Source organism: Juglans microcarpa x Juglans regia, chromosome 8S (genome assembly GCF_004785595.1).
Source record: "Juglans microcarpa x Juglans regia isolate MS1-56 chromosome 8S, Jm3101_v1.0, whole genome shotgun sequence".
NCBI classification, from domain to species: Eukaryota; Viridiplantae; Streptophyta; class Magnoliopsida; order Fagales; family Juglandaceae; genus Juglans; species Juglans microcarpa x Juglans regia.
This window is the reverse complement of record NC_054609.1, coordinates 15,279,161-15,350,649: the sequence shown is the minus strand read 5'-3', so window position 1 is coordinate 15,350,649 and position 71,489 is coordinate 15,279,161. Positions and strand designations below refer to the sequence as shown.

The window sequence follows — 71,489 nt, the reverse complement described above, 5'->3', positions numbered from 1 at the left end:
ACAAATCATTTTATTTTTTCATAAACTTATCATCTGAACCACTAAACGAGTCGGTAAACAAGGAGTCGCTAACGCAATCATTTTCCCGCTAGACAAAAGCTGGGTGGACCGGAGACCCAGCACAAACTCCACAATTTGTGGATTGAACAGACTGCTTCTTGTCATCGTTGACTTCACTCCAACAATTACAGTTGGAGCACAACTTATGATAAGGCCAAAAACTGAAGATCTGACGCATGGAGTGGCCGCGCAGACAGATCTTGCACACAATAACTCTATTCTAAGGCCTCTACACTATATATTATTTATATGATATAACTCGATTTAAGAGATAAATTTAAAAAATTTAAACCTTACAAATTAAATTATACAAACTAAATAATGTGTAGTGTAGAGGCTTAGTAGTTCTATTCATGCACATAAGATGATGAAAAAGGGAAAAGGAAAAAAAATGATAAGCTTAACGGTCGCACTAAAGTTAATTAAACAACAAACTTCATGAACATGGTCCATCTCTACCATCAATGACAAATTAGTTTCTCTACTTAACTATTCCCTTTACAGATCATTTCCCTCTAGTGCTATGTTAACACATTTAGAAGACAACTTATTGATCCTCACAATCAGACTCATTCTAGATCCCTGAAAACAGGGTCTTTTTTTTTTTGCACAAATTCTTACTAATTACGGAGCAAAAGGCAGGTGTGACTGTAGCAGCTCTTGCTGATGGGGCAGCCATTGTGGCTGTTGTGGCTGTGGCAGCTCTGGCGGATGCAGCAGCTGTTGAAACTGTTGTGGCGGTGGTGGCTGTTCCGGCTGTTGGGTTTCAACTTGTAATGGTGCCGAAATAATGTCCATTGCTGCAAGCCCTTCCAATTCTTGGATTGCCGCCACAGCGCTTTCGTTAGTTATCTGACGCTTCAGCACGGCAACAGCTTCACTCACTTTAGATTGCTACAAAGATAAGGAAAAAAAAAAAAAAACATATTCATTGGAGTAAATACAGCTCATTTGAAATGAAAAAATCAGTGAAGCAATAAGGATGATTTAACTAGCCAAAACTAAACAATGGAACTTACAATATATTCAAGTTTCCTCTTAAGATCTACGTAGGCAATTGGTTGTGTGTCGGGCACTGCAGATATAGCCAATCCTGCTGCGTTCTTTATTTCTCAAAGATGGTAAACGCAAAGTGAGGATACATAAAGAAATTGAACAGGGACCAAAAAACCAAATAAAGAAATTGCAAGTCTTATTCCGAACTACATACTTGACAATGCATAATAGTTGAACCAAAAATTACTTTTAAACACTTAGAAGCTTTCCTTCTCCACAAACTTTGCAACAAGTAATTGTTGAACTAAAAATTACTTTTAGACAACTTACACCTCGTTTAGATTGTAAGATAAGATGAGATGATCTGCGAACAAAAGTGAAATTATTTTAATAATGAAATAGTTTGAGATGAGCTGTTTTATGAGGTTTTGAAAAATGAAAGAGAAAAAAATTTATTAAAAATATTATAAATTTCAAATATCGTTAAAATATAATTTTTTTAATATTCTTTTTGTTTTGAAATTTGAAAAAGTTAAATTGTTTTTTGTATTTTATTTGAAAGTTTGAAAAAGTTGTAATCATTATGTAATGATTAAATGAAAAAAATAACAGTTAAATTTGAAATTGAAAATGTTTGTGGTGTTTAGATATTGAGATAAAATGGGATGAAACGAGATGAGATGAGATGGAAGGTTATTGCTATCCAAACCAAGATTTTTTGCAGTTTCTTCTAGGTGGAATATCATGGTCCTCAATGAGAAGTAACCATTTATATCATTCCCAATTTCTCTAACATACACTTTTTTTTAGTAAAAAAATTATATATATGAATAGGAATAACCAAGTACATTGGACGTATACAAGAAAACACATAGCCCATACTAACTAGCCCCAAATGACTCAAAAAGTCCATGAAAATTAGAAATCTATCCAAAATACATCAAGCTTGAATTGGAATAGAACACACCTTCCCGACCCGCACACCCGTAAAACTAATACTCCACCTGAAACTCCCTCTACGAGGATGTCTTTATACCTTTTGTCTACCCTCAACTTAAGCTACCTCCCTCGGCGTTGTAGTTAATTGTCCAAGAAAGATGCTTTAACTCCCTGCTTTTCTTAAAACTTGATTTGGTTTCAAGCAAATGGCCCGTCTCTATCGCAGTGAGTAATGCTTTAAATTGGTCTTCACTTCCTCCGTATGAAAGCCCCACAATATGCTAAATCTCGTTAACTTCATGCAAAATCCAATCTGATGGTGAACCCGCTATGTTGTTCGTCGAAGGAAGAGAAACCAGGAGAACAACATTATCCCCAGACACAGTTCTCAACTACTCTCCCGACCCTAGACGTTCCTCCTCACAAGGCACCAATGATAAAAGCGTAAATTCCTCCCCCCAGTATCCTGCATTCAAATCCCAAACCTCCTTAATAGCTATATTGTTGTTATCCATTGTTGTTGTCACCATTAGAGATTCCTCCACCTCCAACATAGGTGTCGTCCTTCCATCAACGAGAAGGTTGCTTGTAGTTGTTCCACCCCCCAACGACCCTTTATATGCCACTTTGTTAGACTTCAAGAGGCATGTAACAGGTAAGGGGAGCACTACCTTCTGTTACCTCATTTTCATCTTCTAAAAGAAGCTCGTCTGCTTCTTTCAAAATACTCAAAACCCTAGAAGGACCCCTATCTTCAACTGAAAGTCAACCCTGAAAAAAGGTACCAACCCCAATTGCAACTATTGACTGAGGGCAGTCAGACGACAAACCGGTGTGAACAGTGATGCCGACGTCCGACGACCCGTCACATTGTTGAAGTGTCCTTTGCCAGCGCACCTGAGGCATTCAAACCCGTAGGATGTACCCCCCCCCCAACCCCCACCCCTCGTCCAATGTCAACCCACCACCCAAACCCATGACCAGGTCCAACCCCTTATCCACATTAATCATAAGATCTCTCACATACTCCATAACTCCCGTCAATTGAGCTTTAACAACCCACAAGACCTCGTCCACTTCTCTCATACTCAAACACTTGACCGAGGTAGCCATTCCACCTTGCACCACATGGTGCTTACCCTCCACTTCTCCAAATTTCACCCGACAGCCTTTGTCTCCTACAAGTATCTTACCCTTTCCTTCCACCGTGAAGCTATTCTCAACCGGACTACCCACCAGTGACCACAACACCGAGGCGTACAAGGCACCTTTGATCGAGGAAGGCCTTCCCACTGTCTTTTCCATCAACGAACTCCCCTCTGTTTACATGCTTCAGAACATCACCTTTGGACACAGTGACGCTTCGAATGGAATTCAGAAAACTTTTCCATCCGATGCCATTTGCGCCTTTAGGGATCACCAACAAACCTTTCCTCCTCCCATTCCAGAATTCTGAAAGTTGCAAACAACTACCCCTTACTTTAATATGATGTTGAATGATGAGAACTCAATTACCCATCCTTAACTCCTTGAAGAATCCATCATGGCAGATGAGTTCTAAACAATCCCCAACCCCTTTAACAACCCATGAAGCTGTCGTCCCACATAGGCACATGAACTTAGTTATCATTTTACTACGTTTAGAGATGCTATTTACTCCCTCTTCTTAAAACAAAAGTTTTTTATTCCACCTTCAACCACCTCTCACTTTCCATCCTGAAACTAATCCGTGTCGCGCGTCATCATCCTATGGTCCCAAATCATAGCATCATCTCTCAAAACATCAAACTTCCTCTCACTTCGTCATCTCTGGCATCATCTCCTAAAAACATGCAGATCTGATGTAGGTTTGCGCCAGAGAAATCAAAGGAGTGGTTTCCTGAGAAAATTCGATCGTCGGAGGCAGGACTGAAGCCGGAGTGCCCTCAGAGGAGTCGCCTGATCCTGACGGTATTGTCTGTGGTGGTGGAGGCATAGATTCGACGAACGACGGTTCCAGAGATCTCCTTGACGATTTTGAAGCTTGTCACCGGAGGGAGGACCAACGTCGAAGTGCCCTCAGAGGAGTCGCCAGAGCCCGTCGGTCTTGTCTGTGTCGGGGAGGCACAAGGTGTGACGGTCGACGACGCCTCTGAGAAATCTCCTCAACATCTTCGAGAAATTTGAGAAATTCCAGGTCGCCAAAAGGAGGACCGATGCCGAAAGTGCCCTCAATAGAGACGTTGGAGTTTGTCGGCCTTGTCTATGGCGGCGGTGGGGTGTCTTCAGTGAAGGGTGACGCCGGTCAATGCCTTAGGTGAAGGGTGATGAGCGAGGTTAGAGCACTAGCAATGGCTTATTCATCTTTATCTTCATCCTCATATTTCCAAATTCCATATATCTAAATTTTCACATAGTTATGAATAGTGAAGAAGCACTTTTTACTCTCCAAACATTATTTTTAATGTTTTTCTCTCTCTTACCCATTAAAATCAACTTTGTAAAATTTGTATTAAGATGATTTTGATATATAAAATTTGTATTAAGTTGATGATACAAAGTATTTTTTAGTACATATTAATATTTATTGATAAAATTGGTCATTTTAATATATGAAATTAGTAATATTTAGATATATGGAATTTGTATTTTTTAGCCCATGGTGTTAATCGTAAAATATATAAAAAATAATAATTTTAAGAAAAAAAATTAAAAACAATAATATTTTTTTATTATTTGGTTCAAAGATGTATAATCTAATGTGGGGGTCTTTCTTAATATGCAAAATCAATCTTTAAAAAATGTGATTTTGAATATGCATATAGAGAAACCAATGCTAGTGCTCTAGCCTTAGGGTTTTCTCTCTCACACAGTTAGGCAGAGGAAAAGTATTCTGCTTCTCCAACATACACAACACAAGAAGTTAAAATAATTCAGAATTCAATATGGATAGCTTTTCCTTTCTTACCAAAAATTTCTTTTTTTCAATATAAATAAAGGATCGAAACACCGAACAAAGCCCAACCACGCACCATTCATGGAGGAAGGAATAGCACTCGCAATAAAATGCCAAATGTACCAAAAACTACAGTGAAGAGAACAGGAATTACCTTCTTCGGCCGGCCAACCGGCCTCCCAGTTGTCTTTTTCGGCTTCCGGACCTTGCCAACGTTTGCCGGTCCGCCTGCAAACTTTCCAACGACAACATCAGCTGCATACACCGGTAACACTGGTGCAGCAGCATCCTTCTTCGGTCGACCTCTAGGCCTCGGTATATTTACCACCGGTGCTACTGCTGGGACATTGTTCGGGGCGAAAGGAATAACCATGGTCTTGAGCTGGGACTTGGGTGGGCGTCCGCGGCCTCTTTTGAGCCCGTTAGGGCCCAACACTGCCGTCACAGACTTGGGCTTTGGAGTCTTCTTCATCAACCTGGGCTTCACTCCGACTCTAGGCCCAGGTGGCCGGCCTCTACCCCTCTTTGCAGGACCACCATCCTGGCCCACCAGCCCAGTTTTACGTGGACGACCAGGACCACGCTTGACAGCTACTGGCTGAGCATTGGGATCGTCCACGAGCCCAAGAGCGACAAGAACGGGCTGCGCGTTGGGCTCGAGAATGGGACCGGGAGCAATCTTGGGCTTTGGAGGACGGCCACGACCACGGCCCTGGCTCTTTGGGGCCCCAGAAAGAGGAGGAGCTGGAGGAGCCGAAGAAGACGCATCAGATCTAGGAAGCTTGTACGATTTCTTGACCATGACAAGGTGACCGGTGTTCTTCAAGCGCTTGAGGTTGTGAGTCAACAAGGCCGAGTGACTGGGCGGGAGGCCCGAGTAGGCTTGCTCTATGTACTTGGCTATGGCTCTCTTGCTCGACCCGTTCCTCTCATTCAGAGCAGCAATCGCCGCGTATATCATCTGAGAGCCACAGAGCAGATGAATAACTAAATAAACAACACAAAAAAGAAATTAATCTTGGTAAAAAAGAGTAAGAAAAGGTACCTCGGCGTAAGGCGGGTGGCTATGGTTGAGCGGTGGGGCAGGATTGGCGGCAGGGGGGAAGTTGGGGTTAAGGATAGGGTTGGCTGCATGAGCAAGGTGGTTCTGAGCTTCGGTGGTGGCGGGGACTACGGCGGGGATGGCTGTGGGGTCGTGAAAGGAGGATGTGGCGTTGGGCGGCGGAGGAAACGGCAGCGGTAGCGTCGGGTCCATGGATTATGCAGAGAGAGAGAGATGGGGTTGATTCTAAAAGAGAGAAAAGGGGGGATTTTCGAGATCGAGAGAGAGAGAGAGAGAGAGCGCTGAGGTGGGGATCGTGAATGGGGAATTGGGGGAGGAAATGGGGAACAGTGGTGTCCTTTTTTCTTACCAAAATGCTTATGATTGGATTGACGTTTAATCCGACCGCTGAGAAGCATCCTCTGATGACATGGCTTCCCTATATGTATAAATTCTTTTTAATTCTTACCGTTTACTATTTTACATCTTATTAAAAAAAATTAATTATATATTTATTATCTTTAACATTTTATATTTTATATAAAATACTTCTATACTTTATAAAAAAAATTATAAATATGAGTGCGAGAACGAATATTAATTGATACATAATAATAAGCTCCTATATATATATTATACATATATATATATATATACACACATATATATATAAACTTTTTAAATTGTGTTTCTTTAAATTTAGAAGTGAGTTTTTTTTTTCTTTATTTTTTAGTTTGAAAATATAATAGAATAAGTAGATATTAACTTTTTCTAATTATTGCGTTTAATAAGCAAGATAAAAGAAAATTGGAAAATAAAATATAAAATTTATGTTTCTAGTACTAAACATGTTCCTTGAATTCTTATAAATATAGTTATTGATATATGTATCTAAAAACTTTGAAAATATTAGAAATGTTGAACTTTGTCAAAAAAATTTGAGTCACCTAAGCAACTTTGATATTATTTTCAAAGCAACTTTATACTATTCTATTGAGTCACCTAAGCATTTTCTTAATTAATGTCATTTGCAACCATTTTATTATTTCTCTTTTTAATTTATTTAGAAAATGATTTTTACAGTTTTAGAGTGTACAAGCGATGTGCACTCGCTTTAAAAAAAAAAGGTAAATTTGAGATATACATAACAAATCATTTTTTAATAATAAACTGCACTTTTTTTAAAAAATAAATGCACAGACAAGCATAACATTTTATCTAGCATTACTCAATTTATTTATCCCCATTCAATGTCAAGCCTAATTAATTTTCAACTCCATTAATCTCCAACTTATTCACATCAAATACCTTCAATATGCCATGAGTCCTTTATATTCATCAATTATAAAAGAGTAATGCTAAAAAAATTATTTTTTAACGACAGATTTCCTTTTTTTTTTTTCTAAAAGGAATTATAGTAAGATTTTATCTAGCATTACTTAATTTATTTACCCCTATTCAATGTCAAGCCTAATTAACTTCCAACTCCATTAATATCCAACTTATTCACATCAGATAACTTCATTATCCCACGAATTCAGCCTTATTTATTGTTTCCACTCATTAATCGATTCAATTATAAAAGAGTAATAATATTTTTCCGTTTCAATTATATAGCTTACTTTATCTCATTAACGTAGCACCACCACATGGTTGAAAATACAAACATAAAATAAGTAGAGGGAATTTAAGGTTTCAATCTTTTATCTTTTTATGTTTTTCGTATGTCATTTTATTTTGAATCTTCATCCAGCCTCATTACTAGCTTCCTCTCTTAAATTATAAAATTTAATTTTCTATTATTAACGATTTTACCAAGTATTAATTACTTTTAATATTGACATCTTCGTAAATTCAGCAAGGTTTTTATGATATTAATATTTTCTGTTAGTAAAGGGATTGATAGGTCAAAAGTAAAAGAGAAATGCTTTAGGTTTGGTTACACATTTCAAACAATCGCATCTCATTTTATTTCATCTCATATAATCATTACAATTTTTTTAAATTTTCATATAAAATATAATAAATTATTCAACTTTTTCAAATTTTAAAACAAAATTAATATTACGAAATTATATTCTAACAATATTTTATTCAAATTTTAACTTTTATTTCATCTCATCTTATTCGTGTAACCAAACAAGGCATAATCACAAAAAAAAAATTATAAAAATAAACTCATAAACTGACATGACTTGATGTTGTATATTAGATTGTAAAGTATATCTACTATATTATAAGAGATATTGTCAATTTATGAATTTACTTTTATAAGATTTCTAAAGAACAATAGTAGGGTCGATTTTCATTTCAAGCCAATTATGCTACCAATGTAAAGGAAGGGGAGGTTAAAAGGTCTTGAAAAATTAAATATGATATTAAATAGTTTATTAATTTTGTTTATAGGAAATAAAATGTTGGGTTTCGTTAGGTTTGGATAGTGAGTTGAGATGAAATGAATTGAGATAAAAGTTAAGAGTTAAATAAAATATTTTTAAAATATTATTTTTTGCTATTATTATTAGTTTGAGATTTGAAAAAGTTGAATTACTTATTGTATTTTATATAAAAATTTGATAGAATTGTAATGAAGAGATGGATTATCCAAATTGAGCCTAATGTTTTTGCAACATTCCAAGCTTCTGATCACTTTAAACTTCCAACACAAAGACAAGAGCTCTTTGGTCATTAACCGATCAATTCTTATGTGTTGATTTTTCTTTTTCTTTTTTTTCAGTTTTATTATAATAAATATGTTTCTACATGCACAATATCCTTATGTACAATTTTCAAGAAAAATGCGCACGCGTAATATATTTACAAAAGGAAATTTATTAAAATAGTCCTTAACCTTAGGATTTGATCATTTTTTCAATTGGTCGCTTTAGGTAGAAAAAGTTTCAAAATGAAATGAATATCCTAAAGTTCCTTACCAAACTTTAGGGTTTAGGTAAAAAAATAAACACATCAAATAGATACCAGAACATTTAGGCTCCGTTTAATTGCAAAATTTAGATGAGATAAACTCAGTTCAATATAATTTTAAGTTGAGTCTAACATCCAAACATCCAACTCTCAAATTACTAAACTCATCTAAACTCAAAACTTCATTATACGTAAGACCCACAACCTTTTTCAACTCAACATATCTTTATACGTGAAATCAACAACCTTTTTTAATTTCTTATAAATAGTACTAAACTCATCTTAACATTCAAACACATCTAAACTCATTTTATATGAGCTTCACATAACTCACTCCACCTACTTAACTCACTACTGTTCATAATGAATTCAACTCAGTTCAATATCTAAACACAGTCTTATAGTTATCTGAATAAATTTTTCGTATAGCATTAAATATCCAATATATATTATAAAACTTATGTTATGCATCTATCTTTCCCACTCTAAGCCTTAAAGGTCCGTCAATATCTCTATCCGTATTCATATCAAAATGGTCTCTTTATCCAAATACTCTTCTCATCATTGCTACATATCATGATCAATAGTGTGTATATGCATGAAATAATTACACGATTGACTTTTTTAAAAATAAATAAGACATTTTAATAACGAGCATACATGTGAACTATATGTAACATGCAATCTTGTGTTCCATTGATTGATAAAAACTTTTTCATTGAATAAATGGTTCGATTACAATTGAAAATCCACCATTAATTACGTTTTGGGAAATAAATTTTGGACAGGAATTCCACCGGACCTTCATTTGTGACACGTGCCAAGCATATCTAGTAAGTTACGAGCCACTTGTTCATTTCCAATACATCCTGTTATGGACGTTCACAGTTATTACTTCACGATCACCTGCAATCAAAGAGTAGAGAGTTTGGAGGTTCGAGAAAACATCTCCGATGTCTAAGTCAGTGACTAAATATAATAACAATAATACCAATAAATCTAATCTATTTTACGTACCTGAATTTTCTTCTTATATAGAGCTTCTAAACTATTTTGTTGCTTAAGTGATAATAGACATATCTATTATTCAAATTCAAACTTGGAGATAAGAGTTCTTACTCTAATGAATTGTAATAATAACTACCCTTCCTTTATTGTCGCTGGGTGGTTACTTAGTCGGCAATGGGAAGTAGGTTGAGCCTTTCTCAGCTTTAATGGGCCTCTTCGGTATTGTGATTAAAATCATGAGTAGATGAAGGCCCATTCCCGTATTGTATGGGCGAGAGGAATGTCCTCTCCGCATCCAAATTCCAATGTAATCACCTCTTGTGAATTGAACCTCTTGAGCATTGATCTAACTCCTTACACTATGTAATATATTCCCAAGCTGCGAGGAACTAGGTCTGTTTGAGCCTCCGTCTGGATGTTGGTCTCAACTCATTTTATTTCATCTCATTTCAACATTCAAACATCACTCAAATAAAAATATTTTAAAATTTTAAAATTTTAAATTTTCAACTTTTTCATCAAATCATTACAACTTTTCTAAACTTTCAAACAAAATACAAAAATAACTCAACTTTTTTAAATTTCAAAATAAAAATTATATTCTGACAATATTTTAAATTTATAATATTTTTATTCAATTTTTTCTTCCTCATTTTCTAAAATCTCATAAAACATCTTAACTCAAAACATTTCACTACTATTCATAAACTATTTCACTAATTTTCATAAATTTCTCATCTCATCTCAACATCTTAACTTAAAACATTTCACTATTATTCATAAATCATGTTCCACCACCTATGATTCTACCTTCACTTGTTGCCCATAAAAAAGAATCATAAAGGACAATCCTTCACACCACTGAGATAACATGATCTAATTTGCAACAGAAGTTTAAAATTAAGTTCAAATCAAACCCTATCAAGTCAGCAACTGTCCACACTCACTTACACAAATATAATATTAAGTGTGGTTATAAATGAAAAAATCTTAGATGAACATTATTTTTCTTTCTGCATGTATAAGTTTGAACTTTTATTAATATAATTTTATGTTTTCTTTTTTTTACTTGTTTTAATAGTATGAAGAACTTCTTGATTTCTTAATTTGGACTTTAGTATAAATTTGAATGAAATAGATAAATTGTTTAGGTCTACCATATTTTAAATATTGTCTAAAACATTTAATACAAGTTCGGGCATGATTTTGATGTACGAATATTGCTTTAAAGCATACTACAATTAATCGGATTTTTTTTGCCTTGACTTAATTTGGCTTTGTTTTAGGGTTCGGCTATATGCTTGCTATTTGTCGTCCCATGATGGTTGGCATGCACTAGCTCCCATAATGACTAATAAAGACAACCTTAGTCACCCTACAATACAATGATTTACCCTTAACTTTGCTGATCATCCCATGATTGATGAACAACTCTCATGGATTCGGGCATTCTACACTCACTCCTCGCACGTACACTGATTGCAAGATTCATTGGCCGGGCACAAAGGCAAGACACTACAAAAATAAAAAAAATAAAAAAACATTTTTATCACGTGATCAGTTAGTTACTACGAAAATAAGTATGATTTTATTGTAAATAATTGTTTTCGTCATAAGTATTTCGTAACAAATAATCATTTTTGTTATAATGAGAAAAAAATAAGTGATCTAGATTATCGACCTTAATCTCACATAGGGTGTAATTCACATGGTCGACAATGCTCATGAAATTCTCAATCTATCCTACGTGGAAAATTTGCCACGTAGTTTCAAGCCAAAGAATCAAGGCACGAGGGTTTCTTAGCTAAATCATACCAAGTTGTACCAATTAACCTAGCTTGTGTCCTCTATGTCTGAGCTATTCGAAGTACCGATTGTCCTTTATCCCACCAAAACAGTATAGTCGGTTCATCTCCCACAATATATCATTCTAAAAAAAAAAAGAATGTTAGTATTTGCATTTATTATTTACTCTAGTCTTGGTAATAATTTTTTTTTTCAAATAAAGGGAGGCAGGGTGATCAGTGTAGCAATTCTTCTTTGGCATGACTATAGGAGCCTCTTCTCGCTGCAGAATATCCGGCTTGAGCTACAACTACTACTTCAAGAGCAAGCCCGTCACCACATCACCCCCAAAGTATTTAATTAGTTCAAAGCCAATTCCAATGTTCCATGACCTAAATGTTAGACTTTATTATTATAAGTGGTTTCAACTTATATCTTGACTTGAACTCCTGACCTCGTAACCAAGAAATACCAGTTCATACCAAATGGACTACTACCTTGATCGTTGTAATAAATTTGTGTTATTTGGCCTTCCTCTTTTAATTCCAAGAATATTATGCAATGACAATGAATGAATAAGCTTATGCCAAATTTACCAAATTCCAGCAACCATAAGTGCTTCATTGAGAAACCCCACCATTGAATAATTAAGACTGAGGAAGGGGAACAAACTTATTTTGAGAAAGGTGTACCATGTAATTCTTAGTTTAAGATAGCAATTTTGCCTTCAATCAAGCACGTTGTCAGTGTGATCTTATAATTTAGTAGGGCTGTAAATAAATAAGAATGCTTAAGAAGCCGCTCGTCATCGGTTCAATCAAATTCAAGTTCAACTCGATTTGTTTATTAAATGAAATTTTCATAAATATAAAATTATTATCAATTATTAAATGATACAACTCGTATAAAACTCAGCTCAACTCATATAAGTTCATATAAACTCGAAAACTTATAAATATAATTATTGATATTTATAGTACCGTGCATCTCTATATTTATAATGAGAACACTTTAAAGTTTATATATTTAAATAGATAAGTTGAACATGTTCTTAATACTAAACATGTTACTTGAATACTTGTAAACATAATTATTGATATGTATGTATGTTAAACTTATAGAGATATTAACAACAAAAGGTCAAAGCTTGTTTCTCTAAATTTTGTGGATATTAAAGAAGATGTTTCTAAACAAAAAAATATAACTTGGTTATAAGCTCGGACTTGACTCATACTTGAATAAAAATTAAATGAATAATGTTTGATCACCTACTACAGTATTACTTGCTCGAACTCGACTCGTTTATATCTAATTTAGTGACTTCAACCCCTACCTTCTGTACATAATTAAGCATCTTTTTTTTTTATTATTCTATTGAGCCATCTAAGTATTTTTGTAATTAATGTCATTTGAAACCACTTTATTATTTTTCATTTTAATTTATTTACCTCTCTTCAAATTCGACTACAATTAATTTCTAACTCCATTAATTTCCAGCCTATTCATGTAAAAATCATTGATCAATATGCCACCGCTTTAATTTCTTACTTCATTTATTGTTTCCACCCATCAGTTATAAAATTCATCTCTCTATTAATGACGGTTTTAACAAGTATTAATTTAATGTCATTTACAACTATTTTATTATTTTTCATTTTAATTTATTTGCCCGTTTTCATGAATCTCAAGCCCATTTAATTTCCCACCCCATTCATGTGATCAAACGCGTTCAATATGACATACCTGCACCCTCATTTTATTGTTTGCAGTCATTAATTATAAAATTCATCTCTCTATTTATTAATACAAAAATTCTATGTGTAGTTACTTTTACATGCTCTTTGCACACTCCACTTATATGATTGGCCGCGTCATTTTTTTTAAATATAAAATAATTGTTTTGATCAATCACATCAGTAGAGTACGCAAAAGTGATTGTATGAAGCAGAAGTGACTATTTACCCTTCTATTATGAGATCTCGAGCCCATTTAAACAAGTTTTCTTAAGAGAGGTTTGAATTTAAGTTGAGATAAGATGAGATGAGAGTTGAAAATTGAATAAAAAATTTTTTAATATTATTTTTGTTTTAAAATTTAAAAAAATTGAATTGTTTATTATATTTTGTTTGAAAATTTAGAAAAATTTTAACGATTAAATGAATGAAATAAAATGAGTTGAGATCAATTCATTATTCAAACAAGACCTTCAGCTACGGCCCCTCTATTACTTAACTATATACCCTTCCACAAGAATAATCCTAGTGCTCAATCCGAAAGCTAAGTAATAATTAGTTGTTAGAGTATAATTATACGATTAAATTTGTCCCTTTCTTTTGGTTTAGTACGTTTGAGGACGATTAGTAATTTAATAAGATATCAAAGCAGAATATTGAGTTTGAAGTCTTACTTTATATTTTACTTCAATTTATCTCACCATGAGAAATGTTATAATATAATTAAATGATTAAATTTGTTTATATTAAACTTAAACTTTTAGGACTTTTGTGCACATATATAATAAATAAAGAAAACCAAAACAAGGTAGCAACAAAATGGATAACTTTAATATACAGGAACCTCCGTGCATATGAAAAACAATTAAAATTAGGGGTGAAGAAAGAAACCGATGAATCGGTAAACCGGACCGGACCAAACCACCAGTTTGGTCTGGTACTAGTTCCATTTTTCATTTTTCTAACACCGGGCCGAATCGAATTGGACCGATTCATATATATATTAATTTTTTATATGATTTTTTATATTATATATAATTTTTACAATTATATGTAAAATAATTTTTTATTATATCATAAATTACTTATTAATATAATATTAAATTTTCAAATCTTATATAAATAACTATATATTATCACTATAGTATATTGTATTAGTAGTTATACTAATACTATATTACTGTATATTATAATATACTATAATATAACACTATATTATATATTATAATATATCATTATAGTCTATAATACAATTATAATATATATTATAATATACTACAATATATTATCACTATAGTATCGGTTCTTCAAATTTCAAAACTGGTATATACCTGTTCGGTTCTAAAATATATCCAAAATCGGACTGAACCGAACCGGTTGCACCCGTAGTTAAAATGTCCAACTCCTTGCCTTGTTCATGGGTTTGGTCTGTTGATGTATTGTGTCACTTATGAGCCACTTCATTTCTCACACGTTTACTATGATTCACCTCGTATGAATTGAAACTCTTGAGCATCAATCTAATTTCTTCCCCTATGTTCCCAAGCTCTGAGAAAATTGGTCTGTTTGAATATGATTTGTGCTAGGTCCAATATGTTAGGATAGCTTTACCTACTGCACACAGTTTAGCAAAGCCAAAATTCAAGTCCTAATCCAACTCCACCTCTGTCAGTATTAATGATAATCACCAAGAGAACGATAGAGATAAATGTCAATCAAGCCAGTGCTAAAATTTATCATTATATGCATTATCTGATATTATCTTATTATTGATCACTTGTAATTCAAATATTGTAGATAAAGATAAGTGATAGATAGAGATAAGTTTATGTAACAAACCCTTGTACAGAATTATGCTATGTTCTCTATATATACTCAATGAATATACAACAGGAAGTAGGCTGCTATTTCAAAACCAAATTGCAATCTTTCATGGTACCAGAGCTTCTTAGGTTAACACCTCTACGATCCTGTTATGGCCTCATCTTCTCTTCCCTTTGCTACACCTAATCTAGCTCCCCTTATTTATGTGAAACTTGATAATACCAATTATCTTCTATTGGTTTCTCAAATTACCCCAATCCTTCATAGCATTGATTTTTTTGGAATCAACTATTAGCCCAGACCTAGTCCTTTGGGAAAAAAAGGATCAATATTTACTAAGTTGAATGCAACCTTGACTGACACTGTCCTATTATCAATCTATGGACTCAATACGTCCAAGCAAGTTTGGAATCTTCTTGTTTCACGCTTTGCCTCCCACTCAAGCTCTCAAGTGGCACACTTTAAGGCTGCGTTTGGATATTGAGATGGGTTCAACTGAGCTCAGTTCTTTATGAATAGTAGTAAGTTGAGTAGTGAGATGAGTTATATGGGGCCTATCTAAAATGAGTTTAAAGTCTGTTTGAATGTTAAGATGAGTTTAATACTTTTTATGAGAAGTTGAAAAAAGTTATGGGTCCCACTTATAAAGATGTGTTAAGCTAAAAAAGTTGTAAGTCCTATGTGTAAGGAGGTTTTGAGTTGAGATGAATTTAATAATTTGAGAGTTTGATGTTTGTATGTTAGACTTAATTTAAAATTAGTCTGAGCTCAGCTAAGTTCTGCAACCAAGCGCAGCCTAAGAGGCAGCTGCAATCACTTCATCAAGGATCTAAGACATGCACAAAATTTTTGCAAACTGCTAAGTCATGGGCTATTCAACTGGCCATTGTTGACAAACCAGTTGATGAAGATGATTTAGATTCTTATATCATCAGTGACTTAAACCCATCTTTTCATGCTTTTATCACCTCCTACTCTTTTACAACTCGAAAATCCTTGCTTACTTTCAATGATTTTCAAATTGAATTACTAATTATGAAATGCTAATTAACACCCGAAATCAAACAACTGATTGAGATGCAGGTAGTCTTACTCTTTATTCTCAGCAAAAAAACCACTTCAGCAAAAAAACTCGCTCAGGAGGTTCCTATAAAAACCAACAATCCTCTGTATTAAATCAGAAGAAAAGAAACATGCTTAGATCCTCTTCCTTTCCTGCTCAAACCAGACCTCCTTGTCAAATATGTGGTAAGAGTGGTCACCAAGTACTTGATTGCTTCCACATGATGGATTTTGCTTATAAGGGACGACACCCTCCAGCTCACTTGGCAACCATGATTGCTACAAATTTTGATCCTAACAACACTTATATAGATCATATGTGGTTTACTAACAGTGGTGCCAATAGCCACATCATTGCAGATATGAGTAATCTTCAAATCAGTACAACTTACCAAGGTGGAAATGAGGTTGCAGTAGGTAATGGCTCCGGCATGCATATTACACACAGGTTCTATCCATTTTGAAACACCAACCTCTCACTTCCATTTAAATAATGTTCTTCATTGCCCAAATGCTGCTGTCAATCTTTTGTCTATTCAATTTTTTTTTCATGATAACAACTATTGGTTCAAATTGACCTCTGATTTTTTTGTTGTGAAGTACAACCTCATGGGGCAGACTCTTTTACAAAGGCCAAGTAGGTATGGTCTCTACCCTATTCAATTCCCAATTTCAACCAATAAAGCAAGTGCTTACACTGCCCAGATTGGAGTTTCTACAGATTCTTCACTTTAGCACCTACGTTTGGGTCACCCAACGTCTAATGTCCTTAAGATGTTGAAATCTCAATGTAATCTTCCAATTAAGGGCTCTGTAGACAATAACTTAATTTGTGAGACTTGTCAATTAGCAAAGTGCAAGTCTTTACCTTCTTTTTTTTTTTTTTTGAAATTTTTTTATATATATATTTATTTATTTCTACTCGATTGTCTAGGACTCCACTTGAAATAATACACTCTGACTTATGTTGTTCTCCCATCTCTTTCATAAGTGGTTATCGATATTATATTGTGTTTATTAATGACTTTTCTAGATTTAGTTGGCTATATCCTTTGCGTGCAAAATAATCTAATGCCTACTCATGTTTTGTTAAATTTAAATGTTATGTTGAAAACTTATTCAATAACAAAATAAAATACTTTCAGTCATATGGTGGTGGTGAATTCACCTCCAGCCAATTTAAACAGTTTCTCGCATCCAATGGAATCATACACCATATGTCCTGCCCTCACACCCTTCAGCAAAATGGCATTCCCAAGAGGAAATATAGGCATATAACCAAAACTGGTTTAGCCTTGCTAGCTCATTCTCATTTGCCTTTAAATATTGGGTCGAAGCATTTAGCACTACCATTTATCTAATTAATCGACTCCCTACTTTTGTCCTGCGAAATAAATCTCCATTTCAAACACTATTACACAAAGATCCTGATTATAAATTAATCAAGGTGTTTGGATGTGCTTGCTACCCACTTCTAAGACCTTATAATACCACAAACTATTGTTTCGTTCCAAAAACTGCATATTCTTAGGTTACATCTCAAATCATAAGGGATATCGCTTCTTAGACCCCTCAACTAATCGTGTCTATCTTAGTAGGAATGTGATCTTTGATGAATACATGTTCCTTGCTCATGCCTCCACTCAATCCCTACAGAGGCCACCTATCATGGAGTCTAATCCTGAAGGATGCACTCTTACTACAATTGTTGCTACTACTCAGGTATCTTCTCATGCTTCTTCTCCTTTATTTGAATATTCTTCATATTTCACTACCTTCCTCCCAACATAACTTTTCCAATCAACCCATTCGACCAACTACAATCACACACACTTCTGATCCACTTAGCTCCCCATCATCCTTAGATTTTGTTTTGCCTCCTTCCTCAGAACCTACAAGTGGTAACCAGTCCACTTCCTCCTCTAGTGTTAATCACCCTGTCTCCACACATCCTATGCTTACCCGTGCTAAGATAGTTAATCATTGTCTCAAACAATTTCCTGACTACCACTTATATTACTCCACCAAGCATCCCTTGTGCGCATTGCATTCTCAGGTTATTCCTACAACTCCCTCATCATTCACTCAAGTTGTAAAGTGTGCTGATTGGAGAACTGCCATGCAAAAGGAATTTCAAGCATTGCAAGCCAACCAGACCTGGTCTTTATGTCCTAGGTCTCTCAATCGCAACATCATTAAGAACAAATGGGTTTACAAAGTGAAGCAAAAATCTAATGGTTTAGTTGAAAGTTTCAAAGCTCGCCTTATGGCTAAAGGGTCTCAACAACAAGATGGTCTCAACTATTTCGAGACTTTCAACCCTGTTGTCAAACCTTCCACCATTTGAATAGTGTTAGCACTTGTTGTTCACTTTGATTGGTCTCTCCGACAGCTTGATGTGTCTAATTCCTTCTTGTACGGGACATTACAGGAGGAGTTTTTCTTGGAGCAACCTCTGAGTTCATTGATCGTAGATCCCCCACTCATGTGTGCAAGCTGCTTAAGTCCATAAAGCAAAAGTCCTTTTATGGGCTTAAGCAGGCTCTAATTAAGAGTTTGGTTTCAGTGGCTCTCTCAGTCCTTGTTGCAGCTTGGCTTCAACTCTTCCTTGGTGAATCGCTCTCTATTTACTTGTCATCATCACAACACTCATTTGTTCATTATGTTATATGTTGACAATTTAATCATTCCTGGCACTCATCTATCTATGATCATGAGTTTGATTTCCTCCTTGCAACAAGACTTTGCAATGAAGGACTTGGGACCACTATCTTATTTCTTGGGCATCCAAGTTCACCGAGATGCCATTGGTCTGCACGTTTCTTAGACTAAATACATTGCTGATGTACTTCACCAAGCCAAAATGGCTGGTGCAAAGCCCTACTCTAGTCCTCTCACTTCAGGAGTCAAGTTTTCCCAATCAACAACAGGTGACCCTCTCCCCAACGTTATTGAGTATCATTAGATTATTGGAGCACTTCAGTATTGCACATTGACATGCCCAGAAATTGCCTTTATGGTGAATCAATTATGTCAATTCATGCACTCACCTACCTCCACTCATTGGAATGCTGGAAAGAGGGTGTTAAGGTACCTTAAGGGTACCATTCAACATGTACTTTGGCAAGGGCTCCCTAGATTTGAATGTCTTTAGTGACTCTGACTGGGCTAGAAATGTAGATAAACGACGCTCTACCACAGGGTATGCTATTCAAAATATTCCACTCAAGAGAGTGGATCAAAGATTAGGGTTCATGGCCCTAAGGCCCATGGGCCGGCCATGTGGTTATTAGAAACATAACGAGCGTAGTATCTCGAGACAAAACGAGCATGACTACCAAAACTCATGAGCACAAAATCCAAATCCTGTTGAAGTTAATATGGGCTTAATAATATAATGGACAACGTGGGGAATTAATGACTCCTAGCAAGATATTCACCCTCACATGGGCGAAATTAGGATCTTGACGACCTGCATTATAGTGAAGAAGGAATGAAGCCAAACTCTGAAGGACAAGCCATACCATATGGAGGCAACCTAGCCATATAAATACTTGAATGTATGAAAACACGATTTACCATACTGACTTAGGTATTAGAGGCGTCGCTTACACCTTTGAACCACTCTCATTTTCTGGTTGCAAGTTGGTAGGACTAATTGCAGGAGTACAAAACACATCCTCAAACAATTTGATTGGACATGACTTCAATGAAGTGTGACATGCCTCAATTTTCTGCTATTTGTAGACACATATGTGTGTAAAATGTGGACAAAAGAAAAACCAAGGTAAAAATATGAAACATAAACGGTGAGTATATTTTAGTGGGTCTAGGTATTACAGTTGTAATTGTTAGTTTTTAGTTACAAATTAGTTAGATTGGGTTATTATTATTATTATTTTTTTAAATCAAAGCAAAGAATAATGATAAACACTAATCTTAAAGTCAGGCATATACAAAATATGCCTGACTTTAAGCTATTTTTTTTTACATAATTATACAAACGAAATAGTACTTTCATCAAATATATTATGAATTAGAAATTATTATTTTCTTTTATTGATGAAGAATCCGATATTTCTATTTAAAATTATAATTTTGGAAAAGAATAAAAAAGAGGTTAACACTACAATAAACTGATTTCTTTTCTTTTATTTGTTAAAAATATATAAAAAAAAAAATCCATAATTGCGTGCAAACTCCTCCATGTTTATTATTTCAACGGAGATAATTGTCTTTGATTGACATAAACGGAATCCACCCTTGCTTTGCGGATAATTGAGTCATACATCACATAGAAATGAGTAACGATATCCATCGCAACATATTTTATCATACATGTTATAAAATAAGATTATTTTTATAAAGTATTTTTTATTTTAAAATATTATCTTTTTATAAAATGTTTTGAAAAATGATGTTGAGTTTTTATTATTTTACGAATTATAATTAACTTTGAAGCTTTTACTCTTTCTTGTCTTTTTCTATTAATCAATGTCCATTTTGTCAACAACGTGTGCCTACATTTTGATAGGCTGAAATTTTCAACAAGAGTGAGCAGTTTTTTCTTTTGCGTTTTTAATTGTGTGGCTGCGGTTGCTCCATGCTCTCGTATAGTTGTCAAACCTCTTAACAGTTTACACCAGCCTCTCTAAAACTAGTGTATTTATTCTATTTAAAAAAAGAATTGATTTTTAAGATAATTTATTCACCCACAAAATATGTAAAGAAAAATGCTTTAATTATAAAAGAATTTTATAAATTAAACTCATAAATTAACGTAGTATAAAAGATTTTAAAATTATTTTTATTATAAAGTAGATCTAACGTATCATATAAAATCACATTAATTATAAATTTATTTTTATAAATTTTTTTTATGATTATAACACTTTTCATGTGGCAATAATGTGGATAGTTGTTAGCCAATATAAAAAAGTTGTTTTTTTTTTTTTTACTATTTTTATAATTGTAGTGAACCTACTATAAGAGATTATGTGTATACACCCTATTTAAAAGTAAAAGAATTTGTTTTATTTACTACAAAGGAAAACTAGACTGTATAGCATTCGAATGCCCTTGCTTCTATATTGCAAAATCATTCAAAAACACATTCTCACAACTTTTAGGTTTTAAGGAAAAAACATTTAAAGCTACCACCGTCGGGGAGTTGTTTTAATTGAATAGCTATAATATAGTACATTATAGTTATAATATAATATAGTACATTAATTAGGGAGTTGTTTTTGTTTTCGAGTTTTGTTATATGCAGTCACTTTTACATATTTTTTATAAATTTTACTAATATGATTGATCAAAATAATTATTTTATATTAAAAAAATGACGCAGCCAATCGTATTAATAGAGTGCGTAAAAGAATATATAAAAGTGACTGTACATAAAATTTTTGTTTTCAAAATAAACAATACTACAAGCACTTCCATGGTCCATTGAAACTCATAAATACACATTATTTGTATCCATATCTTTATCAATTATTGATAAGGGTCAGAGAAGGCAATTACTTATTTTTTAAAGAGAAATCTTTATCTATAATAAAATTGTATAAAAATAAATTTATAAATTAACGTAATTTGACGTGATATATTAAATTATAAAATAAATCTAATGTATCATATGAAATCATGCCAGTTTGTAGATTTATTTTTATAAAATTTCTTTGTGAGAGTAACAATTTTTGTTTTTAAACTAGCATTTTAAATTAGATCCCAGTATGCTGTAACTAGATCCTCCAAAACTATTGAGAGAATATTTGGATCTGGATTTCAAAACTCTTAACACCATTTAAGATTTCGGAATCACTGTGTCCTACAAAAAATCTAACTCAGATCCATCAAAGTGCCTCCTCAGAACTAAAAGTGACAGTATTTTTACCTGATCATGACTGCTTAATTTGTCTTGAAGGGAAAACCTAAAAACTCTTGCATAAATAATGGAGGAGATTGAGAGTGATGACATCAAAGAGTCAGGTCAAAACTGGGTTTTGTCTTGACAGAACATGCAAAACTCTCGATGATTGAACAGAAAAGAAAACCCAACACTGAATAAAAAACTACACGTTCTCACAGATTTCACGACACGTCGGGAGCAAAGCATTTGTTTGTATACCGTTTTTTTGCATCATTCATTCACTGCAGCCCATCTCTCAAAAGCAACCACACGACTCTGTTTCACTTTCTCTGTCCCATCCCAAAGTTCCCCCAAGAAAGGCAAGCTAAACAACCCAAGAAAGAAGAGCAGGTGGCAAAAGCTACGAAGAGAGATAGAGAGAGATTCTTGGAAGGGAAGAAAGAGAGTGAGAGAGAGAGGAGGGCAACGCTGAATAGATCGAGTGGCTGGGAAACGAGGAAGTGGGAAGGGAGTTTTGTGTGTATGGGGAGTGGAGGTACACTGGTGGAAGGGGTTCGTCGCTGGTTTCAACGTCGCACAGATAACTACAGAAATAGTAACGGTTCAGGCACTAACACTAACACCTATAATAATCAGCACGCTAATAATATCGTTATTGATGATAGTTGTGGCCACGTCTCTTCTGTGAGCGAACTTTGCGCTCAATCATCCGTAGTTCGTAAGCGTAAGAAAGGGCTAAAACAAGGAGAGGAACGAGAAGAAGAGGAAGCCCCAGTGGGAGACTTTGATACGTCTTGCTTGAAGCTCGTTAAGGTTCCCAAACGGACCACCAACTCCAAACCTGGCTCCATGGATTCCCAAAAGAAGGTCTCTTCCTTTTTTTTTTTTTTTAATTTATTTTTTCTCCTTTTCTCTCTTTTTGGAGATCTGGGTGTTTTTGATTTTAAATGGCTGAGATCTCTTTTTCATTTGGTTTAATTTGGGGGTTCTTTTGTTTTTTGCCTGGGTGTTGATTTGATTTGATTGTTCATATCTTGTTTGTTTGATTTGAGTTTTTTTTTTCTCGATCAATGTAGGAACAATATTTCCATTTTCATGCTTACTTATTGGTGTTATTATTATTATTTTTTTAACTCGTAAAAGGGTCCTTAAATCTTTTTCTTATTATTATCGTATTCACGAATGACATTCGACTTGGATCAGCAAAAGTTAGTTAAAAAAAGGGTTCGCTATCTTAGGTTTCGTCTATTCGATGGTAAAATGTAGAAGAGAATCGTGTTTTGAAATTTGGAAAAATGATGTTGTCGAACCTGAGGGACTTTACCCAGCTAAGATTTTCTAGTCTATTTAACTTGATTAGATTGTGTTTTCGATTTCTAGGAAACAAGTACCAGTCGGTTATTTTAATTTCCTTTGTTTTCTCAGCAACCGAGCAGAGGGATGTTAGAACCAATTCTCCCGCAAATTTATTGTGTTGATTACTTTAAAAAGCTGAAATTCGAGGATCTCTGAATTTTTTAAAATTTGTGATGTTTGGCTTTGATCTCTTGCCATCCATCATCAGTTAAAGGTTAATGTATTTTATGAGGATGGATAAGTAGTGCAATAAAGTAGTGCATCTGGGGGTTCCGCTGTATTGTTAACCCTTATGATTTGACTTCTTGACTAGGGCCATTGGGATTGTTGACTTTATTGATTCATTAACATTATGATCTGTATTATTGTTATATAGTTCCTGGTTTCACTCTGATAGTTTTGTTATATCCACATAATCAACTAATTAGCCTCTTTCTGATCATTGGCAGTTTGTGTATATTCACCCCTTGGTTGGATTTATAGTCCATTTGAATTGTCCTCCAAAATTGTATCCATGATAACTTACATGTACCATGTACATCTCCAAAGTGCTTGTAGGATGAAATTGTCAATGAAATCTAGTGGGGCTGTGTGTATCTACCTTTCTCCTATCTGTTTGTCAAAAAAAAAAATCTGTTTTTTTTTTTTTATTTTAACCTTATGGAATTGATAAAATATACTTCCTCGATCATAATTACAATGTCCTTTTTTAAATGGCAAGATTATTAATGAAAAGGATTCTACATAATAAATTTCCTAAAAAGTCTCATGCATATTATAGCTAGGTGTCATTTTTAATGTTTTTTTCAAAGGCTATTATGAGAAAATGCACAAGTATTTTAATATTTTCAAAGTGGACACATATTCTTGGATTTTCCGAAAAGAAAAAGTAAGGAATTTGATTTGGGATGAAGGCAGTATTTTTTTTTTTAATCTAAGTTTGTAGAGAGCCTTTCATTTGATATATTGGTGGTATCGAGGATGTGGAGATATATATTTTTTTGTATAAAGATAAAATTTTTATTGAAATAAAAATAGGCATAGCCCAACTACATAGGAAGTATACAAAGAATAAACCTAACAGCAACTAGGAACTAGTAATGAATACAAGAAAATCATGAAAACTAGCCCGTTGCAATCAATGACAGAAGCCCAAGAAAAAAGCATGTTGAAAAAGAATCTCTTAAGCTCATCCATGGAACGCTCCCGATCTTCAAAGCATCAACCATTTCCCTCCATCCAAAGACACCACATAATACAATGAAGAATAATTTTCTACTCAGCAGTGAGACTGATATTTTTCTTGCCAGGGAGACTGATATTTCACTTTAGCTGGCTACACTGTTTCAATAGTGACTAAAATCCTGAGAAAGATGGAGATCCATGATATTGAGATAGATGTTTATCCATCGAAGCATTTGCAATGTATGAGATTGAATAAGATTATTCATTTTTCTTTTGAAAGTGGCATCCCAAAGGAAAGAAAAGTAGCTGATTTTTTTCTTGTTGGAAGATGTTACTTGGGATGGTGGCACATCAGCTTCCTAGAAAGGTTATGAATATTGCAGAATAGATGTAAAAGATGCATGTATGACAGCAAAGTTTCTGTTAATATTTTCTATACATCTAAGAAACTGGTATTAGTTTCATGATGGTGCAAGTTTCAAGATCCATTTATTGTTACTTGTTATAGGTGAGTAGTTTTTTGTCGTAGAAATCTGTCTCCTGCTTGTGTCTTTTTGTTGAATTTATTATTTGTTACTGCACCAATGACATAAACAAGTTGTATTAGTTGATGTTTTCTTTTCCCTTCTTCATGTAGAGATTTTTCAACTATTTTCTCATAAATAACAACTACTATTCCTCCTACAGGGTGGGTTAGAGACGGAATTCTTCACAGAGTACGGAGAGGCAAGCCGGTACCAAATTCAAGAAGTCGTTGGGAAAGGAAGTTATGGTGTTGTTGGCTCTGCAATTGACACCCATACTGGAGAAAGGGTTGCAATTAAGAAAATTAATGACGTTTTTGAACATGTTTCTGATGCCACTAGGATTCTGAGAGAAATTAAGCTCCTCCGGTTGTTGCGTCATCCTGATATTGTAGAAATAAAGCATATTATGCTTCCTCCTTCACGACGGGAATTTAGAGATATATATGTTGTTTTTGAGCTAATGGAATCTGATCTTCATCAAGTAATTAAGGCAAATGATGATCTTACTCCTGAGCATTATCAGTTTTTCTTGTACCAGCTTCTTCGTGGTCTGAAGTATATACATACAGGTTGGTCTTTTTCACTAATCCCTTAGCCTTTAATGAAAGTTGATTAATTTTCCTAAGTTACTTGCAGCAAATGTCTTTCATAGAGATTTAAAGCCAAAAAATATTCTTGCTAATGCTGACTGCAAATTAAAGATATGTGATTTTGGGCTTGCTCGTGTGTCTTTCAATGATGCCCCGTCTGCAATTTTCTGGACTGTAAGTTGTTCTGTCGTTGCATTTCGCTGAATTTCTTACTAACTCTGATTTTTTAGTAAAATTCTAGAAAATATTGTTAGTTTGCTTTTCAATTTATTTCTGGTCTTAGCATCTGAAACATTGCTTTCCAACTTATTTGCTGCTATTGAAGGACTATGTTGCAACACGATGGTATCGTGCACCTGAACTGTGTGGCTCGTTTTTCTCGAAAGTAAGCTGCTTTTTATCTTTTCTTTTTTACCTGATGCTTTTTTTTATCTTGAATCAGAAGAGCTGCAAAAATACCTTGATTATCCTATTGCCATTTGCTCTGTTGGATGAAGTGATATGAAAATACGATTCTTCTAAACTAATTTCTTGTTAAGTTAAATAGGTGTTCCTTCAATTGGTTCCTCTCTTACTTTTGTATCTTTGTTAGTCTTTTTGTAATTCTGTCTAACTTGCATAATATCTGCTTCAGAAAGTTCAACACAAGTTACTGCATACTTCTTGAACTCCTATATTTTATTAAAAAAATTCTAGGTGGGCATTTTTGGGAAGGCCTCCTCTACTCGAGCTACTATTTATTTATTTGTTTGTGGTTGCAATTTTAATTCCAAGTTAAGCTTGTTCTCTTCTTTGCACTGTTAGCAGAACTTTTATTTTGTGATTTATTTTTAACTAATGGAAGATCACTATAAAACATCAAACTCTCTATATCTACTATTTGTTAGAAAGAAATAGAGCCATCCATTCTCGATAGCCAATTTTTCAAGATTTTGGTGTTTGAAGTGGATGTTGACAAGTACCTTGTGAATGTAAACTGAAAGTATCTTATAAAGTGAAGCTTGTCTTCTATAAAGCCTTATTTGTTTTGCATCCCTTGGTGAATGCTTCATATCTTTTCATCCCATTTTAATACCGGCATGGTTCATTAATTTCTATGGAGATGCATGATTCAATATTGGACAATTCATCCACTTAAGGTTGAAAATTTGCTTTTTGCTCCATTTAGATCGCATAATGGCACAGGGCTATAATTTTCCAAGTTTGGTTAGTTTCCTGAATTCTGATTAGGTCCATTCAATTGTTTCTCAAATTGGTCCATTCACAAGTTTGGACCAACCTTGTGATACGTACTAGGAATGATCAATGAGCCTATTTGGACACCCATATTGTCATTGAAGATAGACTTTCAAACAGTGAGGATGCTTAAGAAAGTAATGCAAATATTGCGCATGTCATGAATGTAGTTCTAGTGTCCTGTGTTGAAAGAGTTGTTGTTTACTTTGAGTCTTAAGACTATGCTTGCTATAGAAAATTTGTCACCTTCTACAGTTGTCATTGCATTTTTATTTAGTATATAGTGGAATGGTTTTAATTTCCTTTCTTTTTCTTCATGAGCAAGTTACAATCAAATATTTAACATGTGTGATTTGTAAAATTGGTATTGAACTGTTTCTACGGTCTTTATTGTTTTGCAGTACACCCCTGCTATTGATATTTGGAGTGCAGGATGCATATTTGCAGAAATGCTTACAGGAAAACCACTATTTCCTGGAAAAAATGTGGTGCACCAATTAGATCTCATGACTGATTTTCTTGGCACTCCTGCTCAAGAATCTATTGCAAGAGTTAGTTTTCACATTCTAGTTGCTTTTCCTTTTCATTATCTTAGACAAACCAATCACATACTGTAAGCAAATCGTGTTTCTGAGTTTCTTAATTTTAATTTTATTTTACCTGATACTTTACCATGACATTGGCAGATTCGGAATGAGAAGGCAAGAAGGTATCTGAGCAGCATGCGGAAAAAGCAACCAGTTCCGTTCTCCCAAAAGTTCCCTAATGCGGATCCATTGGCTCTTCGCCTACTAGAGCGCCTACTTGCATTTGATCCTAAAGATCGTCCCACGGCTGAAGAGGTAACTTATGTTCAGTCAAACAATTTCCAGACAAAGGTTCCAATTAAACTAAAGAGAAATGAATCGAATTTCATTTATCTAAATGTTTGAGTTCGTAATATCTCCTAATGCCTCCTACTCCTATGCTGACAGGCATTATCTGATCCTTACTTCAATAGTTTATCTAATGTGGAGCGTGAACCTTCATCCACTCAACCTATATCAAAACTTGAGTTTGAGTTTGAGAGGAGGAAACTGACTAAAGATGACGTTAGAGAGTTAATCTATAGAGAGGTATGGCGATACATTTTGATGCTTGTTTATGTAGCAAAAGGGCTTCTATTATTCATGATGGCTATATTAAATTTTGTGTTTGAATCAAACAGATTTTAGAATATCATCCCCAGATGCTGCAGGAGTATCTTCAAGGTGGAGATCAGACTAGCTTTATGTACCCAAGGTTGGGCAATTGTCTACGGTTTTTCACTTTATGTTATTGTTATTATATATTTTTTTTGATAAGTTGTTATTGTTATTATATGAGAGCTATTTTATTTATTTTCTTTTATAAACCTAATGCTGCATTTGTCATTCGGTCTACTTCGTACTGACATCTTTCAGATTCTAAATTATGTCATTGTATGGAATTGTTAGATTCTAAATGTTCAATGGTTCAAAATCTATGGCATATTGAAGGAAATTGTAAATCTATGATATAGAGAACACCGTTGTTCTTGTCCAGCATTGTTGTAGGATTCCATGACTTAGATTTTAACTCACAATTTGCTAAGACTCTGCCATGTCTGCAGTTTTGTATTACCTGGCCCCAGTGTATTATAAGTTTCTTCAGCTGTTGAGAGAACTTCCCAATCAAATGATGTACAACCCGCTGATCATCATTATGTTTTTTAGAGAAAAAAAGTCCCCAATAATCAACATTGATAATTTGATATATAACTTAAAAAGATGAGCCTCTGCATGAGATAGATGCTAAAGTAATAAGTTTTGAAAAAATCATAAGCCAGAATGGAGCCATCCTTCATCGGTGAAGAAACTTACAGGTCATAGAATTTACTTAATAGTTTAGTCCTCTCTTTGGCGTAAAGGTAAACATTCCCTAGTATAAAAAAGAAAGAGTTTAGTCCTCAATTGCTTTTTTTTTTTTAATAAGTAGAACCAAGTTTATTATTATGAAAATAGGTGTAGCCCAAGTACACAGGAAGTATATGGAGAGAATGCACCTAATTAGGAAAGTCTCACTTTGTTTTTTTAGCTTCATCAAGATCTCAGCCTTGCCTATTTTGCAATCACGATTGCCCTTTATATCTAGGAATTTTTCTCCATAAAGAATGGGTGGTCATGAATAATTTTGGCTATAAATCTGAAATACTTACTCATTTATACTGATTATTACTGAAATTCTTAGTCATTTCTCCCAAAAGCTTTACATAGCAGTTACTGTATCAGTGACCACTGTTCCGGCCAGCTTTGAATGTGGACGGGAGTAATTGTGATTTTTTTAAACCAATGAATACATGTTTAGCACGGACTACATAGATATTCCCAAATTGATTGAATTAATGTTTATACAAAGTCATGGACCCAATAGGAGGAAACAGTGCCAATGAGAATGCTTTCGATCTACAATTATTTGATGTAGCCTATTCAAACTTGATAGATCACTTTTGGTTTGCTTCTGACCAGTTCCATTGATTTTTAACAATAAAAAGCACCAACATAAAAAGTTCCGATCAAATGGTTTTTTTGGCACCCTACTTCCGTTGTTTTTGTTTGGGGTTTCGGCACCCTTTGTATTATTGTGCTTATCTTGCTGCTGATTGGAATAAATATTGAACCAATGCAGTTTGAATTTTGATGCAAGTTTGCAAGTCAGAAATTCAAGTTATATGCTAAAAAGCAATTCTTTTTATAAATAAGATTCATGCTATGATTATCAGTGAGTAAAATGTATTTTGCAATTTAGTGGTGTAGATCGATTCAAACGGCAGTTTGCGCATCTTGAAGAGCATTATGGTAAAGGTGAAAGAAGCACTCCACTCCAAAGGCAGCATGCTTCCTTACCTAGGTACACCTTTAAATTGAAAGTTGCCATGTTATTAGTTTGTACTTATTGATATTTGTCTGTCAGTGTGGAAAAGAGTACACCCAATTTCAATTGGTTTTGGCCAGAGAATGATCCTTGTTGCATCATTTGTTTGGTTTTCAAATTGAAGGTTTTTTCCTTGTTAATAAATTAATATATATTTTTGGGCTGCTAAGCCATCCCCAGTTGCCAAAACAAAAGGATAGGAAATTTAATAAACCAAGTCAGATGATGTTTTTTGCTTTCATATAAATTTCCTGCATTTTACTTTTTCCAGGGAGCGGGTTTGTGCACCCAAGGATGAGACTACTGACCCCAAAAGTGAAATTGAAAAGCAAACTGCAGCTTCTGTTGCTACAGGTCTTGAGAGTCCTCCAAGGTCGCAGCAATATGATAATTCAGAAAATGTTAATACAGATTCACAAAATGGACCTAGTAAGCCTAACCACAGTGCTCGAAGTCTGTTGAAGAGCGCTAGTATTAGTGCTTCCAAGTGTGTAGTTGTGAAATCAAGAAAAGATTCAGAGGTAATTACCATTCTTGTAAACATACCCTCCTGTTTCAATGTCTGGATGTTGATGATAGATCTCTATTAATCTCTTGTGCATTTATCCAAATAAAATGATCAACTGATTGTTTGTGGACAGTAAAAGTCTCTCAGAAACTAAAGTAATAATCCCCCCAGCCCCAAAAAATGGCGTTTGGAGTCTTCATTCTTGTCTTCATAGAACTCAGAAATTTTCTTCCGTACTGACTTATCAAAAAGTTTTCTTCATTCTTGGGTGATAAGCATCACTGCTGTTACCCACCAATCGGCATTTTTAACTGTTTAAAATGATGGCTGCTTTCTTCTGGCTGCCATTCTGATTGTGGTTTCTACTTGCTCTCAAATGATGGGTCTTTGGCTTAAGCTACTCGAGACTAAATGGATTCAACTCTTTTTCATGGGCAGCTTTTAGGGTCTCCCCCTGCCCACCAATACTACTGTAAAGTGTAACAAAAATAACAAAATAACCTATGTAATCTAAGAGGTCCATGACCTAGTGTCAGCATTAATCTGGTGCTTGTCTCTCTTCTCTTGGAACTATCTGCATTTATCTGATCATGTATGTGTCTATTTGCTTGTTAACAGCAGGAGGAACCAATTGTTGAGGACAATGATGAGGCAATCAACGGCTTGTTGCAAAAGGTTGCCACCCTACATGCCTGATTTCCTAGCTCTGATCTATATTTTCAAGAGTTCCAGATAGTGTAGTTTTGTGTTCAGTGCATATTTCCTCCGTGGTATGGATGGAGGGTGCTCCATAAATCTACACTGAAGACCCTCATTATTTCAGGTAGAAGCTAACGCTCGATTGCATGATAATTGTGTTAGTGGTAGAGAAAATCTTGTAATGAAACATTATTTGGAAGACACCCCAACAATGTCCCCTTTGTGTACTGTGATACAATAGGGAGAGAGGTTTTGGTTTGAAGAACAGGGAATCTGTATTTTGTTTTCATTTCATTTACCTATATAAACACTTAGTTCTGATTGCTGGTAACTTCTTGTAACTTCATCATCCTATCTCCATCATACCCCAATGGAGTTGAATGTGTTTCTTTGATTGAATTCATAACTTAAATTGTCAATGACTCGTTGAAATTGCCTAAATTGCCTGATATCCTCTTAATTCCTGCCTTGTCTTTTCACCACTTCATTTTTAGCCATTTATTACTTGGAAAATCATATGTAAAGGTCTAAAATTTGCAAGCATAGCTGACCCTTTGAAAAAAAAGTAGGACCCATATGAAAAAAACCCACTTTTTCATAGTGAGTCTTTATTTTTCAAAGGTCTGCACAATGCTTGCGCATTGTAGACCTTTACATAGATCGCTTAGCTGATCATATCAACTGCCCTAGCAGACGTAACGTTTATCAACATTAGGTTTATAATCCGTACTAGGTTCTCCTAGATTACCAAGTACATAATTCTGGTGGATTGGATTTATTCCTTGTGGATGACTCCAAACTAAAGGACCTTGCCTTGATCTGGTTTCACAACATACAAAAAATAGTTAGACCATATCATCCAGAGTTTTCTGTTCAACTTTCATGGCCTTTTGGGAACTGTCGATTGCATACTACGTTTGAGTAATGCTTTAGGGATCTTCTGCATATCACATTGTGATATTTGATAGGCTTTTCTTAAGTTTCAAAAATAATTTTGTCGAGTACTACACAATAGAGTTTTGCTATATATAAGCCTGTATGTTAACACGCTGCTTATAGTGAGATCTATTATAATTAAAAAAATAAATAAATTAAAACATCAATAATTTTTTAGCATAACTGATGTGAAAAGCTTCCACATCAACGGTGTACTGAGTGTGTAAAAAATAAGCCTTATAAATAGATTTTCTCTTAAACAATAACACGTAAAGAAAATATTAACGTTACGTGCTCGAGTAATCGAATGTGTAATGGGTGCTCGAGTAATCGAATGTGTAATGGGTACTGTGAAATAATTGATAGTGACAAGGGAATTTTTCTAGACCTCCCAAAAACAAAACATAATGTTTGTCAAAATAATTTTTCTCTGCTAGTTTTATCAATAGACCCTCCTACCCATTTATAAACATAACATCACCCAAATGAATTAAGATATTAAGATATATATATAAACACTCAAAAGCGCCTTCATTGATGTAGTCGTTATCATACTTCATCTACCTAATATTGAACTCGGCATGGATGAGTCAGACTCGTATATAAAGTTATAATTACTACAAGAAAATTGTTTATTTGTGACTAATTATTTTTAACAAAAATGATTATTTCCAGCGAAAATAATTATTTCCTATCAAAATGAGTTTATTTTTGTCACAAATAATTCGTCGTAAATACTTATTTTTCTTGTACTGTATTAATTGGAGTTCATTATAATTATTATAAATAGTAAAAACTTCTCTCTCAGATAACGTTGATCCTAATCACCATCTTTTTTTACTCAGTTTGACTTGTTTTATATGAATTTTAATTCAATATTTGAAGGAGCGATGTGAAGTTATGGAGCCCAAGAAGTGAACTATAGTCCACAATCTTAGTGGCTTACATGCAATTACATTGTTATTGGAATTTAACGACATGTATAAGCAGCTTGCAACTAAAGTTAAAAGAAGCAATTGAAAGAGTCTCATAGGGAGGTTGCCTTTCAACAAATTGTGACACACCTTTTAACTGAGGGAGTGTGGCCCCTCCCAAGCTAAAATTTTCCGAAGCTTGTATGATTGGAGGATGATTTTCCATTTTGGGCTTCAATTTCTCCATCATCATCTCAATTTGTTGCTACAAAATCCTCAACTCTCACTACCAATGATTCTATCACATAACTTTTTCATAAAAAGTACACATTCTATTAGGAGTAGTGCTATTTGAATGCTTTTGCATCATACACCATCTATGTGGTATAATTTGATTTGTTAGATTTAAATTTTAAAATTTATCTTCTAAATTAAATTATACTCTGTAGATAGTATGTGATGTAAAAATTTTCAAATAAAATTATTATTATATGACAGATGTTGCTGCAAAGCCAGTTTTATTTTTTTTTTGATACATGAGGATCAAGGGGCCAGATTCGATCCTTAGTTCTCTTAGTGAGAAGCTAATGTGTTGCCAAGCTAGATGGGCTAAAATCAAGCTTTTACAAAAACCAAACATTCCCTTTGATTCAAATCTATGCAGTTTAATTGGCAAAACCAATCCGTTGATGATACACAGCCAAACAGATTTTTTTTTTTTTTTTTTTCAAATGAAAGAAATTTCATTGCTTCAATATCAATCAATACATGGTTTGTCTAATAAAATAGCAGACATCACTTCTGGTGGGCCTTCTTCAAGCCAAACAGACTCATTTTCTAAAGACATGCCTAGCTAATTTTGCAGCAACATGTGCTGCCTTGTTGCCACTCCTTTTAACAAAACTCAGTTTGCACCTTGCATGCCTTGATAGAATGAACTGAATATCCTCAATCAACTGCCCCTTCCAAGAACAATCAGCTATGGGAGTATTAACAGACTCAATTACTACTTTAGCATCTCCCTCAAAAATCACTTGGTTGAGTCACCATTCATGGCACAGTTACAATCCTCTAATTAAAGCATAGCATTCTGCAGGAAAAGCATCGCAGACATGAGCTTTTGGAGCAGACATTAGCTTTCGGTTTAGAGGACACGATCTTTATTTTATATTTTTAATTTTTTTTTAGCTTTAATTATTGTATATAATAGTTAAAAAATTTTAAAAAATAATTTTTATTCGTTAAAAATTATTGTCAAATGAATGCGGTCTAGGACTAATTTTAAAATAGAGATACAGTTAGCAAAAAAAAAAAAAAAAAAAAATCTCATAAAAAAAATTTATAAATTAATATATCTTCATACGATACTAATTCGTATTTGTTGTATCGTATGAAGTTATGAAACAACAAATACATAGACCAAACAAGCATCAATATTAATAATAATTCCAATAGCAAAGAACCACATAAACATAGTTCTAACATATATTAACGGCCGGAAAAAACGACCGATAATTAATGGGCACTTCATGACTTCCTCCTCCCTCCTACACCAGAAAACACAAACCAAAGGAAGGAAGAGAGTCGACCCAGAGTACTACTACGTTCATCAAACAAAAACTTAAAAAAGATACTTCTAATATTATTTCATCGATCATGGCTGATCTCTTTATGCATATATGCCACCATGCATGCGATATTGCCACTGCTCAGCGCCTCCTGCTCGCCGGCTCTTTCTGGGAGTTGAAGTAAACAGTTGCCACCGGCAAACCCAAATCCAGCTGCCCTGCGAAGATGCGGGTATTGAAGTTTGCACGCGAGGCTGGCTGGTCAACATGCCCAAGAGGAGCCCTCTGTCGGAACAGAACCAGTATGTAGCGATGGATTCCGATTGGCGGTCGTGGCCCTACGTATGGCAGTATCTCCTTCCCTGCAAAGACAGTAATATTCTCAGTTTTTGAAGATAAGTTACAGCATCCTTAAAATCAGTTTACGTTTCTTTTGTTTTTCTGCGTTATATTTAGCAAACTCATTTTGGAAATTTCTACCAATTAGTGGGGCCTCTACATGTTTACCACGTGGAACACCTAGATATATGCCATCTGGCCTCAAAGGACCCCACGTTGCTACATGTCGATCGTTTGACTATGAAAAGTGGAACCAAGCTTAGGCAGATTATGTGCCCAACACGTGTCGTCCACAATCTTGCATGCAATTCATTTGAAAGCAAAAACAAAAAAAAGTCAAAAAATATTTGCAAGAAACAGATCAGTGAAAGCATATGTATATCATGTGTGTCTATATATATATCTACACACACACACATACAATGTTCATGATAGAACATATTTAATTTGCACCACGTGGTGATCAGAGCCAGAATCAGGCATGGTGCGTGCAAAAATCATACATACTTTTGCCCATTTTGCAAATTCTGCGGCTTGAGAGTTGTGACAGTTGTTAATAAGCAATTGGCACAAGCATTTTTTTCAAGACTAGCTAGGGGCACATCATGGATGTGATGTAACCCTGATGATTTCGATTTTCTGAAATCAGAAACATCCTAGATTGACGAAAGGCATTCATATGCATGTTGATTTTGCGTGGAAAAAGAGGTGCCGAAGATTCTTTGTGACCCTATCAAGGAAGGATGACCACTGATCTAGTTGTCAGTGATGAAATTGCTTATTTAACACTGCGGTTACAGCGGCAGCCATCCATTCCCCATGTCATTCTACCATTAGTATCTGAGACAAGCAGCACCGAGTACAGCAGCTGGTTATTCAGAAGAGACAGAGAATTCTATGAACTTGACCAACTCGAGTGCATGCATGCATGTTTTTGGGGAGTAAGGAGAGAGAAGATTGAAACGTTCGATATATGCCTTTATTTGGATCTCAGAAATAAAACTGAAAAAGGAAACACAAGAAAGAAAGTCAGTCTACAGAGTTTTGGTGTCTACCTCGAGTTGGGTTTGTTCCACCAGGAATGTCAACAACAATCCTGAAAACACAAACGAATTGCATGAAAATATTTGAACCAAAGAACGAAGGAAATGAAAATACAAAGCTAGCCAGAGAAATAAAAAATTGAGGGGGCTCATGATCTTGTCTAACCAATGGACCCATTCTCGCATGCTGGGCTCGCTAGGACTAGGAGCATCAGGATCAGTCATAACCTGCATGAAAAACCATCCTTTACAAGAATATATATCCAAGCACAAACAAATGAAAAGATAAAACAGTCACTTAGATCATCAACATGATTAAAGACTCATGCATGCAGGCAGACCAGACCAGGGTATACAGCTCGTCCGAGTTCCCAGAGAGAGTCATTTTTGGAGGATTGGTGGCTGCAGATGGTTTGACATCGCATCCGTTTGTGACATGCTTGGGGCCAAAGTAGGCAGACATATTTGCCGTAGGCACAAACATGTCAACAACATCGCCAATCACTCGGCCAACAACAAGAGGATCAACGGAGGCAGACATGAGAAAAGGAAGAACAGAGAAGTACAAGCAGCAGCAACAAAGGAAAAAAAAAACTAGGCTTTTTTGTGTCCGGCAGATGAGACATGGATTGCTGGGTAGAGCTTTTATATACAAACTAATCCAGTGTGAACGGTAAAATGGCATGGGCCCCTGGATTTGTGTAACCAAGTTAAGAATAGCAGCAACAAACACGTGTGAGGACAGCCAAGAGGAAAAACCACCATCCTTTACTCCCCCTGTTACAAATGGCTGAATCATAGCCGTCAGTTTCCATGCACTTCCACCTGATAAATGCATAATGAGTGACCTGCATAATTAACTTCCAGGGGCTCATGCAACCACAAGATAAGCATGAATGGAAGTCAGGCCAAATGGGTTCGTGGATGGAGCCCACAGAAAAAAATCTCATGAGCCTTTGGGAGATCAACGCACAGATTGTGAAGGGTGGACCTTGAAGCACTACAGAGCAGCTTTCTCTGTAACTCCAATCGCTGTGTTGTTGTTCTTAATTAGGTGCATTGGCGGTTTAGGTCTTGTTTTAAAAGGTACTAAAAAGTGCACAGCCTCATAATTATTAATTACCTGTGACTTTGAGATTCTCTTTGGAAAAATCAGCCTGAATGTGATGGTAATTATCATATGCATGCATGGTTTGAAATCTTCTACAGGCCGTTGATTACTGTACAAGAGGATTCCATCACTTCAACCGGTAATAATCTTGAAGTTTCTGACCATGAAAGTAAGATGCCCGCGTGACAGTTGAGAAGACTAATGTCCATTTTTTATGGGGCCTAGTTCTGCAGCAGATACAGCCCAATTAGCCAACAGCAGCATGCCACGTAAAGAAATGAATAAGGGCCGTAACTTGTGCATGCGACAATGCCATTTCATTAGAGAACTCGTATTAATTCAAATAGGAAGTCTTTTATATATGGCATCTTTGTTGTGATGAACTATTACATTTTGATATCACTAACTATTTACGACATGTAATTAATGCCCCAGCATGATTTTTCTTAGTTTTTCATATATTTTTTAATTTCTTTCATGAACTGGGAGTGAAGTCCGGTGTTTGATAGAGAAAAATAAAAGAAAGTCTACTGCATGCACATGACCTATTAACATTATTGAATATTTTTCACAATCAAATTCAGCCCCATTTTGATCCTTCGATATTGTAGATGCAAGAGTTTGGCTAGGACTATGTGACTAAGTTGATAAGTTTAGATAGAACTAGGTAACTAAGATGATAGAGTTTATCCTGTCATTGATTTTGTATTTTGAATGAATATAAATTAATTATCTTGACTTTATCTATAATAATATTGAGTTTATCTAGGTAGTATTAGAAGTTGTTTAAATAAGTCATAAGTGTGAAAATTGAGTCTCAAGGAATCTGCTCTTAACCAGAAAAGAAGTTGAACCGGGTTCAATTTATGTAGAGAGAATTTATCGCGAGTGTCAGCATTCCATCAGAAGAATTCTTCACGATAGATTCGCTCCGTCAGTGGAGTCCTACTGAAACTAAAATTTCTTTCAGATTGTTTATTTAACGGATCCTATTGGTTAGGATTGGTAGAGATTTAGTTTTGAATATTTTCTAGAGTACTTTCCAGTGCATATTTTGGTGAGAATTTATTGGAGAATTTTCATATTGTTTCTTTCTTTGAGTGCGTGCTTACTCAATGTCGGAGTTGAAGTGATCAAGTTCAGCCACTAGAGTTCCAGGAGGGAAGTCAATAGTTTGAATATCGCCAAAAGTTCTAGCTGCTATTACGGTAGAAGACAAACTAGTTTGGTCAAGTAAGAGAGTCAAGTTACAAAGGTTTTGTAATTGAGATTTACTTGTAATAGATTTTCAAATAATAAAATTGATATTTCTGAGTTTGGCTGCCTCGTAGGATTTTACCTTTGAAGAGTTAGGTTCTTTAAAGGGTTTTACTTCGCAACCAAAATTGGCGTAATGCATTTTATTTATTCTATTATTCGATTATTTATCAAATTATCACATAACGTATAACTAATCAATTTGATAATTGTGTGGTGAAGTGTGAGATCTAAATATAGGGCTGCTTGGATAATTTCAGATATTTTGCATTGAAGAAAATTGACGTTCTAGCTTCAAAGCAACATGCATCTGGGCTGAAGTGAGAGTCAATGTTCATAAGGAGTACCTAACTTAATTAGCCTCTTCACTGTTTGAATGTTTCCAGCTGATCTTATGTAGTTAATTTGTTTCGCAAGGTCGCAATCCTTACAATGGAGCCTTTGTAACAGAAGTTATAATACTTATAATACTAGAGCTGGCGGAAATTTCAATAAAAACTCTATCCTTAGAATAATATTATTTGACCATTTGAAACTTATAATTCAAATGGCTTTCTTGACGTTGCACCACCATGTGATACCATGTGATTTATTATAAAAAATTAAAAACACAAATATAAAAGGGATAGAGCGAGGAAGCTTAGAGTTTCAGTCTTCCAATATTTATATTTTTGGATGCTCTTTCGATTTGATTTTATTTTTTTTTAATAAATCACGTAGCACAACATGGTAGGCTGGTGGTGCCTCGTCAATAGGGTCATCCAAGAGATAAGTTTCAGATCCTCCAATAGCAGCACTCAAACTCTTATATTGCTAGGGTTTGAATTCATAACCAATGCTTTAATACTATTTTATAGAACTATTTATCCCAGTTAAGCTGATTAAAAAGGTTAATTTATATTCTAACAAAGATTCCTCTTGAGCTTTAAGTATATGAGATTTGAGAATAGTTACATTGACAATTGCATCCTAAGGTAAAAATTCTGATTTAAACAGCAATAGTGTTGTCATGGCCGGTAGAATTTTCCATGGTCGTTTCTTGTTTAAGCAATCTTACCGTCCTTGTTGAGCTATCCAAGGAGACTTCCCAATTTTGGGCCGAAGGGATTGTTGCTTAAGCCTATTATCACGGTCGCGGCACGCATCCATCACCATCAAACAAGATTAAGACTGCATTTGGATGTTAAACTGAGTTAGGTTGAATTGAATTAAGTTGAGTTGAAATGATAAAATATTGTTAGAATATTATTTTTTAATATTATTATTATTTTAATATTTGAAAAAGTTGAATTGTTTATTATATTTTGTGTTGAGATTTGAAAAAATTGTAATAATGAGTTGAGATGGATTTATGTAACAAAAGAAGCCTAAAATTAACACTAATGAAAAAAATATTTTTATTCTTCATATATATATATATGTATGTATCTACATATGCTATATAATATAGTATATTCTCATAGAGGAATGAGCATAACTCCCCCCTCTCTCTCTCTCTCTCTCTCTATATATATATATATATATATATATTATATAGCTATTCTGTTCCAAATAAAATATCTTATTATTAAACTCATCCATGATAAGATTAATAAAATCAAATTAATCTATCACAGTGCCTACATCTTGAATATTGTTAATGAAGAAAAATAGGGAACCAATCTCTATACTTCAAAAAAACTCTTCCATTCTGATATTGTTTACTGTTAATTTGATTATATTGAAACTTGGTTCAAATTTATGCTGTTCCAAACTCCAGAGATGGCACACTCTTGATTTCTTAATTTTGACAAGGAACCATTATAGATAAAAGGCCAATGTCCCGGCCAGCTTGTCAACCAATTGGCCTATGTCCAAATGCCTCATCTTCTGCACATATAAACCATAATAGATAAAAGACTCCATGTTGTGAGATGTTGACATTCCATGAATTTTCCCGTGAAACACACAACTGTTCTGCATTAATGCTACCAAAATAGTGTCCATAATGCTAAGAATCGTCTCCTCCAAAACAAAACAGCAGTTTCTATAGCACATGCTATTGGAGGCCCACATCAAAAGTTATCTTTTAAATTTGGGACAACAGCTAGCTTTCTATATCTATGCTCAGAAAACCACAAGAAACAACAAATTTTCTTCAGATGGCAAAAGTAGCTCATTCGAATTTACCTACACATAACACATACAGAGGAGAAACTGGCATTGCATACTAAGAAAAAAGAGTCCAAGAACTATAAATCACAGCTCAAATTTTCTAGTCTATAGTTCTAACGATTTAGCAAAGAAAGCATATACAGCAAAGAAACTAATAACATGCTGAGGTAGATGGGTGCTCCAAGGGTGTTTGAAGAAGAATGACCAGAGATTTCAGAGGAATCAACAGCCAGAGGCATTCCATCGCTATTGAGAGCGCACAACCGAGGATCAGAGCCATCCTTGCTCATCATGGTTGCTCGAAACACCTCTGAAACCGTGTGAATGTAGGCCTTTCGATTCTTCGCGAGAAGCCATGTCAGACCCATTAGTTGACAATCTTTGTTGTTCATTTTGGTGGTCCTGTCCCCTGATTTGCTTGAATTGGAAGTTTTCTTCCTGTTAACCTACATAAATTATTGTCTCAATTAGAAAACAAATGATGCATGGACATTGAATATTGGATAAGCACACGTTTGGTGAATAAAGTTGTACATAACCAATTAGTAGGTGCAATTCTAACCTTTTAAGCCTTTAAGCAAACTTCAATCCTCACACTGAAAAATGAAGCTAACCAGCACAGAGAACACACACACACACACACACAAACACAAATACAAGAATCTAGATCCTATAATTCGGAGGTGAGAGTTAAGTCAGGGTAGCAAAATTCCATAGAATTCAAAAATTCACAAGATTTAATCAATTCATTACAATTGGCCGAAAATTGACTTGAAACAGTCAGAAATTGGCAATTTCTAAATTGTACACCAGTCTATCTTGAGACCCATCCTAATAGTTGGAACTAAATAAATCAATTAAAAATAGGCCAGTCTAAACAACTATTTGACATAAATATAAAACAATAATCTCTAGGAACTCAACTCAATCACATTATCTTACAAATGAAAAACAAAGCATATGGAGTACATCTCCAACAAAATGGTGAAAATAGTTGTGAAAAAAACTGTGGATGTGTTTGTCATTTGACTGTGGATGTGCTTGTCATTCACTGCAAAAAATGGTGAAAGAAACGATAGATGACAGTCCAACTTTGGGCACGTGTGAGCTCTAGTATGCTTCTTAAAAAAGAAAAAAATGAACTATAATATTTCATTCTCTGGTTCTTTCATTGTCTGTCTTTTATGCTTTAGCTTTATTAGGTGGCAAGGCAACAATGGACTCGCTCTAATGGCGCGTCACAAATTGCCCTAAGGACTTTGACAAAGTAGTACAAACTTTCCCAATTACAAAGCTTGGATGAAGAAGACTACCATTTAGTTCTTTTTAATTCTTCTCCCTTAGCCATTATAGTGAGAATCAGAACAGAAAAAACAAACATGTAATTTTCAAGAATAAAAATATTTGCACGGAAGAAAGTGATCGTTGAAACAACTGATGGAACAGAGAGAAGAACTCACCTTATAGAGACTGTTCAAGCACTTGGAGCACCCACCAAGACCTGGAAATCCATTCACATTGCTGCTGCTACTCAAGCAATCCCTCTCTAACCTCTTCACGCTCTCATCCCCGACCAGTTTCCCTTTCCGGGTCACCGAAAACGCCTCGGGACAGCTCAACGTGTGCAACCTAATGCCGCAGTAACAGTACACCACATCGCAGGTGGTGTTAGGTCTCTCCAATTCTATACCTTTTGCCTTGAGGGCTTTCCCCAAGTCATCTACACAGGTTTCTGAATCATCCGGCAGCAGCGGCAGGTCGTAGGAATTGTTGCTACCATGACTGGCAGCCACTGCTGCGGCTACTCTGCTTGCCCTGCTAAGGGCTGTGGCAGAGTAGGCGGCGTAAAGCCACGCTGCTAGTACAGGGCAGCACCGGCTTCGGCGGAGCTCCCCATTAGAGCCACCTTTTGAGCTACTGCATGCGGTTTTTATCCCATTAAAGAGTTCATCGGAGAGGTCTAGTGGGCAGCCAGCCACATTGGATTGTTCCGGGAATGCAGGAATTGTTGCAGGTAGAGATTGGGTTGGGAGGAATGGTTGGATCGTGGCCGGGTCCAGATTGGCCAGACACAGAAAGGTGGGAAAGAGAATGGGAAAGAAAACGAAGAAAGAAAACAATGGTGGGTTTGGGGACATTGGTACAAAGCAAGGCTCTTTCTCTGGGTGAAGAAATGCTTCTGTGTGTGGGTTTTCTTTCTGCTTTATGATTTTGGAGGTGTGGGAATGCAGATCAATAAAGGTAATGGTCGTGGAGATGTGGTGGGGTGTTGATGTTTGGAGCTAAAAGCAAATGAACAAAAGGGTGGTGGGGTTTGAGGAAGCTGATGCAGTGGGGCTGGGAGAGTTTTTGGCTGCTTGCTACCCTCAGCCTCGGTTGGATCTAAAGTTGAGTTATGGCTACCTCTAAAGTTTGCAGGGGATTAGTGATGATATTATGAACAAATCATTATTGGGGATATCAAAGTTTGGCTCATAAGGATGGAGTTTATTCTTCTTATTTTTCCTTCAAACTTCTCTTATAAATTATCTTCTATTATATCAATGGCGAGTAGGGCTAAGCACCGAGAATGTCGGAGTCGGAGTACTCTACTTCTGACTCCGATTTGCATAACCTCCGATCCGACTCTAATGCTGACTTGTAGGGGCAGAATCGGAGTCGAATTTTTAAATTTTTACGCAATCCTAATGTCGAGTTCTTCATGAAAATTCTCTTTATACGATTGATGTTTAGTAGTTTGCTTACCCAATTAAAGTTTGGAACTATGATCGATGAAAAATCTGACTTGTAGGTGTAAATATCATAGCTTTTTATAAGAAATTTTTTGACAAAAATCCCATATGTTTTATCCTGTTTGAGATTCGGTCCTGATGCGATCTTATTAGGATTAAATCTCCATGCTATAACAAGTTTTGAAGTAGCCTCTATGTTCACAAATTCTATCCATCCTAATTAATGAAACATTGTAACGCTACCACATATTGAATGCTTTTTTTTTTCCTTATTTTAAAAAATTAGGATAAAATTAAACAAATTATTTTTAGAAAGAAAAAAAGAGCCATTGGTGGGGAGTGGAGTGATCCCTCCCTCTCCAGCCACCATGGGTGGCTGCCAAGGCTTGGGGACACCATCGGGTGGCTGGATTTGGCTGTGACCATTTTACTTTTTGTTTTGAAGTTTTCTGTTTTTTAATTTTTGTAAAAATATATATTTTAAAACTTGAAAATAAGAAAAAGAAAATGTTCAACTCATAATAGCCTTATAGTGTGACACGTTTCTTCCGTTAATTTGGGGTGAGCAGATTTTTCCGATAGGATGAACTAATTCAACGGTAATCATTCATTCAATCATAGAGTGTGTGTCTATAAAGAATATAGATAGAAGTTATTATTAGGAGTATTCATTTTATACATATGATATGTCATTATCTAGACCACACATCTCTCCAAGTGAGTGTTGAGAACAATCAACTAGAAGCAGTCATGCAGTGAGTGTAAAATGTGCACTGTTACAATGACTTTTCTCTAACATTACTCAATAGAATTTCACTACAAGCAAAATCGTTGTGTTAGCATTTTGGGAAGTCTAATCATCGTGTTCGGTAATTGAATTTTGGATTTGGATTTGGTTTTCTCAAGATCTGTAATTGGTTTGATATTTTGTTTTTATTTCTTTTGACTTTGCTAGGATTTGGTTTCGGATGTAATTTGTATTAGCTTGTTGCTTTTATCAACAAATGGTTTTGAATATAATTGATTTTCTTCTAACTATATTATATATACCCAATCAAACCTGACATCTTTTTTTTTTTATAAAAAATACTTTAATTATAAAAAGATTTTATAAAAGTAAATCCGTAAACTGACGTTATTTGATACGGTGCATTAGATTATAAAACTATTTTTATTGTAAAGTAGATCTAACATATCAAATCAAACCATGTTAAGTTGTGAGGTTACTTTTGTGAAATTTCTTATGATTGAAAGACTTCCCTTTTTGGATTCCCTTCATTTATATAAGAGTAATGCTACAAACTACAAATAACACACATCCCACTATATAAAATGTGGTACTTTTATCACTCTTAAATTATTTTTAATTTTTTTAAAAAAAATTCAAAGTTTAATGAACAATGTGATCTACTCACGATCATAATGGCCGATAAATGTGGAATATGAGTGATACGTAGAATTTTTCTTTATATAAAATTTTTCTAAATAAAAAAGAAAAAATATGAGAGACGAGGGAAATCTCCCTGATCTCCTCACCTTGCCATATGGTGCAGGCCAGCTCGCATGTTATGCAATCGAGGCATGAAGAGGAGATTCCCTCTCCATGCAGGCTAGGAGGGACGAATTTGGCTTACATCTCGTTAAAAATCAATTAGATATATCTAATCAAAAAATAAATAGTCAAGACTAAAAAATTGGGACAAAAGTTTACTTATTTTTTCACTAAAAATAATCTTGTCTATTTGTTTTTAAATGAATGAAAGCAGAAGTGTACTGTCCCAAGCTGTATTTCCTTTTTGTGTATGAAAGTAAGATGCTGATAGAAAGGATGAGCTCCAATGCAGTGAAACAAATTCAAGAAAGTAAGAGATCATCAAAATGGAAGAGAAGGGCTTGAGCAAGGCCTGAGTCAGGTAAGCTTTTTAGTTCACTTTTTGTGTTAAAAAGAAATTTTGAACCTGGGGAAGATGATTGTGAACTGATGGTGGATGAGAGGCAATAATGTTTTGGGATGTGATGGTGACAGATTAGGGGTGGTGGCTATTGAGCAACACCACCTAGCATTATGAATATCATATGTTGGAACTGCTGAGGGTTTGGCAACCCTCGGACAGTTCAAGACCTTAGCGTTATGATTAAGGATAAAAGGTTTACACTGGTGTTTGTTTGTGAAACAAAAACTAGATATTACAAAATAGAAAGATTGTAGAGGAGACTAGGCATGGAAGGATGCCTAGTTGTGGATTCTGTTGGAAGGAAAGGTGGTCTTGTGTTGTTCTGGAAGGAGGAGAAAGGAGTAGAGGTGGTCAATTATCCAAATTAGCATGTCAATGTTCTTGTTAAAGGGGAAAGAAGTGAAAGAGATTGCACCTTTACAGGGTTCTATGGCCATCCTGAGACAGGAAGAAGGTGTCTCTCTGACTTAGTGAGAAAGTTGAAGCCCTCAAATGATGCAGCTTGGTGTGAAGGAAGAGACTTCAATGAAATTCTGTGGCGGGAGGAGAATGTTGGAGGAAAGAGGAGGGTAAGAGTCAAATTAATCTGTTCATAGAGGTGTTGGAGGATTGTGGTTTAGGTGATATTGGTTGTCATGGGAGTTGTTTTACCTGGTCCAATAAGCACACTTATTAGTCTTTTACAAAAGAGAGGCTGTACATGTTTGTAGTGAGCGATAAATGAAGGTCTCTTTTCAAGGAAATGAGAGTAGAGGCTTTGATTGGAAGGTGTTCAGATCACTTGCCTGTCTAGTCCTACAGTTGGTGCTGAGTTGAGGGCAAATATTGTGAAGGATTGTAGGGCTAGAGTGCAGAACAATTGTAAAAAGTATCTAGGTTTGCCAATCATGGTTGGCAGGTCCAGATACCAATCATTCAGCAGCATCAAAGATCGAGTTTGGAAGAAGTTGAGTAAATGGAAAAACTAGTTCTTATCACCCTCAGGAAAAGAAATGTTATTAAAGGCAGTCATTCAAACCATTCCCACTTACTATATGAGTGTCTTTAAATTGCCTAAGAAGCTATGTCAGGATATAGCATCACAAATGGCAAAGTTTTGATGGGGTTTCAAGCAGAGGGATAATAGAATTCAGTGGAGGAGTTGGGCAAATATGGGATTGTCAAAAGCTGATGGGGGTCTAGGATTTAGAGAGTTAAAGCTTTTAATAAATCTCTCCTTGCAAACCAATGTTGGAGGGTGGTGATGAATCCTTAGTCTATGGCTGCAGTGATACTAAAGGAGAAATACTTTAAAAATTCTGAGATCTTGCAAGCTTCTTTAGCGTTTTTCAAAGTCCAATCTCCTGTGAATATTTTACATGCCGAGACAAGAGTGGAGGAATTGATTGTAAAGAATAGAGGATGGAATGTGGAGCTAGTCAAGCAAGTGCTCAATGAAGATGAAGCTGCTGTAGTGTGTAGGTTGCCTGTCAGTACTACTGGGCTCCCTGATAAAGAGATCTGGGCTTATTCAAAGAATGGTTTGTATAGTGTAAAAAGTGTTTATCATGCTGAAATAAAGAGGAGAAGAAGGGTGAGTGGAGAGGCATCAGATAAAGCTGAGGAGGCTTGGTGGAAATTATGGAAGTTGAACATTCCAAGGGTTGTAAAGGTCTTTGTTTGGAAGGCTATCACCAACTGTCTTCCAACGAAAAGGAATTTGATGAAAAGGAAAGTTCTAATAGAAGTTTCATGTCCAGTTTGTAAGAGGATTAAGGAGTCAGTTTGTTATGCTTTGTGGAGCTGCAGTGAGACAAGTGATGTGTGGGCTTGTGAGAGAAGTCTAGTGTAGAAATGATCTAGCAGTTAAGGGACATGTTTGATCTCTGCTCAGAATGGACTTCAAAGTTGGCTCAAGATCAGTTAGAGATAATGGCTGTGGTGCTGAAAAGAGTGTGGTTGAGGAGAAATGGGGTGGTTTTTGATAATAAGTTTGAGGGAACTACTGATGTATTTAATCAAGTTGTTGATTGTTTGACAAAATTTCAGCAAGCACAGACCAAGTAGGGTAGTGGCCAGAGGAATGGTGCTCAAAGTAGTAGGGTTACTCGATGGAAACCACTTGTTGGGGAGATAGTTAAAGTCAACTGAGATGCAACTTTAAAGATTAATGAAAAAAGAGGTGGGATTGGGGTGGTGATTAGAGACAGTTGTGGTGACGTCCTAGCTCATTATGTAGTCCTTGACAAAGTGTTTTTGATCCTATTTTGTATGAAATCTCTGCTCTATGGAGGGCCATGAAGCTGTGTGATGAATTGAACTTTAGTATACTGCAACTAGAGGGTGATGCCTTAACTGTGATTAAAGCTGTTAACAGTGATGAAGTTTCATGGGAATGGCATGGCCAACTGATAGAGGAATTAAAGAGGGTACTGAAGAACAGAAGGCTTTGGGAAGTTCTGTATGTGAATAAAGTCTGTAATTGGCCTTGCAAAAAGTGTTTTACTTGTAAATGAAGATAAAGTATGGGTGGAGAACTATCCTCAAGAGATTCAAAAGCTTGTAAACTTTGATGAATACAACATAAAGGTTTATTTTCAAAAAAAAAAAAGAAAAAAACTGTATTTCTTTTGTAAAATGATTACTAAGTTACTGCATTTTTTTAAACATATTTTAAACATTTTAGGTGTTATGCCCCATGGTATATTACTTGCCTTGATTTTTCATTATAAAATTGAACTTTACCAAAACTAGAATATTTGGAAGCGGAGATGTTGAACTGTGCACACATTGCTGACAAAAGGTTTCAGGCGCCGAAAGCATCATCCCAATTCCCAAAGCCATGTAAATCTATGGCAATTTACCAATTAAGTTGTTTAATCTTAATAATATGTGTGCAAAGGAGAGATCAGGAAGTCCTGCAAAAAATCAATTAGCAATTGAGAAAAAGATATACAACAAAATAAAATATTTTCAAAACAATTAAATATGTTAAATAAATATTAATAATCCCAGCTTACATGTAATTAATGAGTATGATAGGCTTCTAGGTTAAAGTTTTTTTTTTTTTTTTTTTTTTTTTTGTGTCCAAAAAAGGGTATGGAGAGGAGGTCTAGACAGTGTCGACTTGCATGCAGCAGTTGTTTTTTTATGTGTATATATATATATATATATATATATATATATATATTTATATAGATTATATACATATTATAGACAGAGAATGGACAAACTGTTGATGAAACAATATTTATCGTATTCTTTGTCGTTTGCTAAAATAAATAATTTAATATCTCAAAGTTTGGAGACTTGCATATAAAACGATATATGATCATTATATGCTTCCAAATCTAGATTTCTAATGATTTCTAATTGAAGATTATGCTTTTGAGGTTGATCTCTATATATCTTCCTCTAATGGGGTCCCACTAACACTTTGTACTAAAAGTTTGAAGAGCTGCATGAAAGTGTTCGATCTGATCACTTTTTTGACTGCCGATGATCTCCAGGCGCATGCATCAATTCCACTTGTTTTTGGACTATTTTTAACGCAACAGGAATCAGCATGCAGCTCTAACCTAATTCATGACATTGTTAATATATTTATCACTCGAAAATGCATAACATAATTTATAACAAAAAGGTGATGGAGAAAGAGTAGACAGCTATTTTTTTTTTTTTTATATAAAACCATAATACACAAGTACAAAAACAGTATTGTTTAATTATATAGATAGAGGAGGTGAGTCTTTCTCATTATGAAAATTCAACAAAGAAGGTGTTATTTAAATTAAATGGATGTTATCAAAAATTTGCGTTGGCTGCCCTGCGTCAAATTGTGTACATTGATGTTGCCAAATTGCCGCTGCCCATAATACACAATCAAAACTGTCACCTTTTTTTTTTTTTTTAATATCCTGGCCAGAAATGACTTTAGTTCAGTTTGTATTCGTAAATCATCTCAATTCATTTCAATTCATCTCACTACTATTTATTATTATTCATCAACTTTAACTCACAAATCTCACTACTATTTACAACTCATCTCACTACTATTTACAATCCATCTCAACTCATCTCAACTCATCTTTGAATCCAAACAATACCTTTATCTTACTTTGATGGCCCTATAAATATATATATATATATATATATATATATCTTAGTTTCTGCCTCTAATTTCTAAAATATAAAGAGGCTGATATATCATGATCTCCTGCATGCATGTATGCCCGTATTCTCTGCCAATGTTTTCTTTCTTCTTTATGGATGTGTTTCTTTTTTCTTAAAGTGTGTCGTCATGTGAGCTGATCAAATTATTCATATTGTTGTACAAAATAATTAGACAATTGGGCTGCCCACCTTAACATCGAGCAGTTGCATCGAACATGATTTAAAGCATTGATATAAAAGCTCGCTCTAGCCAGCCTAGTGAGCCTGACACTGACTGAATTCATTTAGCATAAAAAGCTGAAAATTGCTTATTCTAATGTGGGCCAGGCCTCACAAAAATATAATCAAGGCAACCAATGAAAATACAAAGTACTGATCACTTTGTGCAGGTTATTATATGTGGAAGATTGATTATGTACAGCCTCTTTGTTACCAACTAAGTACCGTTTGTAATGAAATTAGGTAAAATGAGTTAGTTTTAGATAAAAGTTAAAAATTATATAAAATATTTTTAAAATATTTTTAAAATATTATTATTTTTTATTATTATTATTTTAAAATTTTAAAAAAGTTAAATTATTTATTATATTTTATATAAAAATTTAAAAAAATTATAATAATGAGATGAGATGAGATGAAATCGATTTGTAAATCTCCCTTGATCTATTTAATTGGTTTTGGTTGGAAAAAAATTATGTCATCCTTCTCACAAAAGGAGTTACCTCGACATCGCTAATTGATGTGATATATTTTAAATAATTTTTCGTTCAAGCAATTGATATATATAGGAAGTCGCTAATTATCATGCATGTTAATCCATGTAATTTATTAAGTGTAAAGATAAAAAACTCTTAAATATAATTTAAAGTACAAATTTGACAACTAATTCTATTGTACGTTCATACTCTAATCGTGAGTCGATTTGTGCGGTTGGGTTAAGGGTTTATATGTGGCCTGAGAATGTTGATAGCTGGCCTGAGCCCATGCATCTCCCGCGAGAGAGCAATGGAGAGGCCAATTGAAGTTTCTTTCTCTTGTCATAGTCGTATTAATTAATACCAATGCGATATGCATGCGAATAATCAAGATTCAAAACTCTCTCTAGGAAAAACTCTTATCTCTTCTCTCTAAACTTTCTCCGCAAGGGACGGCCTAAGAGCACTACTAGCATTGGATTATCCAAATGATAGTGAAATATATAATTTGACTTATTTACATAAAAATGTCTGTATTGGATTATTCAAATACAAAATTATATAACTTCTAGCTACAGTAACAACCATTTCCGGTCATATTTGACTCTTCATTGTTCAAAGGCTAAAACAATAATTTAATCAATAAAACATCCTGTCCAATTCGGTTTTATTTTCCTCAAAAATTTCTCTTTCCCAACCTATTGCTGGAAAATCCATCTTCACCACTTTCGCTCTTTCCCTCTTCCCTCTTCTCTCTGTCTAGATTTTCACTTCCAAATCACCATTTTCGCTTCAATTTATATCTAGAAATGAAGTGTGAAAATTTCTCTCATATCTGATTATTTCAAGAAATCATCCCAGGTGTGTGATTATTTCTCTGATTTTGCTTTTGGTTTCTAACTCTCACAATTTTGTGGGCTGATTCTCTCCCGTTTCCGTCATCCGTCGCACACGTAAACGTCGTCAAAGGTCGTTTAAGTTGAGAGGCCATGTGTAACACTCGGGCCAAGCAAGGAATTTGCGTCCAAATTTTTTTATGAAAAGCCCACTTGAAATTTACAATTATTGTTGGAATAGACTACGAGCTCAAATTGTTTATATTATTTTTTATGGATATCGAATAATTTCTGGGTTTTGCCGAGTAGGTTTAAATCTTTAAATAAGTTGGATTAGATGAAGTTTTTATTGGACTGAAAATTAGTGGGACAAGTTATATATATATATATATATATATATATATTTTTTTTTAAGAGGTTAATCGAGATCCAAATTCTTTTCTTTTAGGACAAAAAAGCCCCATCCAAAATGCAAGACGTGAGAATCCCTTTAGTCTCCATGCCATGCATGCCACGCATTTGTTTTCTCCCACACACGTCCCCCTCATTCCTCTAGGGTTTTCCTTTTATGTTCAATCACCTATATATATATATATATATATATATATATATATATATATATATATATATATATATATATGAAGAAAGCTCATGCCGCTGCCTTCCCACGAGAAACTGTAGCCCAGCAATTCCTCCTCTTTGCAAACAGTGCATCACCCTCTAGCTCGGTCTCGACCCACCCAGTCGCGGTTCACCCAGCTGCCGCAAAAAACCAACCTCCACAAGCCACAACCCACGCCGTCCCAGCATCACTGCAACCCGGTCCTCACCCACTCAGAAAAACACCACCCCAACCTCACAGGAAGTCCTTTCTCGGCAGCATCATTCTCATTGGAGTAGTCCCACCATGAGCAGACCTTGCTCCGCCGTACGCTACTGCCAGTGCACCACCCACGTGAAACCATAGCTTCCCCTTGCTCAGCCACTACGCAGGTCCTTAAACCATCATGCATGACCTGCGCCCCTGCAAATATCCACCAGAAGCAACGCTGCAATAGGAACTGTCCACAGCCATGACAAACATGAAAACCACCTTGATAGTTGCTGCTCTGCCCTGCACCTCCGTAGCAAGCTGTTGATACGCTTCGGACGTGAAGGACTCTGTTTTTACACACTGAAATAGGGGAGCATCCCCGCCGTGAGCCACGGCATCGGCCCCCTCCACTTCGACGCCACTGCCATCAAAGGACGCTGGAGGACAAGCCTCCACCTTCGGACACTGCCCTGGTCGATGCCCAGCCCCCAGTCCATCGCAAGCCTCGCTACCCCACGGAGAGTTTCCGTTCTCTCGCACGCCATACTCTCTTTGTCTCTCACTCATACTTTCACCGTGTTTCTCTCTCTCACTCTCTCTTGCTTCCAGTGCTCTGCCGAGATCACCACCGCTACGTCTCTATGCTTCTAGACCTCGCTACGTCGCACGCTGCTGCGTGATTCCTCCTTAGTAAGCCTCTGCCATGCAAGTTATTTGTTTTACGTAGTTTTTGTTGGTGTTGAAGGAAATTCCATTAATACCCTTTACTACATATTATTTACAAATGGAATTACAATTTTGCCCTTATTATTAGATGGTTTCAATTTGAAATTTTTGTTTATATTAAATCTGTTTTTACATAGTTTATGTGGGAAGTATAAGAAATTTTACAGAAAATAGATAGGATTTCCAAATTGTACTAATGGTAGCATATTATTTTAGTAAACGTGTAATTTTATTTTAAACATTTAAATTATGATTAAAGCTATTGGCTTAGTATTATTTAACGAAATTTTTACTAGTACTTACCTAAAATGTTGAGTATTATCAAAGAAATTTAGAGAATGAGAATATTTTAAGGTTATGAGGATTTTTTAGGTATTGAAGGATTAAATAGGATATTTTAGAAGTTTAGAATTACATATCGAAATACATGATTAATTGAAAATTTACGAGAATTACATGATTATTGTATAGGTGACGCTTAATTATTGTTCGACATTTATGAGAAAATTTTCAAAAAAGCTAAGAAATCCAGGTAAGCGGGGTTCCTATACTAGACTTTGCATTAAAATAAAATGAACTGAGGTCCTTTTTGGAAAATGTGCATGTTTTGTTATGAAAAGAAATCTGAAACGACTTCAGTTATTTGTTCTGCACTACTCATGATATTCTGTTTAAGAATAAAGTATTTTCTGTCATGACTAGTGTAGACATGAACTTATTTTTGATATTCTGTTTCTGAACTTTGAAAAAGAGAGAGAATATGAAATTTTGTGCATAAAATATGTTTTGTGATATGATTTTGTTCTGTTCTGAAGATTTTCTGTAATTTGATATGATATGATGTGATTTTTGAAAACCTCTGGCATAACATTCTGTTTCTGTTTCTGTTCCGTTCTGACCTCACCACGGGTGTAAAATTGTGGCCTCTGTTCGGGTTGGTACTAACTTTTCTGTTTCTGGTGCACCCACTTTGGAAACAAAGTGGTTTTCTCCGTGGTCTTTCCTATGTATACACTCGGGGCTCCAAGAATGAATAAGGGGAAGATTCACATTCTATTTCTGCTCGATTAGCTATCGGGGTTTGCACAACCTTATCACGAGGGTTAAACATGGTATTTGTTCTGATATGATAAGATAATATGTGATGTTTCAGTTTATGCTATGCCAAAGGAATTTTGATTATGAATATTTTTGAAACTTTTGCGCTGATATTTTTGATAACACATTCTGACGCTGCATTTTGAAAACATTATTCTGATTTTACATTCTGAAAGAAATATTTTGTTCTGCATTCTGAACTCTGTAAATGATCATGTTTACATACTAATATTTGTCTTCTGCTTACTGAGTTGTTGATAACTCACTCCTTATCTCCATATATTTTTCAGATGATTTTGATGGTTCAGCTGGAGAATAAGATTATGAAGTTTTAGTAAGGTGTGATGATTGAAGTGGAATAAGTGTCTGAGGGTACAAGTGCTTATTTGAGAGTCGAAGTTAGTAAACTGATTTTATTTTTTCAGATATTTTGATTTGATGAGTTAAGGATAATTTCGAGTTTTTGGAAGATTTCTAATTTATGTTATTGAGAATTTCTTTATTGTCCCCATGGAGGAACTTAGATATTTAGATTGATTAAATGGATTAATATTTTATGGAATTTTCTGGATTTTATAGTTGTGTTATTTAAGTTAATTTTAAGTATTAAGAGCTAACTCTCCGGACCTTCGAAATCGGGGCGTTACACCATGTAAACATCGTCTTCGGACCTCTTCGTCTCTGCAAGCGAAGTTATTTTTTCTCCAAGAGAAAATCATGCTTTTGACTCCGATGGAAAGCAAAATCCTGCAAGACCAACTCGCTCATTCACACGAAAGAAACAAACAGAAAGCAGATCTAAGCGATAAAAAAAGATGAAAACAGGAATAATAATATCAGAAGCAAGAATTCCAATCCGGACCTCTCGAACAGATCACCTCTGAAGAGCCAAATCGTAAAAAAAAACACAAGTAATTTGCATTACTTGAAGATGAAGCAATGTCCAGAGAAATCGTAGGAAAAATGTTGATATTATCCAAGCGAAATTTGCAAAGGGAGAGATTGTTGGGTTGCTGAATACCAAAATCTTCCAAACCAAGCTTTCAAAAAACAAACAAAACAAAGAAAGAGAGTTACGAAGAATACAATGTTTTTACTTTTTTATTTTCCCGAAACACAAACAAAGAACATAGGATACGATGTAGAGATTGAGAGACAGTTAGGAACAATGGGGATATTATTCAAAATATTATTCAAATTTTACATTTGCCTCTAGGTAATAGCTCTAATAAAGACAGTTAGGAACGGTAATAAAGCTATTTACCGTGGTTTTTAATTTGAATTTCAAACAAAATCCAAAAATAGCCATTCTAATCTTCCAGCGATGAAAGAAAACGAGAAGATACAGACGTCCCTCCTTTCCCCTCCCACGTTCACGCATGCGATACACATACACACACGCCTGTATATTTACTATGCCAGGATTCCTCACACAAATGGGTAGCCATTCGAGAGAGTGGTGGTTTATTGTGGCTCATGCTTCAATGGAGAGAAGGGTGGTTTTCACGGCGATCAAGACGCGTCCGATGATCCGAACTGTAAGCATTGTAGTAAATCTGTTGCTGGTCCGATTCGTATTCTTCGCCGAAGGAATTTTCATTGATTTGGCTAAGAGATTCACAATTGGACCTGATCCCAAACGTGGCCCTGCTCTCTTTTCGATCGTTGCTCGATTGAGAAGACAAAAGGTTCTAACTCCCTCATGTAAAATCTTTTGAATACTAAATCTTCTGTAATTTCGTTTATTTTTATCATTGATTTTTGAGTTCATTCTTTTATTTATTTGTTATATATTTAGTCTTTTAGCTTTGGGCCCAAGAAAGACGGCAAATGTAATGGCTGTGAAGGAGACCTTAAGGTCGGCCTCTTGGCACTTTTTTCGCTACATTATTCTTGGTGGATGAGATTTATTGATGCTTAGGGTGATCATCGAAGGCATGTCCTGTATCCTCTAGTTGCTAGTAGCCTTTTACCATGCCATGGAGGGCTCTGGAATCGGGGTGTTACTTTACTTATGCTTGTTATCTAAATTCTTGATGAATTTAATCTCCCTCTCTTTTACCTGTCGTTCTTATAACACCTTATAAGCTATCTTGGACTATGGTGCCCAGCCAGGTGAACTTGCTATTTCGTTCTAATTACCTTTTGGTTCTTTTCTCTTCCTTTTGTTTTTAGTGACATAGGTAGAATTGTCTAGTAATGCCTTCATTTTCTCTGTCTATTCAATGTTGTGGTTTCCGTAGAATGACTTGTGATATGTTCTTCGTGTGCTATTTCCATGGTGTGGTGAAGAGCTATGTTTAGAAAGGAACATTGATATCACCGAATGTATACATGGGTTGGAATAGGTTTTAACTACCACATTCCAAATTCCAAATTCCGTATACATACCTATAGATTTCCCTTTTCCAGAGAAATTTTTGTTCTTTATATATGTACGTATGTAAAGTCAGTTATGGATTTGGTTTTCTGTCATGCAAGTTGGAAATAGGTATCTTCTTTGTAAAACTCAGTATAAATTGCATAAAATCTGATGGACTGGGTCTCCACACGTCACCTAGGCCCTAAACTAAAGATCAATTGTTAAAAAAGAAAAGAAAATTGCCTAGACAACTTACAAAAAAATAAAAAAGGTCAGTGCAGGTGCGGCTGTGTTGCGAATTACTGAAATCTTAGTGTGGATGAGAAAAATTATGGAAAATATAAATGAATACTGGTTTCACAGGGTTGTACTTTCAAAGCTATTGTTTAGAAGTTTTGTATAAGTTGGACTTGAAGTAAGTAGTCTAAAAAAAAAAAAAAAAACAGATGCGTATTCAAATTTATGGCGATAGGAAGTAAGCTTGAGATTCATAAATATTTCTGGTATCAAGTGGGATTCCTGGAGGTAGACTATAACGCCCCAATGAAAGCCCAAATCACATGGCTTATACTCCAAAAGCACTAGTCAATGATGCAATTGGAGCTCCATTGGAATCTTATAAAGAGCAAGAACTTCTCATTCCCAAACAATATGGGATCCTATACACTACCTACTCTTATCCATATTATATGGGGTATCACAATCTACCCCCCTTAAATTTTCGACATTCTTGTCGGGTCTGTCCATTGTAGGTGGCACGGCTCAAGTCCCATATTTCTAGTTGGGATAGGTTCTGATACCATTTGTAACGCCCCAATGGAAGGCCCAAATCACATGGCCTATAATTTAAAAGGACTAGTCAATGATGCAATTGGAGCCCCATTGGAACCTTATAAGAGCAAGAACTTCTCCTTCCCAAGCAATGTGGGATCCCATACACCACCCACCCTTATCCATATCATATGGGGTATCGCATAGACTTTATTAATTTACAGAATCTGTAGGGAACCCTGGAGGCAGAGTATTTGTTTACAGAAGTTATGGTTATCATTAATATGTATTCAAATTTTCTACTTTAGCAACTTTCTTGCATCCTACCAACCAATTTTTTTTTTCTTGCATCCTTAATAACTACATGAATTTGCATTTTTTGATGGTAGGGAAGCCTTCTTTTAGAAAGAAACAAGCAGATCTTTTGTTCCCCCCAGATTTTGCCGAAGACTTTTCAGTTGCAATGCAGGTATCAAAGTCGCTACTTTTTGGTACTTGTTTTAGTAAACTGCTGCAAAATTGATAGTCATGAACTTTTTAATTCACAGATATCCCACAAATACAGTTTGATCTACGTGATCACCAACTTGGGCTATTATTTTTTTATGACTTGGAGATCGCTACTTCAGTTTATAGAAATAGAATCTGTCCAGATCCAATATTTTTGACAGCAGCTTCACTAGTGGGAGGTTTTTTATGCAATCAATAGGCATGGACAGGTGTTATTGGCTACAATAAATGATCTAACAATTGTACCATTTGTCGTGGCCAGGTATATTCACAAGCATGCATTTTTGTTGTTTTTATTATGGAAGAATAATTATTTTGTTTACAAATGAGGTCTATTTACATTTATAGTTGAACAATTTGGAGCTTGCTGTCACTCTTGCCAAAAGAGGGAATCTTCCTGGAGCCGAGCAGCTTGTAAGTTGATTCTTTTTCCACCTTATAGTACCCATTCTACTAGTTTGAAAATTTTCAGCAGATAAAAATTAAAATCAATCAGTAGTTATTTAACGCAGTTATGTAACCATGTTGCAGTTTGTGATTTGATAATGCTTGAAAGATTAGTTTAATGATCAAGGCACTCTCTTTATACATGTTTCTTCCAAAAAGTCTCCTTCACTGCAAAGTATTGAACAGTTTTAAGTACCTTTGTAGATTTCCTAAGCATACCAGTGCTGCCTAGCCTTTAATAAGAACAGGATAGATGTGATTTATTAATGATGTTTACTGTTGACCCTCTTTTTGTTACGATTAACAAGTGTAGTATGATTACATCCCAAGAATAAAAAAGATGATGTTTTGGGCTGTGGTTCCTGAGGTTAGTGAACCCCTATTCTTGGGAATATAGTGTATCCCTGTCTCATATTCATTGTGGATGTGGGAATATGGACGTGTATTATTGCCATTGCGTTTTAGAACCTGGGGTCTCACAATGATAGTATAAATGATGTTTGTAATGCATATATTGAATGGTAATATGTTTTTTAATTACATGTTTTTATTCTTTAATTGCTTGTATGTGAATATATGCTTAGAGCTTGAATTATTTATTGCTCTGTGCCTTCTTATAATACTGAAAATCCAAGGATGCTCGGTTTTGGGTCTCAGGTTGTCCAACGTTTCCAAGAACTATTTTCCCAAACAAAGTACAAAGAACCTGCAGAACTTGCCGCCGAGTCCCCCCAAGGAATCCTCCGAACACTGGACACAGTTGCCAAATTCCAGGTTTTACATGTTGAGTCTCCAATCAAACACATCTTACCTTTCAAAATATTTTTTCAATCAAACACATTTCGTTGGCTGCTAATATTTCATAGCTTCAATGTTCTTCATCCACGTCAAGTTGTCTCCATTTGATTTCTAGCCATTCAGGATCTCTGTAAGCACTGGTTGTATTGGCCTTATCTCTCCTCACTATCTCTGTTGTCCAGTTTGACATTCATTGTGTATCTGGATCTTTCTTTTGTTGGAATTGAATGTTGCTACATAAGATTGTTACTGTTTAAAAAAAAAGGATTGCTCCTTTTTCTTGAGGGCGTTTAGTTATGCATTTTTTGGTAGTTACTGAACAAGACATACTGTAGGAGCAAACATCTATTTTGCATATTACTTGTTTGCAAATATGTGAACGAGCAGACAAATATTTGAATTGAGCTCGGGTGAAATCTTGGTATTTGCCAAGACTTTTTTGTTCATGTTTCCTTCCTGAATGGGACATTTCTTGTAAGAACCTTGGCATATAAAGTTGGTATCTTGCTGTGTTGTAGAGTGTTCCTGTCCAAGCTGGGCAGATGCCACTTCTGTTGCAGTATTTCGGGACACTTTTGACAAAAGGAAAGCTCAATTCTTTTGAGTCGTTGGAATTATCACGCCTTGTTGTGAACCAAAATAAAAAGAATCTTTGGGAGAATTGGTTGGCAGAGGATAAGCTGGAATGCAGAGAGGAACAACGGGATCTCATGAAGGTTTGATGTGCAATTTGAGATTCAAATATATGAAAGACACTTCTGAAACGAATTTATTGAGTTACTCATTTACTTTATCCCAATGCTGCCGTATTTGAAATTACTTATTTATTTTTGTTGTGTTCATACTACTATGTTCCATTGTAGACTGGATAATGATCTCGCATTGAAAATATACATTAAAGCCAGAGCAACTTCAATAGTCGTTGCTTTTGCTGAACAGAGGGGATTTGATAAAATTTTGATATATTCAAAACAGGTGAAAATATCTTTTTCTTTTAATCAATGTTGCTATTGTGATTGATTGCATTACTGTTGTTATTATATTATTTTTATTTATCATTTATTTTTGTATACTTATTTCATGGTCTGATCATGTCATTGTTTCTTTATTCCTTTAGGCTGGGTACAGTCCAGATTAACTATTCCTTCTACAGACAATCCTTCGTTCAAATCCTCGGGTATTGGACTAATATCTCTCCGTGTTTGTATGTTTTGTTGTTTTAGTACTTACACGTTTATAACTCTTTTCAACTCATTTCATCTAATCTCATCTAATCATTACAACTTTCTCAAATTCTCACACAAAATAAAATAAACCATTCAACTTTTTCAAATCTCAAAACAAAAATAATGTTAAAAAAATATATTCTAAGAATATTTTATTCAATTTTAAACTTTCATCTCAACTCATCTTTTCTGTAAAAACAAACGAGTTGAAACTTGAGCAAATAAGACATCCTGTTGGAGCCAAAACTTCTCCTTTCATATGTTTTCCATTTACCTTTTTCTGAATAACTGTGTTGTATGAAAGTATTTTTTTTTTGGATAAGGAGAAAATCTTGAAACCATATTTTGCCTTCAAAAACAAAATCTTTGAACCATGTTTAATCAACTTAATATTTACCCATCACGGACCTTTTCTTTCTGGAACCATGGAGCTAATACTTACTTTTGGAATGTAGGGAGCTGTTAACTTTGCGCTAATGTTGTCTCAAATGGAGGGAGGTTTTCGAGTTGATTACAATACCATAACATATCTCTGTCTTAATGTTTGTTGTCTCTATTGAATTTTGAGTTGGTATATTAATGTAATAATATGGACATGTGATTTTCCGTTGTTATTGCTTTAATTTTTTTAATACTGACTGGCTTCATAGGGGCAAATTGATTTTTATTTTTGCTTTCAATTCTTTGTGGTTTTAATAGAAGAACCTGATTTGTGAGGGAACGGCTTTTCTATTAGATGTTTTGAAGCCAAATCTTCCTGAACATAGTTTCCTTCAAGCAAAGGTTTTGATTCACGCTCTTTGTTAATGCTATCTAACTTCCATTTGGATAGTTGCTGCTCTTTTCAGCCACTGTAACACTTTTATTTTATATAGGTCCTAGAAATCAATCTGTTAACTTTTTCAAATGTAGCTGACGTTATTGAACAGTTGGGCGTGCTTGAGATATGTGAATATAAACTTGAATGAATATAATCATTGGTTGACAGTTTTGGGTCTGGTTTTGGATAAGTCCGCTTACATTTATTAGTGTACATCATATCAAACCAACTGTTCAAATAAACACCTAGTTTTAGTAATTGTGCATGACCTCATCTGATAGGATAATTCTATATGCTTGAGAATTTATATAGGGTTCCTCGTAAGACACCTTGGAATTTTCCTCTTAAGTTGGAACACGATGTGGGCTTATGGTCTTTTAACTCCAAATATTCTGCATGCACAAGTGTGTCAATTGCAAGTGTATTTGCCGTTTGCCTCCTCTGGTTGAAACCATACGAGACTCTTAATTTTTGAAAGATGATTTGCTACTTTTTTTTCTACGTTAGGTAGTCATGCAAAATAGCAATACTGTTAAAAACTAATTCCATTTTCTAGAGATAAATTCATATGTGAAACATGTTAGAGATAATTTGTTGGGTAACTAGTGATTACAAGTGTTCTAATCCTTTCATCATTTTTGTCAAACCCTTTTTCAGAATCTTTCAACAGTGAGTACTTCTGACTCATCTTTTGCACATCATTTTGATGCAAAGATGAAGGGATGAAGAACGGTTGATTTAGGTACTTATTTTATCATTTTCTATTCAAAATTCTAATACTCATTTAGCGGCAAAGATAAATAGTTTGATGGTCGATTACATGATTAATTCCGTACTATTATTTTATTATATGATAACATATATTCTTCGGTGATGAAGGGTAGTTGCACACTTTACGCTAACAACTTTTGATAAATATATTATGACAAGCTAATTGGGGTATTCTGCCCAAAGAATCTGCAGGTATATTATCTTAAAAGCATTATGTCTCTTATTGGATTGTTTTCAAGAACTTTCTATTTTATTTTACATTATATTGCCTTGATAATGTAGAACTTCAAACATTTTTCTTCATTAACTCTAGGTTTGTAATATTTCTTTATAGATTAGTTATACTTTTCTATTATTTGTAAAATTTGTAGTTCTCTAGGATTGTCTAATAATGCAGGTTTTCCATGCCGGCTGATGTGCTTTTAGCATTTTAGCAACGAACTTTGTAAAGATTGATGATGGAAGATACTTGCTATGTTTATGTATTTTATAAAGCGAGTTAAACGTATTAATGTTTTTTTATTGATCTATTTTGTGTTCTTTGAGGCATTATTTTTGCAATGCATATTATGAGAAACTTTTCTTTAACAGTCAATTACTGCTAAAAGTAATATCACAGCAGAAAATTTCCTATATTTTTTTTTGTTACAAGTTTTTTACCTCCTCCTCCTCCTCCTCTCTTCTAGTCTTCTTTTCCTTATCTTTTCCACTCTTCCACTCCTCAAATATTCCTCTTCTCCTCCACCTCTCTTCCTCCCTCCACTATTCTCCCATTCTTTTCTTTTCCTCATCTTCTCCACTCTTTCTCTACTCTATCTCTCTTCCTCCTCTCATCTTTTCCTCCTCTTCTCATCTCTTCCTTCTCTCATTCACACTTTCTCCACTCTTCCTCCCCTCCTCTTTCCCTTCCACTCTTCCTCCCCCTCCTCTCTTCCACTCTTCCTCCTCTCGTCCTTTCATCCTCTCTCCCTCTCTCCACTTTTCCTCCTCACGTCCACCTCTCTTCCTCCCCTCCTCTCATTCTTTCCTCCTCTCTCCCTCTCTCCACTCTTCCTCATCCCTCATTCTCTTCCACTCTTCCTCCTATATTCCTTTACTCTTCCTCATCTCCTTCACCTCTCTTCCTACCTCCACTCTTCCTCTACTCCTCTTCTCCTCCTATCTTCCTTTTCCTCATCCTCATCCTCATCCTCATCCTCTTCTCCTCCTCTCTTACTACTACACATTTTTTCCTCTTAGATAAATTATTTGTATGTTATATTTTTAAATATTATATTATTTTTGGTTGAATGTGATTAGACTTTTAGTATTTCTTTCTCAATCCTTACGGGTTTTAAATTTTAATTTCCAAACCTTGAGATTTGTTGAGGAGGCCTTAGGCATGTACAACTTTGATGAGATAGACTTAGTGTCTTCAGCTTTGATACAAATGAGGTAGGCGCTCTCTAGGTCTATAGATGATATTTTGTACTCATTATTTTTTTTGTATAAAATACTCTTTATAGGTCTTAGTCCTTTATTCAGAAATACCTTTCATTTTGTTATAAAGATGAAGAGATGAAGAAATGTTGATTTAGATACTGATACTTTTCATTTCCTATTTGAAATTATACTCATTTAGACGGCAAAGGTAAATAGTTTGATGGCAGATTACATGATTAATTCTGTACTATTACTTTTTTATTTGATGACATATTCTTCGAAGATGACTATATTATGGCAAGCAAACTGCGATATTTTGTCCAAGGAATCAACAAATATGTTATGTTAGAACCTTTATATCTCTTATTGGAATATTTTCATGAACTTTTCATTTATTATATTGTCATGATAATGTGGAAGTTTCAATGTTATCATTCATTAACTCTAGGTTTTATATTTCCCTGTAGAATGATCATACTCTTTCATTAGTTGCAAAATTTGTAGCTCAATAGGATTGTCTAATACTGCTGGTTTTCCATGCTGGTTGATGCGATTTTAGCAATGTAGTAATGGACTTTGTGATGAAGGAAGATATTTGCTATGTTTATGTATTTTATAGAGTCAAGTAAACATATTCATATTTTTTTATTGATCTATTTTGTGTTCTTTGAGACATTATTTTTTCAATGCATATTATGAGGAACTTTTTTTAACAGTCAATTATTGCTAAAAGTAATATCATAGCAAAAGATTCTCGATATTTTTTTTCCTACTAGTTTTCCCCCCTCGCATCCTCCTCCTCCCTTCCTCATCCTTCTCCTCCTCCTCCTCGTCCTCCCTTGCTCTCCTCCACTCTTTCTCCTCCCTTGCTCTCCTCCACTCCTCATCCTCATTCTCATCCTCTCTTCCACCTCTCTTCCTCTCTCTACTCTTCCTCTCCTCCTCTCTTACACCTCGACATTTCTTTCTCCTAGATATAATATTTGTATGTTATACTTTTAATATTATATTATTTTTGGTTGAATGTTTTTAGACTTTTTGTATTTCTTTCTCAATTCTTACATTTTAAATTTTAATTTCCAATCTTTGAGGCTTCATTTGGAACATAAACTCATCTTAACTCATCTCAACTCATCATTACAACTTTTTCAAATCCCGACACAAAATATAATAAATAATTCAACTTTTTCAAATTCTAAAATAATAATAATATTAAAAAATAATATTCTAACAATATTTTATCATCTCAACTCAATTCAATTCAATTTAGTTTAACATTTAAACGCAGCCTGACAGACCCTTTGATTGGATAAACTTAGTGGTTAACCTTCAGCTTTGATCCAAAGGAGAAATACCCTCTCTAGGTTTATAGATGATATTTTGTATATTTTGTCTGTATAAAATACTATTTATATGTCTTAGCCCTTCATTCAGGAATACCTTTTATTTTGATGCAAAGATGAAGGGATGAAAAAAAGTTGATTTATAATCCTCATTTAGACGGCAAGGGTAAAAAGAGTTTGATGGTAGATTACAAGATTAATTTTGTACTATTATTTTTTTATCTGATTACATATATTTTTCGATAATGAAGGGTAGTTACATAGTTTACACTGATAGCTTTCAATAAATATATTATAACAAGCTGACTATGATATTATGCCCAAAGAATCAACAGGTGGTCTCTCTTATTGGATTTTTTTCAAGGACTTCCCATTTTTTTTTTTGACATTTTATTGTCTTTATAATGTGGAAGTTCAAACGTTTTCATTCACTAACTTTAGATTTGTTATATTTCTTTGTAGATTATACTTTCTATTAGTTGCAAAATTTGTGGTTTTCTATGATTGTCTAGTAATGTAAGTTTTCCAAGCAGATTTATGCGGTTTTAGTATTATAGCAATGAACTTTGTAAAGATTAATTACGGAAGATACTTGCTATATTTTGTATTTTATAGTCAGGTAAACGTATTTAAGTTTTTTTTTATTGAGCTATTTTGTGTTTTTTGAGGCCTTATTTTTGCATTGTGAGGAACTTATGAGGAACTTTTTTGTAACAGTCAATTACTGCTAAAAGTAATATCATAGCAGAAGATTTATGATATTTTCTTACTACTAGTTTTTTCCCTCCTCCATTCCTCATCATCCTACTCCTAATCCTACTCGTCATCTACTCTTCTATTCATTTTCTCCTCCACTATTCCTTTCTTCCTGACTTTCTCCCTCTACTCTTCATCCTCTCTTCCTCTTCCTCCTCTCCACCACCTATCTTTCTCTCTCCATTCTTCCTCTCTTCCCCCTCTCCTCCATTCTTCCTCCTTTCTTCCACTCTTCATCCTCTCTCTTCCACCTATCTTCCTCCATCCACTTTACCTCTCCCCCCTCCTCCTCACTTCCTTCCTTCTTCTCTTTTGCTCTGTTATTACTACACAATTCTTCCTCTTAGATATACTATTTGTATGTTTTATTTTTAAATATTATGTTATTTTTGGTTGGTTGTGATTAGACTTCCTCCTCTCCCCCACCTTTTTTCCTCCCTCCACTTTTCATCCTCTCCTCTCCTCTCCTCCTCCTCCACTCTTCATTTCATTCTCTCATCCTCTCTTCCTCCTTTGTTCATTTCATTCTCTCCTCCTCTCTTCGTCTCCCACTCTTTCTCCTCTCTGCCTCTCCCCCACTTTCACCTACTCCACATCTCTTCCTCCTAGATTTGTATATTGTATGTTGGATTTGTTTAGGAGGCCTTTAGCTTCTATTCGAAGGTGGCATTTTGTATTCATCATTTTGTTTGTATAAAATACTATTTATAGAGCCATTCATTTTGGAATACCTTTCATTTTGATACAAAGATGAAATGATGAAAAAAGATTGATTTGGGTACTTATTAATTGTCGTTTTCTATTCGAAATTATAATCCTCATTTAGACGGCAAAGTTAAAAATAACTTGATGGAAAATTACAGGATTAATTACATTCTATAATTTTTTTATCTAAAGACATTTTTTTAATCTAACTGTGGAATTCTGCCTAAGGAGTAGCATGTATGTTATGTTAGAAGTTTTATGTCTCTTATTGACATGTTTTCATGAACTTTCCATTTTATTTTACATTATATTATCTTGATAATATGGAAGTTCAAACATTGTCCGTCATTAACTCAAGGATTTCATATTTCCTTGTAGATAATTGTCTTCCATTAGTTGCAAAATTTGTTGTTTTGTATGATTCTCTTCCATGCCGGTTGATGCAGTTTTAGTAATGTAGGAACGAACTTTGTAAAGATTGATGACATAAAATATCTACTATGTTTATGTATTAATAGAGTCCGGTCAACGTATTCAAATTGTTTTATTATTTTGTGTTCTTTGAGACATTATTTTTCCAAAGTATGTTGTGAGGAATATTTTTTTAATGTCAATTACTGTTAAAAGTAATATAATAGCAGAAGATTTCCTATATTTTTTTATTACTAGTTTTCTTCATTCTCCTCTCCTCCTCCCTTGCTCATTCTCATCCTAGTCCTCATCATCCACTCCTCTTCCTTCTCTCATCCACTCTTCATTTGCTCCTCTCCTTCTCTATTGCTCCCTCCACTATTCCTCTCTTTCATTCTTCTTTCTCTCTTCCTCCCTCCAAACTCTTCCTTCTTTCTTCCTCTCCTCCACTCATTCTCCTCCTCGCTTCCTCCTCTCCTCCTCATTCTCTTCTCCTCTCTTACTTCTCCACATTTCTTCCTCCAATTTATATATTATATTTTTAAATATTATATTATTTTTGATTGGATGTGATTATACTTTTAGTATTTATTTATCAATTCTTACGAGTTTTAAATTTTAATTTGCAAACCTTAATTTATTGTGGAGGCCTTCAGGTATGATCCAATGCAGGCAGAAGTTCTCTAGGTCTATAGATGACATTTTGTACTTCTCATTTTGTTTGTATAAAATACTATTTATTTAGCCCTTCATTCACTTTCATTATGATGCAAATATGAATGGATGAAGAAATGTTGGTCTAGGTATTTATATTGTTGTTTTCTATTCGAAATTATATTCATCATTTAAACGAAAAAGGTAAATAGATTGATGGCAGATTACATGATTAATTTCCTACTATTACTTTTTTAACTGATGACATATATTCTTCAATGACAGCTTTCAATAGCTATATTATGACAAGCTAATTTTAGTATTTCTTTCTCAATTCTTATGGGTTTTAAATTTTAATTTCCAAACAGATGTAAGGAGGTTTTCCCCTTATCGACCCTCAAAGCAAGTCCATGAAGAGCCTGCGACCAGGCCTAATTGAGACTTGATCCTCCTCCAAAGGAGTCAATGGGCCTTTATAGTGTACACGACCCAAGAGAAAAACTCATTCCCAAAGTAATCTACACACAAAGAAAGTAGACGGTAGGGACAAATGAGACTCGCCGCCCTGATACCATCCTGATAACAACCTGCCCTCTGAAACCTGCATAGGTAGGTAGGCAGGAAAATCCTCGATCTCCTGACAGTAGTCATGAAGAGGCTTAACAGGAAATGCCCGCAGGATAGAGTAAGTCAAAAAGTCACACTGCATTAAAGGATTCTGACAAATAAACAATGGAAAGGACAAAGGTTCCCCAAAGTCATGTATGGGTAGTCCCCATCCAAGAATCTCGTATAAAAGTCGATTCCCAGGTACGAAAAAGTTTATCTAATCTCTCTAAACTTACGCATAAGCTAATAAGGAGATATATTGATTTTGATATCAAAAACTCCTCGACCACCACCAAGGCCTTCCATTCTTCGTGTTTGTTTAAGTGTGCATGTGAAAGTCCAAAGACCCGAGTTGCTGGAACCCGGCTCAAAGGCATGCAAAATACGACGTTAACAATAGTGCCTGTCTGTAGGATCTCTATAGATTTCACATGTCCATTGTATGCATGGGATAACCCGTTCTTAGACAACTCAGAGACAATAAGAAGCGACGTCAACAAACATGGAAGCAAGGCTAGCTGCAATGGAACAACTGCTGGGAAAACAAAGTATCGAGGTGGAGACCCTCCAGAAGGAGAATGAGACGCTCAAAGTAGCCACCAACGAGCCAGAAAATGAAGTGAAACCGAGCAACAACAAGGACGTGGGATCTAGGAACGTAGGATAACGATGTGACGCTGAGGAAGAAAGGAAAAACATACAGGACAAGCTATGTAACCTCAAAGGAAAGTATGAAGAGATGGTAAGGAAGATGGAAACATCATCATCAGTAGACCAATTGCTCACCAATACGGGCCTACCTTATAATGAGGAGGTAATAGCTGTGCCCCTATCACCAAAGTTCCAAGTGCCCTTATGGACATGTACAAAGGGACTAGAGATCCCCTTGAACACCTGGAAACTTTTAGAGCCCACATGACTCTGCATGGTTTCCCGGGAGAAGTGGCTTGTAAGCCTTTCCAGCCGACCTGGAGGGGGCCGGCGAGAGTATGGTTTGAGTCATTGGCATCCGGGCCCATAGATGGCTTTATAGAGCTGGCTTGCCTATTCCTTACACAGTTTATGGTGAGCCGAAGAAGGAGACGCCCTGCGGCATACCTCCTCACACCATCAAGTAGGGGGAAGACGAGAGCCTGAAGGCACTGTCCAGGTTTAACAAAGAACAAATGACTACAGACCATAGGGACAAAAAGATAACTTTGGTGGTGCTCCTGGGAGGAGTGTGGCCTCGATCCTAGTTCATGTGAGTGAAGAGAAATCCAACCACGCTGCGAGATTTCATGGATAAAGCGGACAACTATATCAATGTCGAGGATTCAATTCGAGCCTTGACTGAGCCGAGGAGGAAAGAACTAGAATAGGCGACGAAGAGGAAATGGAAGGCTCGCGAGAAAACTGAGAAAGCGTCGCACAACAACAGGAGAGGAGAAGTCCCTAAAAAGACGACTGGCACTCGCCATCCAGAAAGACTACTACTATTGCACCTCCCACCAATCCCCCCTCATAACACTAAATACTTCTTTTTCCTTGAAAGAGGAAGAGGGAAGCGAACAAGTTGGGCGGCCAAGGCCGTTGTACCCTCCAATCTAGAGGCCAGAGCAGGAGTGGAGGTAGAGATCGCGAGAAAGAAGTGCGAAGAGAGTTAAAAGGCCAATGAAGGAAAGGAGCCTGAGGCAAAGGGTGGTTGTGCAGGGACCTCAGTGCAATCGCCCTTGCACCACATTAAGAAGTGCCACCGTTAGGGGAAATCAGAACCATCGCAGGGGGGTTCATTGGTGGGGGTGCAACCTCATCCAAGTGAAAGGCTCATGCTAGACGAGCGAGATACCAAGAAATGTATTCGGTAGAGTGCCGCCCCACCAAGTACAGAAGAAACGACCCAACCACAACCATTTCCTTTGGAGAGGGCGACAAGATAAAGGTCCTCTACCTGCACAACAACGCCCTAACAATGGCAGCTCAGCAGACATCTTGTTCAAGGGATAGATGCTTTCCGACTCCAACCAGCCCCCCATGCCACTGAAAGGTTTCTCCAGGGACATGTCTAACCGGTTGGAACCATCACACTGTATGACAAAGGAGCCTTCACCCCTGGTGGTGAAGGCTCCTTTGTCATACAACGCCATAATCAGCAGACCCACCCTCAACAGCCTAAGGGCGGTAACATCGACCTATCACTTGAAGATGAAGTTACCGACCTCTCAGGGGTGGGAGAAACTCGAGGAGAACAGGTCCTAGCGTGAGAGTGTTTCAAGTAGGAATTGAAACTGAGGGGCGTCGGGGTGCACATGGTCCACGCCTATAGGACGCAGAACGTCTGTGGGAGTTTCACTATGAAAGAACCTTATGAATGACTTGTAATTTATATTTCCATGTTGCTTTTTCAGGGATAAAATGTGTCTCGCCTATCTCAAATCCTTACTCCATCAACGTAATCTTCGTCAACATAATCTCCATCAAAGAAAATCTCCAACGATAATTATTTACCTGCCCGTGAGGCACCGAAGGAATGAGTTACGCCTAAGGCTACTCTATCCTTCTCGTAGTGGAGAGCGGGACAACCTTAGCTGCTCGACATTTACCTTCCTCATGAGCGTCAATAGGTGAGAGCGAAACTGCCCAATAACTTACGTCCAAGTGAGAGTTAGAGAGCTTGATACGCCATAAGGCCATCTTCGTCCCTCCAGCGATGGAGAGCGGGTCGAGCCCCTTGGCTACCAAACGACTTTCCTGACCTCCGCCACGATGAAGAGTGGGATCAGTGCCGGCCTGACCCGACAACTTGCCCCGACCTCCGGAACAGTCTTTATCCAATTGCTCCTCATCGTCGAACACAACCAACTTGAGATGCCCTGCTAAGCGAGGAACAACCTCCAAAACTTGAGATAGGTCGCTCCGCAGATCTTCAATGAACACGCTTGGGCATCCAGCCTCTTGTCAACTCCCTTTAAATTGTCTAATGTTTGGCCGGCGGTGGCTTTGGCGAACGCCAACGAGTCTTCCCGTCCTTTCAAAGTTGTAGAAAGGGACTAGCAGTCTTTATCCAATTGCCCATGGCTGCCGAAGGACTTCGTTACGAGACAACTGGCTTGCTCGTTCAACATGACAAGCTTGGCTTTTAATGTCTTTCATTTGAGAGACTTTGCTTGAGCTCCTCTCTCCTATGATCAAGGGAAGAGAGGAATGTCCTCCATAGGGCTCTCTTCGAGGGATGGTTAGTTGCCCCCACATCTCCGATGACACCCATGAGCCCCGCGACAGGGCTGATGGAGGGCGGGGAGAGAAGGTGGCCCTCGGTGGTAGAAGGAAGTTCTCTACCGGGACTTTGAGGCCTATTCTCTCACTAGAGCTCCGCGAACTATCTCCCTTGCTCCTCGCCTCCACGACTGCCTCAACTTTAGCAACTGAAGAATCGGTGATTGGCATGAGAGAAAGAGCAGCTGTTGTCTTCTCCTCAGCAAGGTCAGGAACCATGGCCAACTTTGGCCCTACCTTTTCCCCTCCAGAGGCATTCCCAACAAGCTCCTCGGTCGAGGCCACCGTGATCTGAATGGTGGTGGTGGCAGGAGTAGGGCCTTCTGGTGGCAGCTGGGCACGAAAGGGCTCAAAAGAAGACAACCCCTCTATACTTGGATTGGAACCCCTGAGTGATCCTCAGCAGCACCCTCGAAGACTTGACCTTTGAAGCCAAACTGCCCGTAAATGGGAGGAATCATATTTGCCAGGTGAGACAACCTGTGCAGGCCCGTCGATGCAGCTGGTGCAGCAAGGACTACGACCGTGACAGGCCAGGTGGTCAACTTGGCTGCAGAAGGAGGAACGACCGGTGCGTCCAGGACAACCAATACCTTCGGGACAGCAGGGCTTTTTCCTCCTTGGCTACTTGGTGGATTCAAATGATGGATGGATGGGGTTGACCGTGAAAGAGGCACAAATTATGGAGGACGTCGTACCTCAATTAGCACCTAGTAGGGGTGGGCAAGATTTTTGATTGTCCGTCTCTGACTAGATTCTGCAGAATTCGAAGTCAATGTTCACAGACGGAGTCCAAACTTCAAACTTTGATATTTTTTTTTTTAAAACAATGCATCAAAACGACATCGTTCCATTTAAGAGGAATGATATCGTTTCGCTCAAGCAGATCTAACACGTAGGGAAAACTAAATGATATCGTTTTGTTGAGAAGGTGTCCAAAATGCATGACCCCCCTTCTTTCCCCTCACTTTCACACAACAGTTCCCCAGTTCCCTTTGTCTCCATAATCCACACTATACTTCGTAAAGTTCACCTCCCCTAGGTCCCCCTGCCGTCACCTGAGGCCGTCACGATTCACCTTTTGGA

General features: G+C 35.7%; 5 protein-coding genes across 22 annotated transcripts; 2 read left to right on the top strand and 3 right to left on the bottom strand.

The window, feature by feature from the left end:
- Positions 1-455: 455 nt before the first annotated feature.
- Positions 456-6,362, bottom strand: LOC121244407 (histone H1-like). Its single transcript, XM_041142472.1, has 4 exons — positions 5,976-6,362; positions 5,085-5,891; positions 1,080-1,163; positions 456-954 (listed from the first exon to the last, which is right to left on the bottom strand). Exons 1-4 carry the CDS (start codon positions 6,183-6,185, stop codon positions 685-687), a joined length of 1,371 nt encoding a protein of 456 aa, XP_040998406.1. The 5' UTR covers positions 6,186-6,362; the 3' UTR covers positions 456-684.
- A 16,031-nt stretch (positions 6,363-22,393) lies between these two features.
- Positions 22,394-31,544, top strand: LOC121244483 (mitogen-activated protein kinase 9-like). Of its 2 annotated transcripts, none has more exons than XM_041142562.1 (11): positions 22,394-23,048; positions 25,410-25,818; positions 25,886-26,013; positions 26,165-26,224; positions 27,477-27,626; positions 27,762-27,917; positions 28,050-28,190; positions 28,283-28,356; positions 29,881-29,982; positions 30,278-30,527; positions 31,136-31,544. In XM_041142562.1, exons 1-11 carry the CDS (start codon positions 22,704-22,706, stop codon positions 31,208-31,210), a joined length of 1,890 nt encoding a protein of 629 aa, XP_040998496.1. In that variant the 5' UTR covers positions 22,394-22,703; the 3' UTR covers positions 31,211-31,544. The 2 variants fall into 2 exon arrangements, with proteins under 2 accessions (XP_040998496.1, XP_040998495.1); XM_041142561.1 differs by having other exon boundaries at positions 22,396-23,048; positions 31,133-31,544.
- Positions 31,545-34,496: 2,952 nt separating this feature from the next.
- On the bottom strand, positions 34,497-36,645 carry LOC121244484 (protein MOTHER of FT and TFL1). Its single transcript, XM_041142564.1, has 4 exons — positions 36,360-36,645; positions 36,180-36,241; positions 36,026-36,066; positions 34,497-34,993 (listed from the first exon to the last, which is right to left on the bottom strand). Exons 1-4 carry the CDS (start codon positions 36,552-36,554, stop codon positions 34,773-34,775), a joined length of 519 nt encoding a protein of 172 aa, XP_040998498.1. The 5' UTR covers positions 36,555-36,645; the 3' UTR covers positions 34,497-34,772.
- A 3,878-nt stretch (positions 36,646-40,523) lies between these two features.
- Positions 40,524-43,008, bottom strand: LOC121244894 (uncharacterized GPI-anchored protein At4g28100-like). Its single transcript, XM_041143132.1, has 2 exons — positions 41,996-43,008; positions 40,524-40,981 (listed from the first exon to the last, which is right to left on the bottom strand). The coding sequence occupies exons 1-2, from the start codon at positions 42,671-42,673 to the stop codon at positions 40,649-40,651; spliced, it is 1,011 nt and encodes a 336-aa protein (XP_040999066.1). The 5' UTR covers positions 42,674-43,008; the 3' UTR covers positions 40,524-40,648.
- An 11,838-nt stretch (positions 43,009-54,846) lies between these two features.
- LOC121243909 (clathrin heavy chain 2-like) lies at positions 54,847-61,994 on the top strand. 17 transcript variants are annotated; one of them, XR_005936330.1, is made up of 9 exons: positions 57,275-57,448; positions 57,535-57,600; positions 58,291-58,561; positions 58,950-59,147; positions 59,295-59,406; positions 59,549-59,608; positions 61,135-61,219; positions 61,357-61,440; positions 61,646-61,992. XR_005936330.1 is itself a non-coding variant. In XM_041141971.1 (6 exons), exons 1-4 carry the CDS (start codon positions 57,974-57,976, stop codon positions 59,301-59,303), a joined length of 351 nt encoding a protein of 116 aa, XP_040997905.1. In that variant the 5' UTR covers positions 57,905-57,973; the 3' UTR covers positions 59,304-59,406; positions 59,549-59,608; positions 60,113-60,298. The 17 variants fall into 17 exon arrangements, 4 of the variants coding, with proteins under 4 accessions (XP_040997903.1, XP_040997902.1, XP_040997904.1 ...); XR_005936337.1 differs by lacking the exons at positions 57,275-57,448; positions 57,535-57,600; positions 61,135-61,219; positions 61,357-61,440; positions 61,646-61,992 and adding exons at positions 54,847-55,231; positions 55,367-55,658; positions 57,066-57,145; positions 60,113-60,297; XR_005936335.1 differs by lacking the exons at positions 57,275-57,448; positions 57,535-57,600; positions 61,135-61,219; positions 61,357-61,440; positions 61,646-61,992 and adding exons at positions 54,847-55,231; positions 55,350-55,658; positions 57,066-57,145; positions 60,113-60,296.
- The last annotated feature ends 9,495 nt before the right edge of the window (positions 61,995-71,489 follow it).

Coding starts and splice junctions, on each gene's coding strand:
- LOC121244407 (XM_041142472.1), bottom strand. CDS start 6,185: ATGGACCCGACGCTACCGCTGCCGTTTCCTCCGCCGCCCAACGCCACA. Junction 1,164..5,084: donor CGGTTGGCCGGCCGAAGAAG/GTAATTCCTGTT, acceptor TGAGAAATAAAG/AACGCAGCAGGATTGGCTAT. Junction 955..1,079: donor AGAGGAAACTTGAATATATT/GTAAGTTCCATT, acceptor TTATCTTTGTAG/CAATCTAAAGTGAGTGAAGC.
- LOC121244483 (XM_041142561.1), top strand. CDS start 22,704: ATGGGGAGTGGAGGTACACTGGTGGAAGGGGTTCGTCGCTGGTTTCAA. Junction 27,918..28,049: donor ATCGTCCCACGGCTGAAGAG/GTAACTTATGTT, acceptor CTATGCTGACAG/GCATTATCTGATCCTTACTT. Junction 30,528..31,132: donor AATCAAGAAAAGATTCAGAG/GTAATTACCATT, acceptor GCTTGTTAACAG/CAGGAGGAACCAATTGTTGA.
- LOC121244484 (XM_041142564.1), bottom strand. CDS start 36,554: ATGTCTGCCTCCGTTGATCCTCTTGTTGTTGGCCGAGTGATTGGCGAT. Junction 36,067..36,179: donor ATGCGAGAATGGGTCCATTG/GTTAGACAAGAT, acceptor TTGTGTTTTCAG/GATTGTTGTTGACATTCCTG. Junction 34,994..36,025: donor TGGAACAAACCCAACTCGAG/GTAGACACCAAA, acceptor CTGTCTTTGCAG/GGAAGGAGATACTGCCATAC.
- LOC121244894 (XM_041143132.1), bottom strand. CDS start 42,673: ATGTCCCCAAACCCACCATTGTTTTCTTTCTTCGTTTTCTTTCCCATT. Junction 40,982..41,995: donor GCTTGAACAGTCTCTATAAG/GTGAGTTCTTCT, acceptor TAATTTATGTAG/GTTAACAGGAAGAAAACTTC.
- LOC121243909 (XM_041141968.1), top strand. CDS start 54,923: ATGCGATACACATACACACACGCCTGTATATTTACTATGCCAGGATTC. Junction 55,232..57,065: donor CTCGATTGAGAAGACAAAAG/GTTCTAACTCCC, acceptor TTTTGATGGTAG/GGAAGCCTTCTTTTAGAAAG. Junction 57,146..58,290: donor ACTTTTCAGTTGCAATGCAG/GTATCAAAGTCG, acceptor TTTGGGTCTCAG/GTTGTCCAACGTTTCCAAGA.